Here is a 72,089-nt window from a genome sequence, read left to right on the forward strand (position 1 = left end):
TTACAAAGAATGCTAACTATAGTTGGTGGCAGAAAGCAAGCTAAGTTATCGAAGTACAATTGATTGCAAAGGCTGCCTAGAGGGAGGCAAAAGTCCTCACTGTAATGAGCTGCCTTCTTCTCAGAACTTTTGGTTCCTGGCTCAGTTTGTAAGTTCATGCTCTGTCTGACGAGGGCATGCATAAGACCCAGTTCCTTAATGGCTTCTGGCTCCATTTTAAACCCCTTAGACACGTGGCTCCATTTTGTTTCATATTTCACATCCAACACCTTGTAGCAGTTCACATTTCTGCCAGCAAAATTAGAGAAGAGCCCTTTGCTACTAGTTCATAAGTTCTCACCCTATCAATGTGACAGCTCTTTAAGGTTTTTCCCAGGATGATGGGAGTTAAAGAGGTTTCTTCTTGCTTTATTCAACTATAAACTGAGTTTAAGCAAAGATTTATATATTTGGTCACTATTTTCACTTACCTGTTATTACTATATGCCCATTTGTCTATTCTTATCAGCTTTTCAAGTAATTTTTACAAATTATTGTTTTTCAGTTGTGTTGGGGGCATATTTGGACCATGAAAAAATTTTAATTTTATTTAGTTAAACATATATGTTTTCTTACTTCTGAGTTTCTTAACTTAATTAAGATAGTTTTGACCACCCATATATTTTATGTCATTTCTAGAGGCTCATCTAAAATGCTTGGGTTACTCTTACATTGAGGTATAACCTCTCCAATTTTTTGTAAGATATTTGAGTGAGGGGAGAAACCTAATTTTCTGAAAGATAGATAGCCATTTATGCCAGCTTTCATCAACAGTTCAACCTTTCCAAATTAAAATAGAACCTTGCCATATACTTGTCCATATATAATGTGACCTAACTCCTGATTCATTTGACAAATAATAGCTGAGCATCTGCTACATGCCAGAACATTCTAGAAACATTTTATATTGTATTATGTCTAGGTCCTTGCCAATTTAATTACTAATTCATATTAATATCATTAAATTATTTTTTGTCATTTATTCAGTTAGTGTTTGATGCTTCATTTAATTTTATTTATTGCTGTTGTTTTCTAACTATACTGTTTAACATGGTTTTATTCCCCTTGTCATTTTTTTAATTTCCTGACTTTTCATTTTCCTAAATTAATTTCTATATAAATGAAAACATCTTTGTGAAAACACAAAGCTAAACAAGCATGTGAAGGCCCTACTTGTTGGATCTTGTATTATAATCGAGAAGACAGAGGTCAATGAAAACATTTGTGTATGACATAGTGTCCTCAGGTATAAATCTGATGATGAAAGTTATTCAGTGTGAGAGGATTGATTGCCATGATGTGTGCACAATCTATAGAGTATGGTCTGGGAGGGCCTTTGCATGTTGGACAAAGACCATAAACAGCAATAGAGTGTGCTCACTGGTTTTGTCAAATAAGAGATCAAAGCCCAAGAATAACAAAGAAAAATGCCACACTAGAAAGGTGAGAAAGGGGCTTGCCACATCCCCTACTGGATGACATAAAAACCAATTAGTCAAATAAATAGGGCATGGGTACAAAAATAACAAGTCTTATACTGTTTCATATAAAAAATGCCCAGCTTTCATTGTATTTTGTATATTCCCTTTTGTGAGCTTTTGGGTTGTTTCCTTTGCTTTTTTTCTCTTGGCGTCTTCCACATGTAGGGTATTTGATACGACACACTACTTTTGTGTTTTAGATATACCTAATTTTGTTCTTTTATTATTTTTCCTGGGCATAAAAGGAATAGAACAGGGCATAAAATGTCACCAGAACCAAAGGAGCTTTTCTGTGTCGTAGTCTCTCAGGGACCATTTGATCTTATTAGGTCTTTACTACTTCTCATGTCCATTTCATTTCTCTCTCTGTACAAATAGATAAACATATACGCATGTATACACACATATGTGTGTGTGCCTTTTGGAATGTGAGCAGTCCTCATTGCAAGGGTACCTGAGCTCATACTCCAAGGAGACTCTTATGATACAGAGGCCAGAACTCAGTCAACAGACGATAATAAAGAAAGGATTCATTTAATCCTACAAGACACCTTTGCAGCCAGATGAATAAAGTGCAAGTCGTACATAGTGTGGATGAGGGACGTCCTGTGACTTGAAGTTTCAACAGCAGCACGGAGGCCACACCATTCCTCAACGTTCTCCGACACCATTTCTCATCATTCTCTCTCTGTTCATTCTCCTTGACACACTGGCTTCATTTTTTTGGACTTGAATTTCTGAATCAAGCATCTGCCTCAGGGCCTTCACAATGGCCGTTCCCCCTGCCAGGCACACACTTCCCAGATATGCTCCTGGCTCCTGAACCCTCTCCCTTGAAGTCTCTTTTCAAATGTCACCTTGTTTGCAGACCTTGCCTGAACACCTATAAAAACAATAGCACTTGCTTCACTTTCTCCTTATACCTGCTTTTGTCTTATTCACAGCACCTGTTGCCATCTGATATGTTACATAATTTTTTATTTGCTTATATTATTTCTCCATGACTTAATGTGAGGAAGTTTTCTCTTTCAGCACCTTATACTCATTTCCAAGGCAGTGCTGGGAACTTTGGTGACACTCAATACATATTCCCAAAATGAGTAAAAGAGTTTCTCATTAAAACTGTGGAATACATGACATCAAGGGGGGAAGCTGAGAGGGAGACAAATTTCCTAATTAAAGATGGTGCAAGAAATTCCCTAAAGCAGACTGAATCTATACACAAAATATTGAATTTTTTTTGTTTTTATTGAGACATATTTGGCATGTAACATTGTATACATTTAAGATATGCAACATGTTGATGTGATACATTCATATATTGTAATATGATTGCCATTGTAGCTATAGTGAGTACTTCTATCATGCCACACAATTATCATTTCTTTGTTGTATTGGGAACAACCAAGATCTACTCTCTTAGCAAGTTTCATAATTGTAAACAATATTGCTGTCTATATTTAATACCCTGTGCATTAGAACTCCAGGACTTGTTGCAAGTTTGCACCCCTAAACAACATCTCCCCAATTCCCCAAGCCCTGGTCCTCGGGAACTATCATTTACTCCCTATTTTTGTTAGTTTGGCTTTTCTGGATTCCATATGCATGTGATATCATACACTTTACTCATGCATTGCTTAACAACAAAGATGTGTTCTGAGAATGTATCGTTAGGTGATTTCATCATTGTTTGACCATCATGGAGTGTACTCACCCAAACCAAGTTGGTATAGCCTACCTCACATCTAGGCTATATGGTACTGATCTTATGGGACCACCATCATACATGTGGTCTGTTGTTGACTGAAACATCATTATGCAGTGCATGACTGTATTTGTCTTTCTCTGTCTGGCCTCAGGATCCATCAGTGTTGCTGTGAATAGCAGGATTTTCCTCTTTCTCATGGCTGAATAATATTCCATTGAGTATAATTTCTATATATTCATCCATTGATGAACACTTAGGTTGTTTCCATATCCTGGCATGGTGAATTATGCTCCAATAGATATGGGAATACATATTTCTCTTTGATATCCTACTTTTATTTCCTTTGGGTTTGTACACAGAAGTGGGATTGCTGGATCACGTTAATTCTATTTTTAGGTTTTTGAGGAACTTCCATATTGTTTTTGCATAGTTCCTAAACCAATTTGCATTCCCTCTAAACAGTAAACAAATGTTTCGTTTTCTACCTATGCTTGTCAAAACTTACCACTCGTCTTTTTATGGTAGCCATTCTGATAGGTATGAGGTGTATCTCATTATGAATTTGTATTGCATTTCTCTGATTATTAGTGATGCTGAGTATCTTTTCATGTACCTGTTGGCCATTTGGATATCTTCTTTGGAAAAATGTCTATTCAGTTCCTCTACCCAGTTTTTTAATTGGACTGTTTGCTTTTTGGTAATTGAGTTGTATGAGTTTTTTAATATATTTTAGACATTAATCTCTTATCCAATATATGGTTTGCAAATATTTTCTCCCATTCTGTGGGTCGTTTTTTATTTTGTTGATTTTTTTCCTTTGCTTGTGCAAAAGCTTTTAAGTTCAGTGTAATCTCACTTGTTGATGTTTGCTTTTGTTATTTCTGTTTTTGGTGTCATATACAGAAAATCATTGTCAAGACCAATGTCAAGGAGCTTCTTCCCTACATTTTCTTCTATGAGTTTAATGGTATCAGGTCTTATGTTTAAATGTTTGATCCATTTTCAGTTAATTTTTGGGAGTAGTGTTAGATAGAGGTCCAATTTCATTTTTATTACATGTATTTTTCCAGTTTCAAACACTATTTGTTGAAGAGACTCTCCTTTACTCTTGGGTCCCTCATTGAATAGTAGTTGGCTGTGTATGTGGGGTTTTTTTCTGGGATCTCTATCCTGTTCCATTGGTCTGTGTGTCAATTTTTGTGCCAAAAGAATACTTTAAAATTTCTATAGCTTTTTAATATAGTTTGAACTCAGGAAGTGTGATGCCTCCAGCTTTGTTATTCTTACTCAGGATTGCTTTGGCTATTTCAGCATCTTTTGTGATGCCATACAAGTTTTAGGATTGTTACTTCTATTTCTGTGAAGAAAGACAATAAAATTTTATTACTTGTTACATTGAACCTATAGATGGCTATGGGTAGTATGAACATTTCAACAATACTAAATCTTCCAATTCATGAATACAGGATGTCTTTTCATTCATTTAGTTTTCTTTGATTTCTTTCAATAAAGTCTTGTAGATTTTTGTTGTGTAGATCTTTCACTTCCTTGGCTAAATTTATTCTTTGGTATTTAATTGTTTTTGAGTCTATAATGAATGGGATAGGTTTTTTTTCAGATATTCCATTATTAGCGTATAAAAATACAACTGATTTTTCTATGTTGACTTTATAGCTTCAGCTTTACAAAATTCATTGATTTGTTCTAATAGATTTTTGGTTGAGTCTTGGGATTCTTGACATAAACAATTACATCATTTTTAAAGTGACACTTTTACTTCTTTCTTTCTGATTTGGATGACATATTTCTTAGACTTGCCTAATGGCTTTAGCAGGGGCTTCCAAAACTATATTAAATCAAGATTGTGAGAGTGGTATCTTTGTTGTGTTCCCAATCTTAGAAGAAAAGATTTCAGACTTTCACTTTTGGGTATAATGTTAGCCATGGGTTTGTCATATATGGTCTTTATCACATTGATGGTTTTTGAATTTATTTTGCTAATAATCTGTTGATAATTTTTGTATCTATATTCATCAGGGATACAGGTATATAGATGTCTTTTCTTTTACTGTCCTTATCTGGCTTTGGCATCAGGGAAATGTTGGCCCCATAGAATAAGCTTGGGAGCGGTCCCTCCTCTTCAATTTTTTGAGAGTGTTCAAGAAGGATTGGCAATAATTCTATTTAAATGTTTGGTAGAACTTGCCAATGAGGCTGTTTGGTCCTGGAGTTTTTTGTTTTGGGAGATTTTTGACTACTGATTCAATCTCGTTGTTCATTATTAGTTTGTTCTGATTTTTTATTTCTTCTTGTCAGTCTTAGTAGGTTGTAGGTTTCAAGGAATTTATCCATTTCTTCCAGGTTATCTAATATTTTGGCATATGATTGTTCATAGTAGTCTCTTGTATCCTATGTATTTATATAGTATTTATATAGTATCAGTTGTAAGGTCTCCTCTTTCAATCTAATTTTATTTGAGTCTTCTCCCTTTTTTTCTTACTTATTCTGACTAAAGATTGATGAATTTTGTTTATTTTGATGAAAAAACAACACTTAGGTTGATCCTTTCTGTTCCTTACTGGTCTCTATTTTCTTTATGAAATTAATTTCTTGACTAAAAAATATAAATTGTAGCATTTCAACTATGTGAGTAATGTTTGTTTGTTGAAAATTAATCAGATTGTTATTTTCTCTTCCCTGGTAGTCATACACTACATGGAGCCAAGGAAAATTACAGGAGTTTCACAATTTCTTCTTCTGGGACCTTCAGAAGAACACAAATTGCAGACCCTTGTATTTGAGCATTTCCTCTCCATGTACTTGATCACTGTGTTTTGAAACCTGCTCATCATCCTGGCCATAAGCTCTGACTCCCACATCCACATGCCCTTGTACTTTTTCCTCTGAAAATTGTCCTTTGTAGACATCTGTTTTACCACTAACACCATCCCAAATATTCTGTAAAACATCCAGGCACCAGAGAAAAGTTACAACCTTGGAGGATGCATCACCTGGATGTGTTTTTTCTTACTCCTTGCAGAGTTGGATGATTTTCTCCTGACTGTTATGGCTATGACTGTTACCCAGCCATCTTCTGCCTCCTGCACTACGTGGTCATTTTGGAGCACCAGCTTTGTGGAATTCTGGTTCTGGTATGCTAGTGCATCAGTGTCTTTTTTGCATTCCTTAAGACAAAGCTTACTTGTGTTGTGTTGTGTTGTGTTACAAAGTTACTTCTGTAGAGACTTGGAAATACCCCACTATTTCTGTGAACTCAAACAGTTGGTCCAACTTGCCTGTTCTGACAGCTTTGTTAATGAACTGGGTATGTATTTTTCAGCTGGGCTACTGTGTGGTGGTTCCCTGAGTGAGATCATTGACTCATACTTTGAAATAATTTCCCCTATACATGGAATGAGATCAGATTAAGGAAAGTACTAAGCATTTTGCACCTATGTGTCTCACTTCTCAGTTGTCTCCTTATTTTATTGTATGGGCCTAGGAATGGACTTTTCTTCAGCTGCTAACCACAGCTCACACTCAACTTCAACCCACAGTGATGTACACCATGGTCACATCCATGCTTAACCCATTCATCTGCAGTCTGAGGAACAAAGATGTAAACAGTGCTCTGAAATATTTTTGAGGATAGTGGCTATAAAAGGACTAATTGTCCTGGGGCTGTCCTGATGGTTCAGTGGTTAAGTTCATGTGCTCTGCTTCGGTGGCCCAGGGTTTGCCAGTTCAGATCCCAGGTGCTGACCTATGCACTGCTCATCAAGCCATTCTGTGGCAGGTGTCCCACATATAAAATAGAGGAAGATGGGCACAGATGTTAGCTCAGGGTGAGCCTTCTTCAGCAAAAAAAAAAAAAAAAAGAAAAGAAAGAAAGAAAGAAAGAAAAGAGAAGAAGAGAGAAGGATTGGCAGCAGATGATAGCTCAGGGCTAGTCTTCCTCAAGGAAAAAAAAGGACCAATTGTCCTGGCCTAAATAAGGGCCCGGGATTATAGGCTTCAAATTCTTGTACCTAGAAATTGGGATTCTTTTTAAAAGATTGTAGACATTAAACTTATGCGTATTCATTATTTCCAGGAATTTCCATTTATTTGACACAACTTCTCTATACAATTTGTGTATTTCACTTTACTAACCTTTGTGATCTCTCAAATATCTAACTGTTTTTCCCTTTATCTTTTATTTTTGCAAAAAGGTTTTATTTATTTCTGTCTATTATATTTCATAATAAAGATTCAAATTCTAGTTGGAAAATAAGAACATATTTCTTTCTCATTGAAAAGATTTGTCAAAAAGTATTGTAAAATTCTTGTTTTTATTGTTGTAATATTGGTTTATAACATTATATAAATTTAGGAGTACATTGTTATATTTATTTATGTATTTATTTGAGGAAAACTGGCCCTGAGCTAACGTCTGTGCCCATCTTCCTCTTCTTCAAACGTGGGATGCCTGTCACAGCTTGGCTTGACAAGCAATGTGTATGTCCACACATGGGATCTGAACCCCGGGCCACAGAGTGGAGCACACAAACCTAAATGCTGCACTACCAGGTTGGCCCAAGTGTACATCATTATATTTTACTTCTATGTAGACTACATTGTGTTCACGACCAAAATTCTAGTTGCCATCCATCACTGTACAAGTGTTCCCCTTTACCTCTTTTGCCCTCCCCCAACCTCCTTTCCCCACAGGTAACCAATCTGTTCCCTACATACAAGTGTTTGTTGGTTGTTGTTTTATCTTCACATATGAATGAAATCATACAGTATTGGTCTTTCTCTGTCCGAAATTTTTCTTAGCATAATGCCCTAAAATGTCTATCCATGTTGTCACAAATGGCAAGATTTATTCTTTTTCATGACTGAGTAGTATCCCATTGTATATATATATACCACATCTTTTCTTTCCATTCATCTGTCAGTGGGCACTTAGATTGTTTACATAGCTTTTCTATTTTAAATATGTCACAATTAACATGGGGGTGCATATATCTTTCTGAATTAGTGTTTTAGTGTTCTTTGGATAAATACACAGAAGTGGAATAGCTGGATCCTATGGTAGTTCTATTTTTAATTTTTTGAGGAAGCTTCATACTGTTTTCCATGGTGGCTGCACCGATTTACATTACCAACAGCAGTGTACAAGCATTGCCTTTTCTCCACATCCTTTCCAACACTTGTTATTTGTTGTCTTGTTAATGATAGCCCTTCTGATTGGGATGTGGTGATATCTCATTATGGTTTTGATTTGCAATTCCCTAGTGATGTTGAACATCTTTCATGTGCTGGTTGGCCATCTGTATATCTTCTTTAGAAAAATGCTCAGATTCTCTGCCCATTTCTTTCTTTTTTTTTCCCCCTAAGGATTGGCCCCTGGGCTAACAACTGTTGCCAATTTCTTTCTGCTCTATTTCCCAACCCCCCCCCCCCGCCCCAAACCCGTACATAGTTGTATATCCTAGTTGCATGTCCTTCCAGTTGTGGGATGTGGGATGCCGCCTCAACGTGGCCTGATGAGCAGTGCCATGTCAGCGCCCAGCATCCGAACCCTGGGCCGCCGTAGTGGAGCACGCGAACTTAACCACTCGGCCATGGAGCCAGCCCCTCTGCCCATTTCTTAATTGGGTTGTTTGGTTTAATTGTAGTTGAGATGTATGAGCGTTTATATACTTTGGATATCAAGTCCTCATCAGATATGTGATTTGAAAATATCTTTCTCCCAATTGATAGGCTGTCTTTTGATTTTGTTGATGCTATTCTTTGCTGTGCAGAGGCTTTTTAGTTTGATGTAGTCACATTTGTTTATATTTTCTTTCATTTCCCTTCCCTGAGGAGACAGATCTAAAGCGATACTGCTAAGACTCATGTCAAAGAGCATAGGATCTATGTTTTCTTCTAGGATTTTTATGGTTTCGGGTCTTACATTCAAATCTGTAATCCACTTTGAGTAATTTTTGTGTATGGTATAAGATAGTGGTCTACTTTCACTCTTTGCATGTGGCTGTCCAGTTTTTCCAATACCACTTATTGAAGAGACTGTTCTGTCTCCATTATATGTTCTTGGATTCTTTGTCTAAAATTAGCTGTCCATAAATGTGTGGGTTTGTTTCTGGGTTCTCAGTTCTGTTTCTTTTATCTGTGTGTTTGATTTCTGCCAGTATCATTCTGTTTTGACTACTACATCTTTGTAGTATACTTTGAAATCAGGGAGGTGAGACCTCCAGATTTATTCCTTTTTCTCAGGATTGCTTTGGTTATTTGAGGTTGTTCATGTTCCACATAAATTTTAGGATTCTTTGTTCTATTTATAAGAAAAAATGTCACTGGGACTTTAATAGGGATTGTATTAAGTATGGAGATTGCTTTAGGTAGTGTGCACATTTTAACTATGTTAATTCTTCCAACCCATGAGCCTAAAATATCTTTCCATTTCTTCGTGTCTTCTTCACTTTCTTTCAACAAGTTCTTATCATTTTCAGTGTGCAGGTCTTTCACTTCCTTTGCTAAATATATTCCAAATATTTGGTTCTTTTTGTTGTAAATGGGATTGTATTCTTAATTTCTCTTTCTGCTAGTTCATTGTTAGTGTAAAATCAAAACTCATTTTTGTACGTTGATTTTATACCCTGAAACTTTACCTGTTTATAATTTCTAATAGTTTCTTGGTGGATTCTTTAGGGTTTTCTATATATAAAATCATGTCATCTGCAAATAATGACAGTTTTACTTTTTTGTTTCCAGTGTGGACCCCTTTTACTTCATTTTCTTGTCTAATTGCTCTGGCTAGGATTTCCAACACTATGCTGAATAAAAGTGGTACAGTGGGAATTCTTGTCGTGTTCCTGTTCTTAGGGACATAGCTTTCAGGTTTTCACCATTGAGTATAATGTTGGCTTTGGCTTTTTTGTATTTGGCATTTATTATGCTGGGGTACTTTCTTTCTATATCCATTTTATTGAGGTTTTCATCATAAATGGATGCTGAATCTTGTCAAATGTTCTCTCTGCATCTATTGAGATGATCATGTAATTTTTATTGTTTATCTTGTTAATGTGATGTATCACATTGATTATTTTTTGGATGTTGAGCTATCCTGCATCCCTGGAATAAATCCCACTTGATTGTGGCATATGATCTTTTTAAAGTATTGTTGCATTTGATTTGTTAATATTTTGATGAGGATTTTTGCATGTATGTTCATCAGTGATATTGGCCTATTTTCCTTTTCTGTGTTGTCCTTGTCTGGTTTTGGTATCAGGGTAACGTTGTCCTTGTAAAATGAGTTATGAAGAGACCCATCTTCTTCAATTTTTTTGAATAGTTTGAGAAGGATAGGTTTTAAGTCTTCTTTGAGTGTTTAGTAGAGTTAATCAGAGAAGCTATCTGGTCTTGGTCTTTTGTTTTAAGGTTTTTGATTATTGTTTCAATCTTCTTACTAGTGATCAATTTTTTTTCAGACTCCCTGTTTCTTCTTGATTCAGTTTTGGGAGGTTGTATGATTCTAAGAATGTATCCATTTCCTCTAGGTTACGCAATTTGTCGATATATAGCTTTTCATGGTATTCTCTTATAATCTTTCATATTTCTCTGGTATCCATCATAATTTCTCCTCTTTGAGTTCTTACTATATTTACTTGAGCTTGCTCTCTTTTACTCTTAGTTAATCTAGTCAATGGTTTATCAATTTTGCTTATCTTTTCAGAAAACCAGCTCTTAGTTTGATTGATGTTTTGTATTTTCTTTTTAGTCTATTTCATTTATTTGCAGTCTGACTTTTAATATTTCCTTTATCCTGCTGACTTAGGGCTTTCTTTGTTCTTCTTTTTCTAGTTCTTTTAGGTGTAATGTTTATTTGAGATTTTTCTTGTTTGTTGAGGTAGGGCTGTACTGCTATGAACTTCCCTCTTAGTACTTCTTTTGCTGCATCTTATAGATTTTGGTATCAAATATTTTAATTTTCATTTGCCTTCAGGTATTTTTTATTTGTCCTTTGATTTGTTTATTGATCTAGTAGTTGATCAGTAGCACATTGTTTAGTCTCCAAATATTTGTGACTTTTTCACAAATGTAGTTGATTTCTAGTTTCGTTCTATCGTTGTTGGAAAGATGCTTGATATGATTTCAATCTTAAATTTGTTGAGACTTGTTTTGCTTCTCAACATGTGGTATGTCTTTGAGAAGGTTTCATGTGCACTTGACAAAAATCTGTATTCTGCTGTTTTTGGATGGAATGGTCTATATATTTATCAAGTCCACCTGGTCTAATGTTTCATTTGAGGCCAATGTCTTCTTGGTGATGATTCTTCTAGATAATTTATCTATTGATGTAAGTGGGATGTTAAATTCCCCTAGTATCATTGTGTTGCTGTCAATTTCTCCCTTCAGGTCTGTTAATAGTTGCTTTATATAATTTGGTGATCGTATGTTAGGTGCATATATATTAATAAATGGTATGTCTTCTTGGTGGATTTTCTCTTTTGTCACTATTTAATGCCCATCTTTGTCTCTTCTCATCTTTTTTGGCTTGACATCATTTTTGTCAGATATAAGTAGGTCAGCACTGCTTTCTTTTGTCTGCCATTTGCTTGGAGTATCATCTTCCATCCCTTACTTTAAGCCTATGTTTTTCTTTAGAGCTGAGATGATTCTGCTGGAGGCAGCATATGTTAGCTCTTGTTTTTCAATCCATCCAGTCACTCCATTTCATATTTAGAATGATTATTGATATATGAGGACATAATGCTGCCATTTTATCTTGTTTTCTGGTTGCTCTGTATTTCCATTGTTTGCTTTCCCTTGTGTTTCTGTCTTGTATTTCAGTTTTCTGGTTTTCCGTGATGTGTTTCTCAGTTGTCTCTTTTTTCATGTTTTGTGTCTCTGCTCTGAATTTTTATATTGTGGTTACCATGAGGTTTGTATAAAAGCTCTCACGGATAAGATAGCCCTTTTTTTGCTGATAGCATCTCATCTTCATTTGCCTATGCAGGTTCTGTCCTTTGCCTCTTCCTTTTCTTTGTTTTTGTTGACACAAATTATGCGTTTATTTTTTTGAGGAAGATTAGCCCTGAGATAACTACTGCCAATCCTCCTCTTTTTTTGCTGAGGAAGACTGGCCCTGAGCTAACATCCATGCCCATCTTCCTCTACTTTATACATGGGACACCTATCACAGCATGGCTTGCCAAGCAGTGCCATGTCCGCACTCAGGATACGAACTGGTGAACCCTGGGCCACAGAGAAGCAGAATGTGCACACTTAACTGCTGCATCACCAGGCCAGCCCCTGTTATCCGTTTTTATATTGTGAGTTAATTATGAAATTAAAGTGATTATAGTTGTATTTAATGCTTCCTTTTTCTTTAGTCTTTGTTATAATTAAGTGTTTATTAATCCATTCTGACATAGAGTTGAAATTTTATGATTTTGTTTATCATCTTGCTCAAAGTTTCATATACCTTTGCATTTTTTGTTTCAGGTAGGAGAGCTCTTTTCATGATTTCTTGTAAGACAAGTCTAGTCGTGATGAACCCCCTCAGCTTTTGTTCTTCTAGCAAAGGCTTTATTTCTCCTTCATATATGAAAGGTAACTTTACTGCATAGAGTATTCTTGGCTGAAAGGTTTTATCTTTCAATATTGTGAATATATCATTCCACTCTCTCCTGGTCTCTAGAGTTTCTTATGAGATGTCTGCTGATAGCCTAATGGCAGTTCCCTTGTGTGTTATGGTTTTTTTTCCACCTGGATGCCTTTAATAGTCTTTTTTTTTTATCATTTACCTTTGACAATTTTAATATAACATGTCCTGGAGAAATCCTTCTTGCATTGGGATAATTTAGTATTCTTTTAACTTCATGGATTTGTATATCTAGTTCCTTCCCAATATAGGAGAAGTTCTCAGCTGTTATATCATTTAAAACACTCTCTTCCTCTTCTCTCTCTTCTCCTTCTGGGTTCCCCCTTATCCGTATGTTGCCTTTTCTAATTGAGTCAGATAATTCTCATAGAATTTCTACGTTATTTTAAAATCTTAGTTCTCACTCCTCTTCTACCTGCATTACCTCTGGATTTCCATCTTCGAGGTCACTGATTCTCTCTTCCATGTGATCTGCTGTATTGCTACTTTTTTCTAATGCATTCTTCCTCTCATTTATTGACTTCTTCAGCTCCATAATTTCTATTTAGTTCTTTTTGCTTCAATCTCTTTAGTAAAGTATTTCTTTTGTTCATTAATTTTATTCTTGAACTTAATGAACTGCTTTTGAGTTTTGTCATAGCGTATTGAGATTCTTTTTTTTTTTTTTTTTTTGAGGAAGATTAGCCCTGAGCTAACTGCTGCCAATCCTCCTCTTATTGCTGAGGAAGACTGGCCCTCAGCTAACATCCATGACCATCTTCCTCTACTTTATACGTGGGATGCCTACCACAGCATGGTTTTTGCCAAGTGGTGCCATGTCTGCACCCGGGATCCAAACCGGCAAACCCCAGGCTTCCAGAAAACGTAACATGTGAACTTAACTGCTGCCCCACTGGGCCAGGCCCCACATGTTGAGATTCTTCATGACATTTTTTGAATTATTCCTCAGTTAGTTCACACTCTTCCATGAATTTATGTTTGGTTTGTGGAAGATTTTTATTTTATTTTTGTGATTCTGTGTTACCATGGCTTATTGTGGCACTTAATGAATTATTCCTCTGCCAGCACATTTGCTGTAGCAAACACTTTTCTTAGTTAGGTAAGACTTTTTTTTTAAATTCTAACTCTTCAAACATTTGGATAATACAGCTCTTTCTCTTTCTTTTCACCAAGTGGCTTGATAGCACTAGTTTTTGTTTTCTCTTACCTGTATTTCCTCTGGATAGTTTTAAAGATCAGCATTTTCCACTCTCCATTGCCTCTATTAAGGATGTTGCTAGTACTGTCATCTTCACAGGCTGCACCTTTGGGGATCATGGATGTCTTGCTGTTGCCTCTGTCACTGTAGCTGTTGTCTTCAGTGCCAAGGCTGCAGACATGAATATTGTCTTTCTCACATCCAAGATCCTCTGCATCAGAAGCACTGTTTCCATTGCATGGAAAAGGAAATTTTTGGGAGGGAGCTTGGACCATGGGACTCCACCTCCAATGTTGCCTTTTTCCTTGTGGCTGCAGGTGATACCACCATTGGGAGGACAGATTTGTATGCCTGCCTCCATTGCTGCTACCAGGCTCTGGGCTGCAGTTGGAGGCCCAGGATTGTGAGGTTCTTCCTTGCTGCTGCTGTGCTCCCTGTGACCATAGGCACCAGTGCAATCAAGAGGGTTGACTCACTTGTGCATCTTTTCTACTGTCCACTGTGTTTTCTGGGCCTGAGGGTGGCTGGCTCAGCCACTGTGGCAAAAACCCAGGATCCTGGGCACCACCTCTGCTGTGCCACCGTTTATCCTCCTCTGTGTGCTCCAATCAAGCCACCTTCACATGTATCTGTGTATGGATCTCTGGCATCCTGACGTGTTGGACAATGTAACTTTTTTTGACTCTGGATGTTTTACTCACTGTAGATTGAAGGGGAGAGACAAAGGGATCCTTTCACACCACCATTGTGATGACATCTCCCTAGAGCATGTTTTTGATAAGCAATTTTTGCCTCACAACTCTGCACCAGGGATACTCTGGATGCTGAGCTGATAAGAGAACAGGATCTTAATGAAAACAATGACACCCCACCACCAGCTATGAAACAAACTATATGTTAATGTCTACATTATCAGGAAGATCAGTTAAGGTAGTGATATAGAAAAGAACGGTAGACATAAAAGTGAAAAAAACTGTGGTCTCAGAATTTCCTATACAACACAATTATATAAATATCCTAAGCTGTGAAATTTAATTTATCCCATAAAACAAGTACAACTCATCACTGAAAGAAGCAAATGAGAATCTCCAAATTGTTTCTGATCCAAGATTGGGAATAACCTTGAGAAATTAGGAAAACAACAAAAGGAAAAATTGTTGGATATTGGAGGGAGCAGAAAGGTTGATAAAGTGAGTTATTTAAATTCAATAAAGTGGTTAAAATTTAAAACATTAAAATTCCAGCATATGAATAGGTTTAATTTCTTTCGTGATCTGATTGAAGAATCACAATTTCTGGCTGTTAGGCATAGAGCCCAAGAATCCCAGGCATTTCTTGAAAAGTGGCATTTTATTGCTTTACCCTGAAGAGCACATTCAGAGCTTCCTTTATGTCTTTGTTCCTCAGACTATAGACAAAGGGCTTCAGCATGGGGGTGACCATGGCCTACATCACTGAGGCTGTGGCACTTGACTGTGAGCTGTGGATAGCAGCAGAGCTGAGGTACACACCTAGGCTTGTACAATAAAATAGGGAGACAACTGCGAGGTGAGATGCACATGCAGAAAATGTTCTATACTTCCCCTGAGCTGATGCGATTCCACATATGGAAAAAATTATCTTAGAGTCAGAGCAAAGGACACCAGCCTGGGAACCACCACCCAACAGGACTGTTGCAAAATACATCACCGTGTCATTAAGAATGGTGTCAGAACAGACAAGTTGGACCACCTAGTTAAGGTCACAAAACAAGTGGGGGATTTTCAAGTCTCTGCAGAAGGGCAGTTGTGACGCCATCAAGCAGTGTAACATGGAAAGCAGGACACTGATATTCCATGTTACCAGAACCAGCAGTCCACAGAGCTGAAGGTTCACAATGACCATATAGTGCAGGGAATGGCAAATGGCCAGAAACCAGTTGTAGGCTATCACAGTCAGGAGGAAACTGTCCAACCCCACAAAGAGTATGAAAAAGTATGTCTGCATGATACAGATTTCTAAGTTATGACTTTTCCCTGTGTCTGTATACTCACCAGCACCTTTGGAGTAGTGGTGGAGGTGATCCATGTTCTACATTGGACAGGTTGGAGAGGAAGAAGCACATGGGAGGGTGTAGAGATGAGAGTCATAGCTAATGGCCAGGATGATGAGCAGGTTCCTGAGTATGCTTACCAGGTACATGGGCAAGAAAAGTCCTAAGAATAAAGGTTGCAATTCTGTTTCCTATGAAAATCTCAGAAGAATCTCTGAATTTTGTGGATCATTTCCTCTTTCCATGTAATTGATGTGACTACTAAAACAAGAGAAAACGAACATGACACAATCATGCATTACTGAAGTGGCAGAGAAGCTATTATTTATATCTGACAGTGAAGAAATTAATGTTTATATTTCTGTATGAAACATAATAAGAACACTAGAAAGCTAGAGATAGAAGGAAACTACCTCAACATACTAAAGCTGTTTATGAAAAACCCACAGTGAACATTATGCAGTCATTCCTTGGTATTCATGGGAAATTGGTTGACCCATATGGATACCAAAACCCACAGATGTTCAAGTCCAATACATAAAATAGCATTGTCTTTGCATATAATCTAATCACATCCTCCCATATACTTTAAATAATCTTTAGCTTACACAATGCAAATATTGTTATACTGTATTGTTTAGGGGTTTATGAAGAGAAAAAATCTGTACATGTTCAGGACAGAAGCAACTATAATAGATCCTTCAATCTATGGTTGTTTGAATCCACAAATGCAGAACCTACAGATACTGAGGGCCAACTCTACTCAATTGGGAAACACTGAACATCTCTTTGTAAGTTCAGAAACTTGACAAGGATGCCCACTTTTGGAACTTTTATTCAAAATAATATTGGAAGGTCTGCCCAGAGAAGTTAAGGAAAGAAAAAGAAGGCCAACAGGCACATGAAAAGATGTTTACCATCACTAATTATCAGGGAAATGCAAATCAAAACTACAATAAGATATTACCTCATGCCCATCAGAATGGCTACAATTAACAAGACAAGAAATGACAAGCATTGGAAAAGATGTGGAGAAAAAGGAACCCTCATACACTGCTGGTGGGAATGCAAACTGGTGCAGTCACTATGGAAAACAGCATGGCAATTACTCAAAAAATTAAGAATAGAAACCACTTGATTATTTATTAACATGAAAACATGAATGCAAAAAGATATTTTCACCTTATGTTCATTGCAGCATTATTCACAATAGCCAAGATTTGAAAACAACCTAAGTGCCCCTCTGTGTATGAATGGATATAGAAGATGTGGTTTATATACACAAAGGAATACTACTTAGTCATAAAAAGATGAAATATTGCCATTTGTGAAAACATGGATGGTCTTTGACTGTATTATGCTCAATGAAATAATTCAGATCAACAAAGTCAAATACATATGATTTCACTCATAAGTGGAAAATGAAAACAATACCAAACAAACACATAGATACAGAGATTAGATTGATGGTTACCAGTGGGACAGGGGGAGAGAGGACGTCAAAATTGGTAACGGGGCACCTGTGTATGAAGATGCATGGTAATTAGTCTTTGGGTGGTGGACATGGTATACTTTATGCAGAAATCAAAATATAATAATGTACACTTGATATTCATATAATGTTATAAATCAATGTTACTGCAATAAAAAAATTGGTAAACCCACATTAAACAATAGCTATCACTAACCAAAAAGAAAGAAAGAAAGAAAGAAAGAAAGAAAGAAAAAGAAAGAAAGAAAAAGAAGAGGCATGGAAATTGGAAAGGAAGAAATAAATTTTTGTCTGTATGCAGATGATGTGATATATGTAGAAAATTCTAAACATTTCACAAAAATACTAATAGAACTAATAAATTAATTCAGCAAAGTGACAGGATAAAAAGTCAAAACACAAAAAATGTTTCATTACTGTATACTAACAATGAACAATCTGAAAAGGAAATTATGGAAACAGTTTCATTTATAATGGTATTCAAAAGAATAAAATACTAGGAATTAACTTAAGCAAGGATGTGAAAGACCTGAACAATGACAATTATAATACATTGATGAAAGAAATTGAAGAAGGCATAAATAAATGGAAACACACATCATGTTCATGAATTGGAAGACAATATTGTTAAAACGTCAATACTGCCCAAAGCAATCTAAAGGTTCAATCCAATCCCTGTTGAAATCCCAATGATGCTTTTTGCTGAAATAGAAAAATCTATCCTACAATTCATATGGAACCTAAACAAACCCCAAAGAACCAAAATAACCTTGAGGATGAAGAACAACACTGGAGACGCACATTTCTTGATTTCAAAACTTATGCAGGGCTACACTGATCAAAATAGTGTGATACTGGCATAAAGACAGTTTATAAGCCAATGGACCAGAATAGAGAGCCCAGAAATAAACCCTGACATATATGGTCAAGTGATTATTGACATGAGTGCCTAGATCATTCAATAGGGAGAGGAGAGACTTTTCAACAAATGGTGCTGGGAAAACTGGATATCCACATACAGAAGAATAAAATTGGACACTTGCCTAACACAATATACAATACTAACTCCAAATGGAGTGAACATCTAAAGGTAAGACCTAAAATTATGAAAATCTTAGAAGAAAACACAGGGCAAAAACTTCAGGACATTCGATTTGTCAATGATTGCATGGAGATGACACCAATGGCAGAGGTAGCAAAAGAAAAAAAAGGGCACGTTAGACTTCATGAAAATTTAAAAAATATGCAAAAAATGACACTATTAACATGATAAAAAGACAACACATGGAATGGGAAAAATGTTTGTAAATCATATATCTGATCAGGGATTAAAATCCAGAATATGTAGAGAACTCATAAAACTTATAAAAAGAGAAAAAAACACAAAACAACCCAATCTAAAAATGGGAAATAACTTGAATAGACATTTTTCCTAAGTAGGTATACAAATAGCCAATAAGCACATGAAAAAGTACTCAACATCACTAATCATTAGGAAAATGCAAATTGAAACTACAATGAGAAACCACCTCATACCTGTTAGGATGACTACTATCAAAAGAACAGAAAACAAGTGTTGGTGAGAATGCAGAGAAAATGGAACCCTTGTACACTCTTGGTAGGAATGAAAAATGGTACTATCATTGTGGAAAACAATATGCTGGTTCCTCAAAAAATTAAAAGTACAATTACTGTATGATCCACCAAATTCATTTCTGGATATATATCCAAAAGTATTGAAAGCAGGGCCTTGAACAGATATTTGTACATCCATGTTCATAACAGCATTATTCACGATAGATAAAACATGGATGCAACCCAAGAGTCCATTGACAGATGAATGGATAAGCAAAATGTGGTATCTACATACAATGGAATATTATTCAGGCTTAAAAAGGAAGGACATTCTGACATGTGATACAATGTGGATGAACTTTTAGGGCATTATGCTAAGAGAAATTAGCCAGTCACAAAAGGACAAATACTGTATGCTTCCTCTTATATGAGTTGCTTAGATTAGTCAAAATCATGGTGTTAGAAAGTAAAATGGTGGGTGCCATAAGTTGAGGAGAGGTTAAAATGGAGAGTTATTGTTTAATGAGTATAGAGTTTCAGTTTTACAAAAGGAGAAGAGTTTTAAAGATGGATGGTGGTGATGGGCACCAAACATTATGAAAGTATTTAATACCAGTAAACTGTACACTTGATGGTATATTTTATTTCATATGTATTTTACTGCAGTAAAAAGAATTGAATAGATAGAAAAATTTATCCAAAAGAGATAAGCAGTGACATTTTTATGGTGTCAACACCTTATAGATTGAACACATGAAGAGAAAAATGAGCAAAAGAAATAAACTAAAACCAACAATTGACAAAAGGAACCATACAAAGTATAACAAAAGTTGAGGGTTTTTTTCTTCTTTTTTGTTTTTGTTGGTTTTGCTGAGGAACACTAGCCCTGAGCTAACATCTGTTGCCAATCTCCCTCTTTTTTTGCTTCAGGAAGATTAGCACTGAGCTAACAACCATGCCAATCCTCCTACACTTTTTATATGTGGGTTGCTATCACTGCATGGCTGATAAATGGTGTAGGTCTGCACCTGGGATCTGAACCCATGAACTCGGGCTACCAAAGAAGAATGTGCCAAACTTAACCACTACACCGTGAAGCTGGCCTCAGTTGAATGTTTATTATGTGAAACAGAATATTTTTTTCCTATGCCTATTCCTTATTTATTTTGACCATATTTATTTGGATTTCATGTGATCCAATATGGGATGAGGCAATCCCCTTTTGCACCATTCTTGCATAACATCTTTTCTTTGTTATTTTTGGGCTTTTGTTTTTTATCTCTTTCTGATGAGTACAATGATTCCTTGAAGATTCAAGGAAACATGTCATCACCAAAAGATAAGGATATTCTTCAATAACAACTCCAAGGCACGAAATTTTGTGAAGCAGCTGATAAAGAATTCAAAATAGATGTTTTGAGAAAATTCAATGAGCTAAGAAAACACAGACAGACAATTCAGTGCATGAGGAAAACTATGTACGAACAAAATGAGAAGTTGAACAAAGAAATGGAAATCATTAAAAGGACCAATAGAAATTTTGGAGCTGAAGACTTTAGTGAATGAAATTAAAAATAATATGTAGAAGATCACAGCAGAATATACCAAACAGAATATAGAATTAGTAAGTTAGAGGATAAGACTTTGAAATAACAGACTCAGAGGAGAACAAAGAAAACAGCTATTTATAGAACATTCCCTCCAACAGCATCAGAATACACAGTCTTCTCAAGGACACACAGTGCACTCTCCAGGAGAGACCCTATGAGACACCACAAAAAGATTCTTAGCAAATTTAAGAAGACAAAATCATACCAGGTATCTTTTCTGGCAACTATGGCATGAAACTAGAAATCAATAATAGGAGGAAAGCTGGAAAATCCACAAATATGTGGAGATTAAATATGTTCCAGAACAACCAATGAGGCAAAGAAGAAATTAAAAAGAAAATCAAGATATAAATTTAAATGAACAAACAATGGAAGTAACATACATGCCAAACCTATAGGGTACTGCAAGAGCAACTCTAAGAGGGCAGTTTATAGGGATATACGCCTACATTAAGAAAGAACTGAAGGGGAGTGATGCCAGCATCATGGCAGAGTGAGATGTTCCCTTTGTCTCATCCCTCTAACTTAAAACTAAATGCACATCTATTACCCAAGACAGGATTCCCTACACAGCACAACAGGATGCCTGAGAGATCCACACAGCTATACATCTGAGGGTGGGTGGACTTGGAACCCAGGAAGTAGGAGAAATAAGAGAGTGGACACCTTCCCCTCCCCAGAGGCAGCAATCCATTTGATGGATCCTCACACAGCAGCTGGCATGATTGTGAGTGGAGGCAGGGGGAGCACAGCCCACATGTGAACATTTTCAGAGTGGTGGCCTGGCCTCTGGGTGAATCCACCTGTCCCAGTGTCTCTGCCTGTGTGAATGCTCCCTGCCAAGAGGCTGTGGGTCAGCTCTTGTGAAGGTATCTTGCCAGTCGAGCACAGCATCCCAGCTGGACCTGACCATTGAGTGCAGTAGCCCAGCCAGACCCACCTACCTAGAACAGTGTCCAGTCTATTCAAGGTGCCCCACCCAAGTGAGAAGAGCCTGCCCACAGAGTGCAGCAGCCCCACCTACATGAATGCAACCTGCCCATTCAGCACACCAAGCACAGCAGCCCGGCTGGACCCACACACCAAATGCAGTGACATGGCCTATGTTATGGCATCCCACCCCTGTAACTGCCACCCACTTCCAAGCACAGCAGCCTGGCTGTGACCCACTTGCACAGCACAGTGGCCCCACCCATGTGAGCAAGATCCAGCAAGTGCTGTAGCCAGCATGTCCAAGTAGGGTGACCCAAATGGCCCAATTGTGAGCAGGCTGGTGAGGAACAGAGCCTTTGCCCCCACCCCCAAGCAGTGACAGGTGGAATTTATGACCAGATACCACCACAAATGTACCAGCACTGGATACATTCATCAAACACTGTGAAGAACTACAGTAACACCACAGAGCAAAAGGAAAATGACAGCTCTCCTGAAACCAAACCTGAAGTAACAGAAGATTACAGTTTAAATGACAGAAAATTCAAAATAGCTGTCATAAAGAAACTCAGTGGGTTACAAGAAACTCAGAAAGACAGGTCAATGTGCTCAGGAATAAAATTAATGAACAGAAGGAATACTTCACCAAAGAGATTGAAGTCCTTACAAAAAACAATAGAGAAATTCCAGATATGAAGAACAAGAACAACAAACATAATAATGTAGAAAGCATAAAAAATAAAGCAGATCTTATGGAGGAAAGAATTAGTGACCTGGAAGATAAAAATCTAGAAATGCTTCAGTTGGATAGTGAGAGAAATTTAAGATATTTTTTAAAAATAAAGAAATTCTTTGAGAAATATCCAACTCAGTTAGGAAAAGTAACAAAGATTATAGGTATCCCAGAGAGAAAAGAGAGGGAGAAAGGAGCAGAGAGCTTGTTCAAAGAAATAATAGTTGAGAACTTCCCAAACCTAGGAAAGAAACTGGTTATACAAGTACATGAAGCCAACATAACTCCTAATTATATCAATGCAAAAACACCTCCAAGGCATACAATATTAAAAGTGGCAAAAGTGAATGACACAGAAAAAATATTAAGAGCAGCAAGGCAGAAGAAAATAACCTACAAAGGAACCCCTCTTAGGCTTTCAGTGGATTTCTCTGTGGGAATCTTACAGGCTAAGAGATAATGGAATGATATATTCAAAATAATGAAAGACAAAAACTGTCATCCAAGAGTACTCTTTCCAAAAAAATTATCCTCTAGATATGATGGAGAAGTATAAGCTTTCCTAAATAAAAGCAAAGGTGAAGGTGTTCATCACCATGAGAGGTGCTTCACAAGAGACCGTGATGGGAGCTGTCCTACCTAAAACAAAAAGGCAAAGGTTTACAAACCTTGGAGCAAGGAGATAAATAGACACAAAAATCAGAAAGTTGCAGCTCTCTATCAGAATAGGTTAACAAGCAATTATAAAATAATAGATAAAGGGAAAGAAAGCATCAAAAATAACCATAAACACTTATATTTAGTCACAAACTCACAAATATAAAAATATAACCATAAACACTTTTATTTAGTCACAACACCAAAGAATAATTTGTGACAACAAGACATATATCGGGAAGAAAGGGATGGGACCTGCATAGGCTAATGCAGATAAGAGGATGTCAGAAAATGAGCTATCTCACCTATGAGATCTTTTATACAAAACTCATGGTAACCACGAGAGAAAAGATCAGAGCAGAGTGACCAATAATGACTAAAGAGAAAACTGAGAAAACCATCACACTAAAGTGGTAGTCAGAAATACAAGGGAAAAGAAAAATGAAAATAGATAAAATGGCAGTATTAAGCCCTAATATATCAATAAACCCTCTAAATGTAAGTGGATTGAATTCACCAATCAAAAGACACAGAGTGGCAGGATAGGTTAAAATACAAGACCTAAGAATATTCTTCTAAGGAAACACAACTCAGCTCTAAAGACAAATGCAGGCTAAGAGTGAAGGGATGGAAGGTGATACTCCAAGCAACTGGCAAGCAAAAGAAAGCAGGTGTAGCCATACTTATATCAGACAAAGTAGACTTCAAGATAAAAATGATGATAGACAAAGATGGGCATTATGTAACGATAAAAGGAACATTCCATTAAGAGAACACAGCACTTTTTTATTTAAAGATTGGCACCTGAGCTAGCAACTGTCACCAAACTTCCTTTTTTTCTGCTTTTTTTCTCCCCAAATCCCCCCAGTACACCATTGTATATTTTAGTTGTGGGTCCGTCCAGTTGTGGCATGTGGGACGCCGCCTCAACGTCATCTAATGAGCAGTGCCATGTCCGTGCCCAGGATCCAAACCCTGGGCTGCCGAGGCAGAGCGTGCAGGCTCAACAACTCATCCAGAGGACCACTTCCAGGACACAGCACTTTAATATATATGCACCTAACACAGGAGCACCACAGTATATAGATCAACTCTTAACAGACCTAAATGGAGAAATTGACAGCAACACAACAATAGTAGGAGACTTTAAAACCCCACTGACATCAATGGATAGGTCGTCCAGACAGAAAGTCAATAAGGAAACTGTAGCCTTAAATGAAGGACTAGACAAGATGGGCTTAATAGAGGTATATAGAGCATTCCATCCCAAAACACCAGAATACACATTTTTCTCAATGGACATGGAACATGTTCAAAGATAGACCATATGTTGGGAAACAAGGCAAGCCTCAATAAGTTTAAAAAGATTGAATTCATATCAAGCATCTTTTCCATTCACAATGATATGAAACCAGAAATTAACTATAAAAAAGCTGGAAAAGTCACAAATATGTGTAGACTAAACAACATCCTACTGAACAACCATTGGATGAATGAAGAAAACAAAGGAGAAATAAAAAATACCTGGAGACAATTGAAAATGAAAACACAACATACCAAGTCTTATGGGATGCAGCAAGCAGTTCTAAGAGGGACATTCATAGCAATACAGGCCCCACTTAGCAAAAAAGAAAAATCTCAAGTAAGTTATCTTAAACTATATGTAAAAGAAAGAGAAAAACAAGGACAAGTAAAGCCCAAAGTCAGCTGAATGTGGGAAATAAAAATTAGAACAGAAACGAATGAAATACAGATTATACAGACTAAAAAAACAGTTGAAAGGATCAGTGAAACTAAGAGCTGGTTCTTTGAGAAGATAACAAAAATTGACAAGCCCTTAGTGAGACTCACTAAGAAAAAAAGAGAGAAACCTCAAATAAACAAAATTAGAAATGAAAGAGTAGAAATTACAACTGATAGCACAGAAATACAATGAATAATAAGAGAATACTATGAAAAACATATACCCCAAATTGGATAACCTAGAAGAAATGACTAAATTCTTACTATCATACAACCTCTCAAAACTGAATCGATAAGAAATAGAGAATCTGAATAGACCAATCAGAAATAAAGAGATTGAAATGGTAGTAAAAAAACTCCCAAAAATCAAAAGTCCGGGCGCCTGCCTGGTGGCATAGTAATTAAGTTTGTGAACTCCAAATTGGCAGCCTGGGGTTCGTGGGTTCAGGTCTGGGGTGCAGACCTACATGCCACTCATCAAACCTTGCTGTGGCAGCATCCCACATACAAAACAGAGGAAGACTGACACAGATGTTAGCTCAGGGAAAATCTTCCTGAAGCAAAAAGAGGAAGATTGGCAACAGACCTTAGCTCAGGGCCAATCTTTCTCAATCAAAACTGCCACAGCAACAAAAGTCCAGGACCAGATTGCTTCTCTGGAGAATTCTACGAAACACTCAAAGAAGACGTAATACCTATCCTTCTCAAACTATTCTGAAAAACTGAAGAAGATAGGAGGCTTCCTAACTCCTTCTACCTAGCCAACAACACCCTGATGCCAAAAGCAGACAGGGACAACACAAAAGAGGAAAACTACAGGCCAATATCACTGGCGAACATAGATGTATTTGAAATTAAGCCAATTTCACAATGTGTTGATAAACACAGATTTATTACACATTTTAATAAAGAGCAGAATGAATTATTGCTCTTTACCCCTCTTTTATTTTATTTTTTTAAATTCAGGAAGACTTTATTTTGTTTTATGATCTTTCTGAGCAAGACTTTCTCTCCAAAAAATCTGGGAAACTACATATACCATTTCCTGTTTTTTTAAAAAAAGTTAGTTGTTTCTTTTCAGATGTACATCATAATATATTTCAAATTCTTTGTAGATTACATCATGTTCACCAACCAAAAACTAATTATAGTCCATCCTCTCACATGTGAGCTTAATCATCCCTTTTGCCCTCCCTCCTCCCCGCTTCCCCTATGGTAACCGCCAATCAAATCTCCAATGCTACGTGTTTGTTTGTCATTGTTTTTATCTTCTACTTATGAGTGAGATCATATGGTATTTGACTGTCTCCCTCTGACTTATTTCACTCTGCATAATACCCTCAAGGTCCATCCATGTTGTCACAGATGCCCAGATTTCATCGTTTCTTATGGCTGAGTAATGATCCGTTGTGTATAAATACCACATCTTTATCCATGCGTCCCTTAATGGGCACCTAGATTGCTTCCAAGTCTTGGCCATTGTCTTTAATGTTGCAATGAACATAGGGGTACAAGTATCTTTATGCCTTTGGGTTTTCAAGTTCTTTGGATAAATACCCATCAGTGGGATAGCTGGATCATATGGTAGATCTGTACTTAATTTTCTGAGGAAGCTCCATACTGCTTTCCATAGTGGCTGCACCTGTTTGCACTCCAACCAGCAGTGAATAAGGGTTCCCTTCTCTCCAAACCCTCTCCAACGTTTGTTGTTTCCTGTCTTGTTAATTATAGTCATTCTGACTGCAGTGAGGTGATACCTCATTGCAGTTTTGATTTGCATTTCCCTGATAGCTGATGATGTTGAGCATGTTTTCATATGCCTGTTGGCCATCCGTATATCTTCTTTGGAGAAATCTCTGTTCAGATCTTTTTCCCATTTTGTAATTGGGTTGTTTTTTTTTTGTTGTTCTTGAGCTGTATGAGTTCTTTGTATATTTTGTATATTAACTCCTTATCTGATATAAGGTTTGCAAATATCTTCTCCCAATTTTTAGGTTGCCGTTTCACTTTGTTGATGGTTTCCTTTGCTGTGCAGAAGCTGTTTAGTTTGATGTAGTTCGATTTGTTCATTTTTTCTTTTGTTTCCCTTGCCCGGTCAGACATGATACTTGACAATATGCTGCTAAAACCGATGGCAAAGAGCATACTGCCTATGTTTTATTCTAGAAGTTTCATGGTTTGGGGTCTTATATTCAAGTCTTTAATCCATTTTGAGTTGATTTTTGTGCATGGTGTAAGGGAATGGTCTACTTTCATTCATAAATGTGTGGGTTTATTTCTGGGCTCTTGATTCTATTCCATTGATCTGTGTGTCTGTTATTGTATCAGTACCATGCTGTTTTGGTTACTATGGCTTTATAGTACATTTTGAAATCAGAGAGTGTGATACCTCCAGCTTTGCTCCTTTTTCTCAGGAATCCTTTGTCTATTCGGGTCTTTTGTTGTTCCATATAAATTTTAGGATTCTTTGGTCTATTTCCGTGAAAAATGTTGTTGGAACTTTGATAGGGATTGCTTTGAATATATAGATTGCTTTAGGAAGTATCAACATTTTAACGAATTTAATTCTTCCAATCCCAGAGTATGGAATATCTTTCCATTTCTTTGTGTCTTTGATTTCTTTCAACAATGTTTTATGGTTTTCGGTGTACAGATCTTTCACCTCTTTGGTTAAGTTTATTGCTAGGTATTTTATACTTTTTATTGCAATTGTAAATGCGATTGTATTCTTAATTTCTCTTTATGTTAATTCATTGTTAGTGTATAGAAATACAACCAATTTTTGTATGTTGATTTTGTATCCTGTGACTTGACTGTATTCATTTATTGTTTCTAAAAGTTTTTTTAGTGGGTTCTTCAGGATTTTCTACACATAAAATCATGTCCTCTGCAAAGAGTGACAGTTTCACTTCTTCTTTTCCAATATGGATCCCTTTTATTTCTTTTCCTTGCCTGATTGCTCTGGCTGGGACATCCAATACTATGTTAAATAAGAGTGGTGACAGTGGGCATCCTTGTCTGGTTCCTGTTCCTAGAGGGATAGCTTTCAGTTTTTCTGCATTGAGAATGATATTTGCTGTGGGTTTGTCATATATGGCCTTTATTATGTTGAGATATTTTCCTTCTATACTCATTTTATTTGGAGTTTTTTTAAGATTTTATTTTTTTCTCCCCAAGGCCCCCAAGTACATAGTTGTGTATTTTTAATTGTGGGTTCCTCTAGTTGTGGCATGTGGGATGCTGCTTCAGCATGGCTGATGAGTGGTGCCATGTCCATGCCCAGGAGTCGAATGGGCAAAACTCCAGGCCGCCGAAGCAGAGAGCATGAGCTTAACAATTCGGCCACGGGGCAAGCCCCTAGAGTTTTTTTTGTTTGGTTGTTTATCATAAATGGATGCTGTATCTTCTCAAATGCTTTCTCTGCACGTATTGAGATGATCATGTGATTTTTATTCTTTATTTTGTTAATGTGGTGTATCACTTTGATAAATTTGCAGATGTTGAACCATCTCTGCATCCCTGGAATGAAACCCACTTGATCATGATGTATGATCTTTTTAATGTGTTGTTGTGTTCGATTTGCTAGTATTTTGTTGAGGACTTTTGTATCGATGTTCATTGGTGATATTGGCCTATAATTTTCTTTTTTGTGTTGTCCTTGTCTGGTTTCAGTATCAGGATAATGTTGGCTTTGTAGAATGAGTTAGGAAGCCTCTCCTCCTCTTGAATTTTTTGGAAGAGTTTGAGAAGGATAGCTAATGTCTTCTTTGAATGTTTGGTAGAATTCACCAGGGAAGCCATCTGGTCCTTGGCTTTTAGTTTTGGGGAGGATTTTGATCGCTGTTTCAATCTCCTTACTGGTGATTGGTCTATTCAAATTCTCTACTTCTTCTTGGTCCAGTTTTGGAAGGGTGTAGGTGTCTAAGAATTTACCAATTTCTTCTAGATTATCCAATTTGTTGATGAAAGTTTTTCATAATATTGTCTTCTCTTTTGTATTTCTAAGGTGTCCATTGTAATTTCTCCTCTTTCATTTCTGATTTTATTTATTTGAGCCTTCTCTCCTTTTTTCTTGGTGAGTATAGCTAAGGGTTCATCAATTTTGTTTATCTTTTCAAAGAACAAGCTCTTGGTTTCATTAATTTTTTCTATTGATTTTTTAGTCTCTATTTCATTTATTTCTGCTCTGAGTTTTATTAGTTCCTTCCTTCTCTCGATTTGGGGCTTTGTTTGTTCTTCTTTTTTCCAGTACCTTTAGATGCTCTTTTAGATTGTTTATTTGGGATTTTTATTGTTTGTTGAGGTAGGCCTGAATTGCTATAAGCTTCCCTCTTAGAACTGCTTTGTTGTATCCTAAAATTTTGGCATGTCATATTTTCATTTTCCTTTGTCTCCAGGAATTTTTTGATTTCTCCTTTGATTTCTTCATTGACTCAATGGTTGTTCAGTAGCATTTTGTTTAATCTCCACATTTTTGTGGCTTTTCTGGTTTTCTTCCTGTAGTTGATTCCTAGTTTCATACCTTTGTGGTCAGAAAAGATGCATGGCATTTCAATTTTCTTAAATTTATTGAGACTTGTTTTGTGGCCTAATATGTGATCAATCCTGGACAGTGTTCCATGTGCATTTGAAAAGAATGTGTATTCTGTGGCGTTTGGATGCGATGTTGCATATATATCTACTAAGCCCATCTGGTCTAATGTGTCATTTAAGTCCAGTGTTTCCTTGTTGATATTCTGTTTGGATGATCTATCCATTGGTATAAGTGGAATGTTAAAGTCCCCTACTATTATTGTGTTACTGTCTATTTCTGCTTTTATGTCTATTAACACTTGCTTTATATATTTAGGTTCTCCTTTGTTGGGTGCATAGATATTTACAAGTGTTACATTTTCTTGTTGGATTGTTCCCTTTATCATTATGTAGTGCCCGTCTTTGTCTCTTGTTACAGTTTTTGTTTTAAAGCCTATTTTGTCTGATATAAGTATTGCTACCCCTGCTTTCTTTTCTTTGCCACTTGCATGAGATATCTTTTTCTATCCTTTCACTTTCAGTTTGTGAGTGTCTTTAGGTCTGAAGTGTGTCTCTTGTATTCAGCTTATACATGGGTGTTGTTTTTTTATGCAATTGGCCACCCTATTGCATTTAACTGGAGCATTTAGTCCAATGACGTTTAAAGTAGCTATTGATAAATATGTATTTATTGCCATTTTGTCACTTTTTTCTGAGTGTTTTAGTAGTTCTTCTCTGGTCCTTTCTTTTTCTCTTGCTCTCTTCCCTTGTGATTTGATGGTTATCTTTAGTAATATGTTTGATTTCTTATTTGTGATTATCATGAGCTCTTATTCAATATCCTATGTATATAACAGTCTATATTGAGTTGATAGACTCTTTAGCTTGACCTCTTTCTAAAAGCTCTGCTTTTTCACTCCCCCCCTCCAAGATTTTATGTTTTGGAAATAATAATATAGTCTCTCGTTTAATGTGTGTTTATCCATTACCCTCTTATCATTGAAATAGGTGATTTTAGTGCATTTGTCTTTTAACCTTCATATTATCTTCACAGGTAGTTGATCTGCTACCTTTTACTATATTTTCACCTTTATAAGTGATTTTATTGCCTGTGTTATTTTTTTTGTTCTTTGAGATTTTTTTTTTATCTCTACTTGTGATCATTCTTTCCCACTTAAATAAGTCCCTTCAGTATTTCTTGTAGAATTGGTTTCTTGGTGATAAACTCCTTTAATTTTTTTCTTGTCTAGGAAGCTCTTTATCTCTCCTTCCATTCTGAATGAGAACCTTGATGGATAGAGTATTCTTGGCTGTAGGTTTTTTTCCTTTTAGCACTTTAAATATGTCATGCCATTCTCTTCTTTCCTATAGGGTCTCAGCTGAGAAATCCTCTGATAGCCTTATGGGCTTCCCTTTGTATGTCACTTGTGGCCTTTCTCTTGCTGCTTTTAGGATTCTCTCTTTATCTTCTATTTTGGACATTTTCATTATAATAGGTCTTGGTGTGGGCCTCTCTGGGCTTATCTTCTTTGGAGCTCTGTGTGTTTCCTGTGCTTGGATGTCTGTTTCCTTCCTAAGGTAAGGAAAATGTCATCTATTATTTCTACAAATAAATTTTCTGCCCCTTTGTCTCTCTCTTCTCCTTCTGGGACATCTATAATGAGGATGTTAATGTGCTTGATATTGTCCCAGAGTTCCCTTAGACTGTTCTCATTCTGTCTAATTCTCTTCTCTTTTTCCTGTTCAGCTTGGGTGATTTCCTCTAGTCTTTTGTCTAGCTCGCTGATCTGTTCTTCTGCATCCTCTACTCTCTTATTGAGTCCTTCTAGTGACTTTTTCATTTCTAGTATTGTATTCTTCATTTCTGATTGGTTCTTTTTTATATTTTACAATTCTTTGCTGATGAGCTCACTGTGTTCGTCCAGTCTTCTCCCAATATCTGTAAGCATCCTTATGATATTTTGTTTGAACTCTTTGTTGAATAGATTGCTTATTTCTGTTTCATTTAGTCTGTTTTCTGGGGTTTTGTCCTGTTCCCTTGTTTGGAAAGTATTCCTTTGTCACCTCATTATGCCTCTTTCTCTGTGCTTATTTCTATGTATTAGGTGAGTTGGCTATGCCTCCTGATCTTGGAGAAGGCGCCTTATGTATGAGATGCCTTATGAGGCTCAGCAGTGTGCTTCCCTCTTGTCACCAGTCTAAATGATCCAGGACTGACCCCTTTGTGGGCTACTTGTGTCCTTCTGTTGTGGCAGGGTTACTCTTACTGCAGGTACCCAGGGAATCTAGTCTTTCCTTTCCTGGCCAGCTGTTTGTAAATCTGATTTGGGAAGCCTCAGCACCGTTGGCTACAAAGTCTATCAGCACACTCCTAATTGGGTTGGTACCCAGTGTAGCTGGTTGCTAGGCTCAGGGGCTTACAGATGCTATAGGCCTCAAGCCTACAAGGCTGCTGTCAGTTCTCATAGGAGTATAGCTGTGTGGGGCTGGCCTTAGGTACAGGAGCACTCAATTGTTTCAGCCTTTGGAAGGTGGAGCTGATTCTTCTTATGGCTATTTGTGAAGCACTGGTCTTCTATCTGCTGATAAGCCTCACCCACAACAGGATCCCACCCAAGGTCAACACAGTCCTGGTCCATGCACATTTCCCAACCCCCTGGACTGTACCCCAATGCCCCACTGCAGAGGCCTCCACCTCTCCACCAATGCCCCCCCAGAGTTCACCTCCTCCTCACACAGGCCCTGTCCCACAGAGGTGGACATACTTGCCTGCCTGTAAAGGATAAAGACACCCAGTCTATGCAGGCTGACAAGTAGCCTGAGGGCTTGCTGCTAGGTGGGGCCAATCCCTAGGGAGGGCTGCCTGTCCTGGCTGAACTGGATTAAATCTCTGCTCTAGTGTGTGTGGCAGAACCCTGGGCTAACAGGCCAAGGGAAGAAACTCAATGGCCCCCACCCCAACTGGGGTCTGTGTTAGCCCACCACAACCAGGTCAGAACAATTGCCCCCACCAATGTCTCAATTCTCTGGAAAGTTACCTCCTCTCACCAAGATGCCCCCAGTGTCCCCCAGGTAAGTCTTATTTCACCAAAGGACTGTCAGCACTCTCTCTGGTGATTTTAGGTTGCTGCAGTGACTGAGTTTGTCCATGGGCCCTTTAAGACCCGGGTCTTTTTGGCTTTCAGCCAATAGCTTTTCTGGGGGGTATCCCTGCTGCAGCTAATAACCAGTGAAGCCAGAAAGTAAGACCCTCACCTCAGTTGGGCTGAATCTGAAGGATGCTTATAGCAGTATCGCCCCTGCTCCAGACCTCACTCCTCCAGGGAATGCTGTGTACCTTAGGGTGTCTCCTGCCTGGCCAGCTGAGAAGCTCTGCTGCTCCCAAAGATGGTTATTTTCCTCTCCAGCAGGAATTTCTGCCTCTTCTGCCTTAGTCAGGACTGTCCCTTATTGTGGAGGTTCTTTTTATCCAGTTTTCAGTTTTCTCTCCAGGGTAATTTTTCAAAAAATAGTTGTAACCTGGTTGTATTCATAGGAGGAGATGAGTTCAGAGTCTGCTTATGCTGCCATCTTGACGAGATCTCTACTCCAGTATATCTTATCATTTTTCATTTATTCATCACATACAATTTAATCATTGAGCAACTTATAAACAACAACCACAACAAAAGAAATGGAGCAAAGCATCTGCTGGCTTTTCAATGTGAAGCAGCTTGTGAAACATGTCATATAGCTGATGTGATAAAAAAAAGTTCATGACTTTAGCTCAGGTTGTCTACGAAGACATCATATGTATCATGTTTCATAAGTTCATTGTAGAGGATACTAACAAAATGATGTCTGAAGGAATTGGTCAATGAATGGGTCTAGATTGTACAATTTTGAGCAGAATTTAGGAGAATTTTAATTTCAAATAAACTGTGAAGTATAGTAATTTTAGCTCTGGACATTTTAGCTATTTGTAGTTCCAATTGTCAGAGTTTTATTATAACTATTATTATTATTAGTGTTATTTTGAGGAAACTCAAAGAAAGAGTTGTAAAAGAGTGATAGAGGAAATCAGAGAAAATACAATTAACACAGTTAAGTCAAGAGAAAAGCTGGTTAACACTGCCACTGGTGAATAAACCAAACAAACTGAGGACTGATGGCATAAACAATAAAGATGTGATGACACCAACAAAGTTGTTAAGTGATTCAGAAACAAAGGATGAAAATTTACAAAATTAGTTGTAAAAACTGGATTAAATAAGAAAAAGAAAAATTATTAATTTAGCGGAAAAAAAGTTAAATTAGTATTAAGAGATATTGTACCATAATTTTGCTGTTTCATTTTGATTTTCAGCTAGCAGAATCAAAAAAGTTTTGAAAGGTGAAAACAGGAGAAGATAATAAGGGAATATCAGGGGTAGCTTCAAGAGTCTCTAAGGAAACATGAATACTTGGCTTATTCATTCTCTCTTTAAAAAGAGAGGTGAATGACTAGAAAAATAACGAAATATAAAATTTTAATAGAAAAATTTCACTGAGGAGTAGATTCAGTGTGGGGAAATGTATCAGGCAATGACGTTGTGATCAATTTGAGATATTAAAGTAGGTATAGTTCCAAATGATATTAATATTTTATGTCAGGGACAGAAGATAATTTTGACACTTATGCATAAAAGTTTAGCTCTAAAAACAAAGTCACTTTTCCATTTCCAGATTTTTTAATATCATCTGAAATTTAAACAAAAATGTAAGGCTAGAAAATGACCAAAAGATTTCATTCTAATTACCCACTGTTCAACAACATGACCACCAAAATTCCTTTCAAACACAACTATATTCATGTAATCTGTCTATAGTTACGTCTACCAACGTGACTATGATAACATTGCCTTGGAATTGGAAATGTATAGAACTATATGTTGAACATTTATATGTTGTTTATGAACAATTAGGTTGTGATTGTCACTCCATTACTACAGAAGGAATAAGAAGAAGGTCATGTAGGCTAATGGAGGACCACTGAATTTTCCTTCAAAAATATTAGAGACATCAATAGAGTTTAGAATTAGATAGAGGTCAAGACAAAAAATAGTTAAGAAACATTTCCCTAATGTGATTCTTCACATGCTCGTGACTTCTCTCCTTACTTCCCAGGTACAACTTGTGCCTCCCACAGATCCGAGTTCCATCATGATGATGGAATTTCTCCTCATGGAGTTTTCCGATGTATGGGAACTACAGGTGGTGCATGCTTCTCTCTGATGTATTCGTTAACTCTAATGGGTAACATTCTCATTATTACCTTCACCACTTTTGACAGAAGTCTTCACACACCCATGTACTTCTTCCTTAGGAATCTGTCCATCTTGGCTGCATGCTACATTTCTGTAATTTCTCTTAATTCACTCATCAATTCCCTGCTTGACAGCAGGACAATTTCAAAGGTGAGATGTGTAGCTCAGTTCTTTCTAGTTGTTTTCTTTGTATATGTGGAGCTTCTGTCCTCACCATCATGGCCCATGACCACCATGTGGCTATCTGTCAGTCCCTCCACTACCCTGTGACCATGCACCCTCAATTCTGCATCCAGATGACAGTGGCTTCCATACTCAGTGCCTCTGCCTATGCAGAGGTGCATGCTGTCAACACATTCTGGCTGCTCTTCCATCAGTCCAATGTTATTTGTTAGTTTTTCTGTGGCATCTGCTTTCTACAAAAGCTTTTCTGCTCTGACACCTTTAGCCATGAGATGGTGATTGCTGTCTCTGGTCTTGGAATTCATGGTGGCTGTCTTTATATTTATCATCAGGTCTTACATTCACATATTTTCTATTGTGCTCAAGTGTCCAAGTAAAGCACACAGAACAAAGGCCATTTCTACTTGTGTCCCTCACATCCTCCTGGTGTCTATCTCCCTCAGCTCAGGCTTTTACATATACCTATGCCACCTGCAACCTCTGCCACATTGAGGACATAGTCCTTTCTCTTTTTTACTCCATAATCCCCCCATTCTTAAACCGTATTATCTACAGCCTTAGAATTAAACAAATAAAATGTATCATCAAGAAAATCATGAAAAAGACTGTCTTATTCATGATATGTATAGGAAATTACTGAGGCTCACCCTAAATTAGCCAGCCATGGTCGTCTAATGGTCAAGATTTGGTACAGTCAGCACTGTGGCCTGGGTTCATTTCCCAGTCAGGGAGCCACACCACCCACCTGTCAGTTGCCATAGTGTTGTTGATGCATGTTGCTGTGATGCTGAAAGCTATGCAACTGACATTTCCAATACCAGCAGGGTCACCCATGCTGGATGGATTTCAGTGGAGCTTCTTGATTAAGACAGACTAGGAAGAAGGACCTGACCCCCCACTGGCAATAAAATTGGCCATGGAAACCCTATAAATAGCAGAAGAACATTGTCTGATATAGCACCAGAAGGTGAGAGGATGGTGCAAAAAGACCAAGAAGGGTTTTCTCTGCTGTATGTAGGGTCAATAGGAGTCAGAATCTACTGTATGGAACTAATAATGACACTCTAAATTATTGAGTGAAATCCAAGTCTTCAGTGATAAGTGCTTGAGATTATATAGATATAACTGATATAAATTTAATGAATAATTAAAATATATCATATATTGAAATATTTTCTTTCTGAAGATTTTGGATTATCTGACTATACCACTGGGTAAAAGATCTGATATTATGCATAAGAGATCCTCATTCATGCTTTGACAAGGTAAGAGCTCTCACTAAAAATTTCAGTTTTAAAAAGCCAAAAAGGTTACCTTTAGAAATATTTTATGTTAAATTTCTGTTCTATATTTATCTACTGTTCAAATATTTAAAAACTTAGAATTAAAAGTGTCAATTAATCTTGAAAAGCCAAATTTGATATTATAGAAAGAATAAAAATATTGTTCCTTATTCATTAAAAAATAAATATGAAAATTATCTGTTCTTTAGAATATCATAAAATATGAATGAAAGGTATGCTGTGAAAGGAAAAGTGCATTTCTTGGTTTGATTCCTATTTTCTTATTTGTTGTAAAAGAATGTGTTCTTTCATTATCACACCATGGTTTCATGGGTGTGCGCACATGTCCAACCTCATCAACTTGTATACACTAAGTATGTGCAATTTTGTATATATCAGCTATATCTCATTAAGAAAAAAAGAAATATGTAAGTTTGTTAAGATTACTTAGTTTAGATATATAGTCACATTTTTTTTCCTACCATTATCTATTGCAATACAACACTTCATCTTTTAACCTCTCTTACTTTTGGTTCTTTTTGGTGTCAATTATGTTTATTGAATATATATCTTTTATCACAGAAGTGACAATGACTCAAAAATATGTATGAAAATTAGTGAAATTGAATTATACCTAATAAAATCTGAAAATAAATTATCAAAAATCTACTAAGAAAGGGAAAAAAGTAGAAGTAGTTTCTATAAGTAAGAAAACATTAATATTCCATGAAGATTCACAAAATTTGAAAAATATTAAAAGAGGCAATACTTTCCAAGAAATATTATAAGGTGGACAGTATTTGATACTTAAACTATACAAGAAGATTTCAAAAAATATTTGAAGTTTCTTAATTTAATTAAAAAATAATGAACACTAATAAAAATTTACAAATAAAATACAACTGTTTAATAGAAAGTAAACAAATAAAATAAAAAATTGTGTGTGAGTCATCCATGAATGAAGTTTCCAAGAGAAAACTTTTCTTTTCCAAGTACCTGATGCTGGGCAACAATGACCCCAAAACTTTGTGGCTCAAACAATACTATATTTTATGATCTCATAATTTCTGAGTCAGGAATCCAGGAAGAACTCATCTGGGAGGTCCCAGTGCAGAGTACCTCCTGTGGCCAGGTGGTGACAGGCACTGGAACAGCAGGCTTCTGCAGCAGTTGGAGGATGCCTGGGAATCTCTCGGTCTCTCTCTCTCTCTCTGCAGGTGGCTAGATTGCTCCCATCATAAAAGCTTCAGGGAAGTAGATTTTACAGAGAGGCTGAAATATCCAAGATCAAGTATTACTGAAGGAACAAAGTGGAATACACAATATATTATGACATGGCCTCAAACATCATAGAACATCATTTCTGGCACATTCTTGTTCAAAGCAATTTTAAAGGCCTGCCCGGATGCAAGTGTAGGGAGACGTACATTTTACCTCTTGAGGAGGAAGCAGTAAGTTTCTAGAAAGGCTGTGACTGGGAGATATAGCTGTACCGATTTTTAGAAAACCTAATCTACCACAGTTCACGGCTGAATATTTCCTACTGCAAAGCAAAATATACTCATTCCTCTGTCAAAACCCACCCCCCTCAAATAAAACCTCAGCACCAGCCTCATCAGTGTAGAGTTCTAGGATCTCTTCATATAAATAAAATCCAGGGAGAAATGCCACATCTCAGGCACAGCTGCTTGTGTCAGCTCTAGTGTCATCTTTTTATCTGATGACTTGTGAACTAAAGAGAAAATTACCTGCCCTCTCACACATGCTATTTAATGACAGGACAGGCATTGGTCACAGCCAAAGACACATCTGTTCAACAATGGTGAAAAAAGAAGGCATGAAGCCCTCACTGGTCATGGCAATTCTGAAGTCCAGCTAGACACATGCCTCTTAGTTGAGGCTCAGTGTTGTGGTCCAGGAATACTTCTCAACAGCCTGTGGCTTCCCTCTCTGAGTTCTTGGGTCTTTCCTCTCTGTCTTTACTTCTTTTGAATAAATAAACTGACTTTTCAACAGAGCAGAATTTTCAGTCAGATTCCCACAACAGTCAAGTGTCTAAAAGCCTCTCTTCATTGTATAATGTCTCTGTTCCTGCACAGAACAGGAGTCCTCAAGACCACTTTTAGTTATGACATCAACTGCAAGTTTGAGGGTCCTTGAAACCATGCTCAGGTTCAATACTTTGCCGTAAATAGTCGCAGAATTCAGAAAAACCATTATCCTGTGGTTATGTTTGATTACAGTAAAAGGGATCTAGGTTAAAATCAGACAAAGGAGGAGTGGCATACAGCGGGTCCAGGAGAGAGCAGGCACCAGCTTCCAGTTGTCCCCTCCTGATGGAGTCATCCAGTTCTTCTTACTTACTTCTCCCAGTATTGATGTGTGGCCAAATGCACAGAATATTGTAACCAAGCAAGCCTATCTGAAACTTCATGACAAGAATTTTAATTTGGGTTCAATCACATCAATAACAATAAATGCATATGTGGCTTAACTTGGTCTCAAGCCCCTCTTGAGGTCACAATGACACTGCGTGGTGCAGGGCTTCCCACCTTAAGTCACAGTGTTGACACAGACTATCTCATGTGGCCCAAAGGCCCCAGGAAAAGAAAGAAAATTTTCAGACAGTACATTTGAAAGGCTTAGAGGTTCCCTTCCAGGAGCTGAGGGCAAAGGGCAAACCTGTCTTCAGCAAACGCTAATGCATTGTTGCACAGGTCCCTTTAGTCCATGCTGGCCAGAAAATATATGTTTAAAGCTCTGTGGGTTTTCTATGAATTTTGTCGGCATTTACTCCATTAGAGAGAACCACAAGTATCAATCTCTTCAAGGTAAGCTTTTAGGTACCTTGAGATCACTATGAGTCAACTGTGGGACAGACCTCCTAAGGTCTTAGAAGCCTCATCATGTACCACAGAAAATCTGTGGGTTATGCCCTTAAGATTTTGGAAAGCCTTCTGCCTATGTGCTGTGCGTTATATGAGTTATTTCCTTAGGTTTTTACGGGGTCTTAATAAGATATTTTATATTCCCATCTTGGATTTGATATTTGGCCTGGGCTTTTTCTTAATTACAGGAATCCTTTGCCATCTGAAGAGGCTGGAAATGGTAATTTTATTTCTTAACCCAGCAAGTCTTGACTCCTTTAAATTTGAAAGTTTATTCTTTAGCTCATTTTCTCCTTTCTCCTTTTGTAGTAGACGATAAGGAAAGGTCAAATGGCAATATTCTGCCTGGGAAACTTGTTATATTATCATGCTAATTATGTATATTTTCTATATTCCCCTTTACCATGGATAACAAAATATTGACACCTTATATCACTGTATAAAATGAGTCCCCTTCCCTTGAGCTTTAATAACATTTCCCTTACTTTTCCTTAAGTCCTCATTGACAGACCCCTTGAGTACCTGTAAGCCTATGCTAGCATACTTCTTGAGGCCATTTAGGCTTCTGCTAACAGTCTCTTCCAGATCTTTCCAACTTTTACCAATGCATATTTTTAGTTTATTTTTATTGTATCACTCGATTTCTGGTAATAAAGCCTATTCTGGTTAATAATGCTGTGTAATAAATAAAACCACTTATGTTTATGGATTCTATTGTTCAGTAAATCAGACAGGGCATAGTGGGGAAGGGGTTCTCTCTGTTCTTAAATATCTAGGAAGATTCTGTGGCTGGGAGCTGGAATCAACTGGAAGTATCTTTACTCAGATGTCTGACAGCTGATGTGGCTGTCACCTTGGACATCAGCTGGAGCTGTTGGCCAAAGCACCTATCCTTGATTTCTCCCTGTGGCCTGGATCTTTTCAGAACCTGGTGGCCTAAGGGCAGACTCTTTACATGATTGCTAAAATGTTTCATGAATGGCCATTCCAGTGAGTGAAGCAGAAAGTGTATTGCCTTTTATGACCTAGCATTGGGAGTTATGCAGTGTGTTTTACTGGTTCAAACACAAAACTTTGACAAATTTTAAGGAGAGAAGTTGTAAAATGGCACAGATTTTAATACTCTGTGGAAAATTCAACATAACTTACAAATTAAAATAGGTTACATATACTTTGAAATGAAATAATAAGAAAAACACTTAAACATTTAAAATGTAGTCTTATAAAGAGATATTATACCATTTGATACATATATTAGAAGAAAGAATAAGGCAAATATTAATGACTAATAATCTACATAAAGAATTTAGGCAAAGAATACCCAATGCAGCACATAAAAGGAAAAAGAATAAAAAAGGTCAGAGAAAATGATAATATGATAGAAAGCAGCAGTACACAAAATAAAAATATTTTAGGAAGGTGAGGCAGCATTATTCACAATAGTCACTACTTGGAAACAACCCAAGTTCCCAACAATGGATGAATGGATAAAGAAGATGTGGTATATATATACAATGAGATACTACTTAGCCATGAAAAAAGATAAAATTGTGACATTTCTGACAACACTGATAGTCTTTGAGGGTATTATGCTAGGTGAAATAAGTCAGACAGAAAGACAAATACTGTATGATTTCACTCATATGTAGAGGATAAACAAGCAAACACATACATAAGGAGAGCAGATTGATGGTTAACAGAGGGGAAGGGGACGATGGGAGAACAAAAGGGGTAAAAGGGCACATATGCATGGTAATGGATAGAAACTAGACTTTTGGTGGTGAACACAATGGCATCTATACACAAGCTGAAATATAAAAAAAGTACACCTGAAATTTACATGTGTTATAAACCAATGTGACCTCAGTAAAATAATTTAAAAAAAAGAAAACATGAAAATTATTGACATTTTATAAAGAATTGAATATAAATGTTGGACATCTGGGTGAGTGAAGGGTCAATGAATAGGATCTTTTTGAAAAAATTTATATTTTGAAAAAGAGGCAATCTCTGAGAATGCTTACATTCCTTTAGTTTTGTACAACATTTTAGGATAATTAAAATGCAGAAAAGTTTAGAATAACAAGTATTTTATTAACCTCTCCCTGCATTCATAAATATTAATATTATATTATATTTGTTTTCTATTGATTGACTAAAGACATATTAATTAATAAATATTAATAAAATGATAAATCTATTTGTTTTTCACCAAGTGACTGTCCCATCTTCCTCCAAAATTTCATTATTTGGTGTGCTCTATTCAAGTCCTTACTAATACTTTTAAATACATGTATGTCTTACCAAAAAGTATATAAAATTGCTGCAGGTTTAATTTCTTTTTTTAAGATTTTATTTTTTTTCTTTTTCTCCCCAAAGTCCCCTGGTACATAGTTGTATATTCTTCGTTGTGGGTCCTTCTAGTTGTGGCATGTGGGACGCTGCCTCAGCGTGGTTTGATGAGCAGTGCCATGTCCGCGCCCAGGATTCGAACCAACGAAACACCGGGCCATCTGCAGCGGAGCGCACGAACTTAACCACTCGGCTATGGGGCCAGCCCCAACTGCTGCAGGTTTAATTTTAAGAAAATAGAAATGGTTTCATTTTATAAGAATTCTTATCTATTTTACCACATTCACTTAGGTTTTTGTTCATGACATCATCCAGGTTGACTTTAGAGCTCTATTATGGATTTAAGTGAAGATGTACTTGGAAAGAAAATATGTTTTTAAAGATTATTATTAATGTATAAAGTCCAAAACCAATATACCATGTATGTTAACATTGTGTGAGTGGCAGTAAAGAGAAAATCTTCACAGTACCATAAACTGCAGCTCTTGTCTTCTTAGGAAAGGTATACAATTAAGTGAATTATCAAATCAACAAGGACACAAGAAAATGTGCACGAATCTTCTGTAAAGAAAGGCAATGATAAAAATTCAAAATATAACAATAACAAAAAAATTGAAGAAAAAATCTATATATTATAAAACAGGAAAAAAGTGATAAAAAATAAAAGAATGGGAAATAAATTGAAATATGTGAAAATGATAGAAAAAATCCCAATTTCTACTACTAATTGCATAATTCACAAATTAAAAGCAGAAATATGCAAACAATTTAAAAAACAATAGCTATATTTGCAAAAGAAAACTCTAAAAAATAGGAAAGTTAGAAGTTCTATAAAGAACGGAAACACATACACTAGGAAACTATGAATCAAATAGTTTAACAATTTGAATTTCTGACAAGTGGGATTTGCTCCTGTGAGGCAAGGATGGTTTACTATCAGAAAATCCATTAGCGTAAGTTGCTATATTACTGGAGGAAATGAAGAATGTTATATGATTTTCAAAGCAGAAAAATCAAAAGGAATTTAATAATGTTCAGTGCATATTTAACATAGTAAGTCTGAAAACACCAGTAATAGAATGGAAATTACTTAATTTACCAAAGATTATATACAAACTAAAATATATTAACTGTATGATTGGGATTAAGATGGTAATGATCACTGCACAACAGTTTAACATTGTAATGGATGTCCTTGGTAACAGGGAAAGAAAACAAAGTAAAGACAAATATGAGATTTAAGATTCAGAAAACAGTTGGTTTTTAGAGAAATGATCATCTCACTAGAAAAATCAAAAAAATCAACAGACACTCTATTAACCTGAGAAGGTAGTTTATCAAGATCAGCCTACAAAATTACTGAACATTCTCTCCATGCCAGCAGTGATGACTTATAAAAAGTAAAATGCCATTTACAATAAAAAGATAAGTATAGGATATAGATAAATTAATGTAATTTAGAATACAAAAAATCCTCTATGGATAAAATAAATGACATGCAAGATGATTGGAAAAATAGCAATTCTGTGTTGAAGGATGGGACCACAATATTATAACAATGTTAAGTATATTCAACACAATTTTTGAAAATATTTAGTTATCATAATAAAATACAAAAAGACTATTGGGATACAGTTGATTTCAAAATCCAACTTAGGATATATAGAAACTTAGTATCTGATAAAGGAGGAACTGCATATTAAAAGGACATAAACTACTGTTACCTGGTAGGGAGAAAACTTTCACAGTATATAGAGAAAAATAAATTTATATTTCTATTTAAACATACATAGAAATTAGACTCGATTGATTTAAGACTTGAGCGATATTATATTATAGAATTGTTTGAACATAATATAAAATAATATATTTCTAATAAGGAAGAATGGATGGTTTTTTGACAATCAAAGATAAAATAAATATTTAATTAATTCAACTTAAGAATATTTGTCTAGTAAAGGACATCATGGCCAAGGTGAGCACACTGATACAGACTGAAAGAAGATAATTTACATGCCTAAAACAAACAAACCAATAAAATCTAAAATAAGAAATCACCTTTGAAGAGACCCCAGTTTAATTACAAATCAGGGAAATAAAAATTAGACATCAATGAAATATCACTTTGTATTAGAATAGGAAAGTTTCACAAGCTGAATAATATTAGTGCAAAACGTGGGCAGGTAAGAATATTCTAAACTGCATTTTGAAACATGGCCTGATATTAGCATCTTGGGAGCAATCTACTGGTATGCAGTTAATTTATATTTGCATATAAAATATCTCTCAGCAATTGTGCCCATGGATGTTTATACAAAATGAATTCCTGGAAATATCCAGAATAATGAAAACGATCCAAATAACTTAAAAATTGCTTTTAGTTATGAGTAACAAGTTGCCTAACATATGTGATTTTATCACAAAATTATTTGCTTTTTTAAACAAAATAGCCTAGGTTTAAGCAATTGAGATGGAAGATAAAATTTAGGCAATGCTTAAGTCTTAAGAAAATAGAAGTGTAAAACAAGAGATATCTTCAATGACACAAATATTTGTTTTTAAGCCATAGAATTAACAACTAGGTAATACTGTAATATATAAATGGATTCAATTAATGACTTGAAACAGATATTCCATGTATGGGAATTTTGTAAATGATAAATAGCATTGTAAATCAGTGTAGAAAGGATGTAACTCAAGACACGATTCTGTGAAAACTGGAAATCTATATGAAAAAATACAATATTATATTCCTATCTTTTTGCTTTGATGAGAGATAACAATGATTTTAATGCAATTTATTGAAGAGGAAATATGAATGGCCAGGAAATACTGGAGACAACTATCCAAATCAGTAGGGAAAATGCATATTACTGTAAGAATGAAAAACAATTTCTTACAAACAGGTTCACAGAAGATTAAAAAAATCAAATGATTTTGATGAAAGAAGATGCTCTTTCTGTTTACAAAGCTATGAGAATATAAAATAGTCCAAGCATTCTTGCATGCAACTGGGCATTTCTTTGCAAAAACCAAATATATTTCCCTTCTAGAATATTGTTCCTATCCTTCATAACTCCCAGGTAGAGAACATCATTAACAATAAGGAGGGTGACTTAGAAGTTGAAGCAGATACTAAAAATGAAGTGGATTAATGAGGAGATAATGATTCTGAATTGAGCATGGTGAATATGAGATGAGGAAGGATTATCAAAAATATATAAATAGCAAGCATTTGGTAGCATCTAGAATTCAGAAAAAAATGAGTGAAGACATATAGATCCAGTCATCATAATTATGAACCAAAGAGGAGGAGGACACATCTAAAGATCTTGGGATATCAGATTATTCCAAGGAGGAAAAATTAACAAAATGTATGGTATTTGGAGATAGTGACAAGACAATCAGTACTGGAATCTGGAAAGAATAACCACAAGTGACAAGTTTCCAAAAAAGAATAAATTAGAAGTGTGCTGAAACCGCAAGTCAAATGATTCCCAGAAGGAAACCACTTGAATTGTCAGTTTGAAAATAATTGGTGCATTTGAACAGAGCTTGATTTAATGGTAATAATGCCCAAAGCACAATGAGTGTTTCTCTTCATTTTATTTTAAAATGAGAAATCCAACTGCCTGTTTGTCGTGTAAACTTTTGGATTTAATAGTGAAATACTAATTCAAAATGACAAAAGGTAAAAAAAAAAAAGTGAAAACTGAGTCATTAATATATGACTGAGCCAGGAGATACATGGGAAACAAATATTAACAGTTTATACCATTAATCTAGAAAGTGACAGAATTTTATTTTAATCTTAAATATGAATCAGATTCACATTTTCAAGATGGTAAATTAATCTTATATAAATTGGAATGAAGAAAGATGCATGTGTCTTGGAATTTAAAGGAGAAATATGATTTGGACAGGCAACAGACTGTGGAAGAGGGAAGATACTCCAAGGAGAGAAACCTCCTGAGAAGAGACCTAAGCTCAGATTTGTGTGTTGTCTCTTCGATCCATAAGTAGAAACGCAGTTTGTATTGAGAAACAGAGAACAGATGGCTTCAGTACCTTCTGCAATCCTCAAAACAAGATCAGTGAGGACATGAAAGTCTGTTCTGCAGCAAATTTGAACCAGTGAACCCTTTTGAGAAGGAGAGTGATGCAATCCAATGATGCTTTGGGAAAAACCCAAAAGTAGTGTTAGATCATGAAAGAGGAGAAAATTAGTTTTATCCATAATGTCAGGAAGTGAAAATGCAAATAAAAAGATTTTTTTAAAAAGTACTGATGAGCTTTTTCAAAAGGCATTCACAATCCTTTCTGTGAGAAGAGGTTTGAAGTTTCTGTCAGGAGCCAAGGACAGTTTTTGCATGCCATTTTATCTATAACATAGAGCCTAGCTTTTGTGTCTGTATTTGGATGTGGGAATGTGACATCCATTGGCAGAATGCAGCACACTCAGGGCAGACACTTGGGCTCAGTGAGCCCAATCTGCATTCAGTCAACTCCCTCTTGCCTCATTTTTCTCTTCCTTATTTCTTAGTCCTCTCAGTTTATCTTCAACTCCAAGACTTTTTCCTTCATTATTTGCTGCTTTTCAATATTACGTGGCTGTGTCTGGCTTTACTCAGACAACATGATTCTCCTCCTCTCTTCTGTCCACCCCACTATTTTCAATTTCCATTTTGACCTGTAAATATAAGTGTAAAAGAAACATAAGTTACCTGTTTAACTACAGCTGTGTTGTATGTTTATAAAGTCAGCAATGTGTCAAACCATGGCTCTTTATTTCATACTTTGAAGATTTGATGAGAATTCATGATATTAATAAGCTTGTGAGGAAATTATTACATGACACATAACAGTGAAATAACGTGCACTGTCTCTTAAAAGCATACCTCTAACACCTCTACCAAGCCATCATGCACTCTCTCTCTCTCCCTATATACATATATATATATATTTGAATACATAAAAATAAATGTATTATTCCTAATATCGTATTACTGACTAAGGCTTTGCATACATATGTTTCACTTGGGGGAGACTGAGTTGATTGGGTTTGGAAATAAAGGCCTTGACGACCATGAAAGATTCTTCATGCCAGTTTCCTGTGATAGGGCAGTAAAGGAAATGAGAGTTTGTGACATTAGTTTTGAGAAAAAGTGAGCTGATAAAATATAACATAATAAAATATTGTATTCATGTATCTTCATATTCGTGTCCAATTTGAAGAAACAACAAATCATAAAAAAAGAAAAATATATAGTCTCCACCTCTCTGCTTACTAAAGTTAAATATTGCATTTCTCTGTTGAGAAATAACAATTCAAAACTGTGAGTCTTAAATTTATCAAAATCTTCCTGACAGTAATAGAGACCAGTTAGTCTTGATTTGTTCTACTGTCCCACACTGTGATTCTTTAGGAGAGTTCTGATACAGACTAAATGAAGAGATGATTTTCCTTATGTGGACAGAGAGTGAAGAGGTATAGTGTTAAAATATACCAGTTTTTTAGTGCACAAGGGTTGTAAAATGGAGCCATGAGAAAAATCTTAGATGGCAAATGAGACCTAATTATAGAGTCAGCTCCAGTCATTTGTTAATAATGGAGACACAGCAGCACAGCAGGAAATGATTACAGTGCTCCATTAAACAATTTATCTTCTATAAGCTGCTCCAGCAAATTCTATTTGGAGGTTTGGACACAGAATGAACTGCAGGATGTCAGTAACCTTTCAGTTCCTAGATGATCCCAGCTATGTGAGTAGGATCGAGGCTTAAAGCAGTATATGGCCCCAGTTAGGCAAAAAGCTAAATAAGAATACAAATAAATACAGATCAAAGAAATATACGGTCCATGGAGTTCCTCAGGCTGCAAAGCTTTCTCAGCACTCCTGATCTCCTAATTTAAAAACTAGTTAATTATGGGGGCTGGTCCCATGGCTTAGTGGTTGTTTCATACACTCTGCTTCAGTGTCCCGGTTTGCAGGTTCAGATCCCAGCCACGGAACTATACCACTCATCAGCCATGTTGTGGCAGAGACCCAAAAATAAAATAGAGGAAGATTGGCACAGATGTTAGGTCAGGGCTGATCTTTCTCAAGCAAAGGAAAAAAAGGAGGAAGATAGGCAACAGATGTCAGCTCAGGGCTAATGTTCCTCAGTGAAAACACACAAAAAAATAATTAATTATGTAATATAAGTCCAACTTGAAAAAGTTGATTAGTCTGATATTCTGTGTATAATTCAAGGATGTGGCACAATTGCTTGAAACTTTATTTTGTAGAAGAAAAAAATGTCAAATGTTTAGAAGGTGACGACGTAAGTAATCAATAAGCGTGAAAAAATCATAAGCATTTTGCAATCTTAATTATTGCCTCTAGGTTTTTGGGTTTTTTTAGGGGTGGCATATAATGTAGTGTTGCACAAGGATGAATGACAGACTAAGCTTTTAGAAGGTTTTAAATGGGAATTGTGTGCAGAAAGAATGAAAAAAGTAAAGATTCTTTAAAAAAATTAAGTGACGTGTTGTAGTTATCCACACAATAAGGACTGGGTTTCTAGACAAGCATTCTAAATATGAGAAACATTTCTAAGAGAATTTGGAATATACTAAGACTTTAGGACGTGGTGAATATCTATTAGAATTGTTGAGTTGTTAGATTCATGCAATAGATGAATAACGCTCAGATAGAGTTTAGAAGGATATAAAGGTGAAAGAGACAGGACAGCCCTGCCATTTGTTCACAGGTTAGTGGGGGGCCATTTAGAATAACAATTTATTACACTGGAATATGGTAAATAGAAATAGAGAGGTGTGTTTTAAACTTTATATATAGTCTTCTAGTTATTTAGAATGCCAGGAGAAATGAATTTTTTAAAATAATTATGATAAGAAGTAATTAGCAGGTTAGAGATGTCAGCAAACATTAGAGTGACAGAAAGCAGATAGAAATCAGTGGATGAATAAATAAAAGTCCCCGCACAAATACATGAATAAAAGAGGAAGCTGACAAGAAATATTTTCCATGTAAGGGCTCAGATTGCCTTGAAATCTCCTGGGAAGAATGGATGAGAATGAAAAGTGTAGCTTTGAGAGGGACATTAAGTGAAAGACTTTTACTGAAAAAGATGCAGACCTGACCCCCACCATCCCTTTCTTTCCTACCTCCGCATACAGTGCAGTCAGAAAGGAGACATTTACTAGAAACAAAAATATCCAAAGATCTGTTGGAGCTACATTGGTCAGACTGCCTGGAGGTATTATGGCTTCTAGTGTAATATAAGCAGCCCGGGAAAGCTTTTCTTCTTTTGGCACTTGTTGCCTCCAGATCAACAATCTGTTTCTACAGCCACATCATAAAGTTTGCTCATTCATCCAGGCCAGCACACTGAGTTGTGTGAAGTCCTAAAGCAACCACCCCCTTTGCAGGAGAGGGTTAGAGAAGAAAGGACAATATCTGAACCACAAAAGAAAAAACACCAGCATTTCCTTTAACAAATGTCTTGATTCACTAAGTATCTAATGAATGTGACTCACTAAATCTGTCTTGATGGAATTTACGTCCTAATGAGGAGAGTCAGACAAAAAGCAGAAAAACTAGTATAGTCTTAGATGAGAGAAATGCCAAGTAGAAAAAAAAGGCAAGGTAGGTAGCTTATGTAGAGAGAGGCCACGAAGCTCTATGAAGTGGAAAGCATTTGAATAAGAGCCTGAAAGCAGTGAGGGACTTGGTCTAAGGCACAGAGGGTGGTCAGAGGGAACAGCCAGTGCAAACACCCTGGATTAGAGCATTTGAATGTGTTCCAGAGATGAAGAGGCTAGTATGGCTGGAGGGGAGCTGAGCCAATGAGTTGGTAGGTGCAGAGGTCAGGAGTATAATGGGTTCCATTTCTGTGCACATAAAATAGAACGAACTCCAGGATGTACATGAAATCAAGAACAGGCAAAACATAAGCCTTTTAGATAGATATTAAAATATAGGTTATGTCTAGGGCAGGATGGACTGTGAAAGGATATGAGGAAATCCTTTGGAAATGTTCCATATTTTTATTTGCGTGATAGTTGCATAGGTTTAGCCATTTATAAAATTTTATCCATGGTACGTTGAAGATGAATTCACTCAACACTCTTTTCAATATATATGTTTCACTACCATAAGAACTATATACAAATGTCAGGAGACAACAGTATAATATTGCCAAATTATACTTGATAATTACTTGATTATTGATATAACTTGGTTGCATGATAACATGTTCATTACACTTTAATTAGCTTTAAATCTATTATAATGGAGCATTTTAAATGGTATTAGGCTAATATGCTTGCTTTTGCTATAGAGTGGTACAAAACAGGTAAGAAATAGCATTATAATGTCATGCTTTAAATCAGAGTTTTTGTAAACTAAAATGCACAATTTTAATCCATTTGGCAGAACCACAAGGAAATTTTTATTTCCCAAAAGTTAAAACCAAAATATCAGGCACACTTCTCTGAATTGCTCCCAGAAGAGGAAAAGCTCATGCAAAGGGATAGAAAGGAAGCCAATGCCTTGATCAATGAAGAGAGTGACAAGAGAAAAAAAGAGAAATAGGTGAAAAAATAGAAAATTAAAAATATGCTACTGTGTAGAAGAGTCTTGCTAAGGGAGTGGAAGAGATTAATTTTATATAAATTAGAATAATCTAAAATAAATCCCTCCAATAGTATTTATTTAAAAATATTTCTATGGTACACAGTGTATTTCAGGTAATGTTCACACATTATAAGTGTGATCTCATTTAGTCTTAACACGCTGCACTATATATATTAACAAATACCAGAAATTACACACTATAAAAATAAGGCTTGGAGAAATTAATTGTCTAAAGTTACACAGCCAAAATAGCCTGTTCCAGATGTTTGAGCTATGTTCTTGCATTCTCTTCTAGTTTGCTTCTCCGGTAAAATGGCCAATCCAACAATGTCTCATGGATTCACCTGGTCTTAAGAGATAGAATAAAGGATGGACATATTGGTGAGGAACTACTTCCACCACACCTCACCGTTATTAGCAATATGTATTATTTAATGAACTTCTGATTGATGAGTTCTCAATGTCTTTTGTTTATCTGGCATTTGACTAATCTTATCCCACTTTCACTAAAACATGCTTCCCTCTGCACCTTGGTAGACGGAATTTTTATTAGAATCATAGTGTGATATGCTAAGTTCCGTGGAAAATGCCATTGATTTCCAAGGAATTCATGAGTCTTCTGATGACTCAGCGTATTTCTGAAGGGATTATCCATGGTACATATTTGAGCTGACTGGTTGCTAAAATTAGACTATATGCATTTTTGGAACTTTCTTATGTCTGTTAGGTTCATGTTTTAGATTTAAAGTCACATCAAGCTAAAAATAAGGTTTAATATTCTTAGTCTAGAATTTTAAAAAAATCACATCCAGAGAAAGAACTTTTTTTTTGAGGAAGTTTAACCCTGAGTTAACATCTGCTGCCAATCCTCCTCTTTTTGCTGAAGAAGGCTGGCCCTGAGCTAACTTCCATGTCCATCTTCCTCTACTTTACATGTGGGACACCTACCGCAGCAAGGCTTGCCAAGTGGTACCACGTCCAGACCCGGGATCTGAACTGGCGAACCCTGGGCCGCCAAAGCAGGATGTGCGAAATTAACTGCTGCATCATGAGACCAGCCCCAAGAGAAATAACTTTTTATGTGTAGACAATATCATAAAGAGTGGTGATCTAGGCTGGAAGTCCTTGACATTTCCATAACACAATCCCAGCCATTTCTCACATGTTGTATTTTCCACAGTGAATATATTTATCGTGGCATGGGAGAATCAGAATTCCAACTCTGAGTTCATCCTGCTGGGAATTTTCAGTCACAGACCCAGCTGCATCTTTCACTTCTCTCTGGTCTTGGTCATCTTCACAGTGGCCTTCATGGGAAACACTGCCATGGTTCTCCTCATCTACCTGGACACTCGGCTCCACACTCCCATGAACTTCCTCCTCAGCCAACTGTCCCTCATGGACCTCACGCTCATCTGCACCACTGTACCCAAGATGATCTTCAACTACTTGTCTGGCAAGAAGTGCATCTCTCTGGCCAGTTTTGTGGTGCCCAGATATTCTTCTCTGTGTCCCTGCTTGGAGCTGATTGTTTCCTGTTGGCTGCAATGTCCTATGACTGTTATCTTCTCATTTGCCACCCATTACAATACTCAAATCTCACAAGCCAGAAAGTCTGTGGTAATCTGGTTGTTTCTTCCTGGATTTTTGGCTTTCTTGATGGCATAATTCTCATTGCATTTGCATTGTCCTTCTCATATTGTGGTGCCTGGCAAATACCCATTTTTTCTGTGATTTCCCTGTCCTTCTCACTTTCTCATGCAGTAACACATTGCTATTTGAAAGAATATTTATTTGCTGTGTTATTATGCTTCTCTTCCCTGTAGCAGTCATCATTGCTTCCTGTGTTCACGTTATTCTGGCTGTCATTTGCATGGGATCTGGGCAGGGTTGCCGCAAAGCTTTCACCACCTGTTCCTCCCACCTCATGGTGGTGGGAATGTACTATGGAGCTGGTATGTTCATATACGTGCAACCTGTTTCTGATCATTCCCCCATGCAGGAAAAGATGGTGTCTGTCTTCTTTGCTATTCTTACACCCATGGTGAATCCCCTCATCTACAGCCTCTGCAACAAGAAAGCGGCCAGAGCATTCATAGAGGTGTTAGGGAAGGGCAAGTCTGGAGATAAAATTGCATAATTAACTTTTTCTACATTTTTTGCTTTATTCTTCAATTTAGATATTTAACTCATATAATTCAGCACAGAATATTTACCCATATTTGTATCAATAGATTTATAGGCAAGTGTACAATATGTAGAAAGTGAAAAACTGTCTCTGTGCTTGCTTGTTCAAATAATATATTTCTTTTGTTATGGAAATTTGAAGTATGTCTACAAGTAAATATTTGTTGCAACACAATATGCGTAACTGTATAGTTTGTTTTATACCATACTAGCGAAAAAATGAGAGGTATTTACTCATCATAATACCACATAGTACCATAATGCCACAGAGCATTTACAAACATTCTGTGGTTTTTAACATATAATAGTTTTATCTTTGGCCAATCAAAGAATTCTGAGGAGTTTAATATCATATCTCAAATTGGTCAACTTGTAAAAATGAATGATCAAGTTAATTATATTGAAAGTTATAGCTATATATATGAGATTGTTATAAAAATTAATAAAATTTATCCAGTAGATAACACAGGTATTAGACTGGTGGTTAGGCTTATTGAGCCTATCTTGTAATGAACACCATCCTCCTTCAGGATATCAGAGTTTTGGGAACCCCCATTTATTTCGTTTTTCTACAGACATCAGCCTTCTACATGGGAGACTGAAATGTGAACAAGAATCCTGAAAGTTTGGATTTTTCATCCTTAGACATCTTGACCCTTATGTGGGTCATGTACTGTATTGCACGTAAAAGTGATCAATTTTGTAAAAAAAAAAAATCTAGGTTTTATGAAGTCTAGATATTTTCTATATATCATGTGAGACATCATTATAGGTATTGTTGTAATGATATTTATATAAAATTTAATGCAATTCTGAAGAATCTTGTGTTTTTATGAGAAACAAGCACTATGCCTTAAACTGTTGTTTTAAAACTCCGTTGTAACATCCCCACTATATTATTTCCTTCACTGAATATCACATTAATACAAGCTTAGCAGCTCTAAATAACAACTATTTATTACCTCATAGTATATATGAATAAGAATTTTGGTGTGACTAATCTGTGGTATTCTGCTTAAGGTATCACAAGGTGGCAATCCATGTGCTGGCTCGGGGCACAGTTTCACCTGAGGCTCAGGGTCATATTCCAAGCTCATGTAGTCATTGAAATAATTTATTTCTTGTACCTGAGTAACTCATGCTAGCCTGCTTCTTCAAGGCCAGCAGGAGAGTCTCTCTGACCTCAGGGACGGCCTAAGGGAGGAGCTGGTGATGTCAGCATGATGACAGAGTGAAGTTTCCAGGGACTCCCTCCCCTCCAACATACAACGAAAAGGGGCATCCACACTCCAAAAGATCACTTCCTAACACAACAGAAAAAAAATGACAGAGAGACACAGAGCCACACAATGGATGAAGAGCAGAGAGGCTGGAGCCCCTGTCGGATGAGCTGGAACAGGGTAAGAGGGAACTTCGCCCCTCAACTAAAGACTGTGATCCATGACCATGGGAGGTTCTGTGAGGGAAGGAATGGGGGAAGTGATGCTCATTTGCAGGATCACCAAGGACTCACTAGTGCCCTTGCAGCCTAGAGGGAAGCCCTCTAATGGGGCAAAAGCTTTTGCAGGGGGGGTGACATCGTTAAGCCAACACCTGAGGAGACCAGATAGTGAAAGTGAGAAAGCCCTGAGAGCACACCGGAAAAAGTGCCCCTCCCGCAACCTGCCCAGTGCCTGGTATCTCGGCTGAAGGTGGCGGGCTTAGAATACCCAGCTTTCAACCCCCATCCAGAGGCGATACTCAGTAACTGAAACCAAATAATATCAGAATGCAAAAGACCCAACCTATCTCCTCTAATGACATCAGACAGTATATCAAATCTCCAGACCAGAAAGAAAATGACAAGCACTCAGAATTCAGTCCTGAGGACACAGGAATATGTAACCTAAATGAGAATGAATTCAAAATGGCTATCATCAAAAAACTCAAGTTGGTAGAGGTATTAAGGCCACTCCATCAAGAAGAAATAACACTTAAAAATATCTATGCACCCAACACAGTAGCAACAAAGTTCATAAAGCAACTATTAACAAACCTAAAAGAAGATATTAATAATAACAAATAATAGTAGGGGAAATCAACACTCCACTCACATCAATGGATAGATCATCCAGACTGAAAATCAACAAGGAGACAGTGAAATTAAATGAAAAGCTAGACAAGATGGACTTAATAGACATATATAGAACACTCCATCCAAAAACAGCAGACACATTCTTCTCAAGTGTGGAAAGTACATTCTCAAGGATAGACCATACGTTGGGAAATAAGGCAAGCCTCGACAAATTTAAGAGGATTGAAATAATAACAAGCATCTTGTCCTATCATAATGCTATAAAGCTAGAAATTAATTACAAGAAAAAAGCTGAGAAAGGGACGAAGATGTGGAGACTAAACAATATGCTATTGAAGAAGCAGTGAATCATTGAACAAATTAAAGGAGGGAAGGCCTAAGTCCTCTTTTGAAGGTCTACCCTCTGGTTAAGTCAGGCCATTGCAGGACAATCTCTCCTGGATTACTTACAGCCGACTAACTGGAATCTTCATGACATCTTCACAATCACTTAACTCTTGCCTTATGGAATATCCTAATCGTGGAAGCAATGCCAGGGGATATAGACCATGGGAACAGCTCAGGATTCTTTCTACCACACACACTCAGATAACTTACAGATTCCCTATCTATGAAAGACATAAAAATGCAACTGCAATAACTTTTCCTGTCAATAATGTGAGAAAATATTAGTGATGTCTTAATGATTGACTGAATTATTTCACCTTTTGATATTCTTTTATGGACTGTCGGGTCAAAGGGCTGGTAGTGAGGGCAAAAGGCTAAGAGGGGGAACGTACCAGCTGTTGAGTCTGAATAGGCAAATGTGTCTTCAAGTTTTTCCTCTTCCCACCCTTAAGGAGGTCTTGGTAGAGCCGTCTGAAGAGGACCTCTGCCCAAGACCTCAGATAAAGAGGCCCAGCAGCGAGGGTTCCACCAGAGCTAGGAGAGCAAATGTGTAAGAACATGACCAACCAATGGGTCCTAGTCCTTGGCTGCAGCTCCCTACTGAGTCTGTAATGCGTTGGCTGTGCACCAGGTCTGCAGTGGGAAGGTCAGATTTTTTCTCTTTAATGTATTTAATGTGTACATTTTCCTTCAAATGCATATTGACCATCATTAAAGAAATATTTGATATCAAATATTGTTTACTAATTTTGGAGTTAGTGGAAGATAGGACAGAAAAGGGGTGTCCTCTCTATTGTGAATTGGGAAAATATTCAGGGTGGTCATCCCAGAGTACCATGTACCACCTCATTTTTTCCACTAATGATTAAAAACAAATATGCTAAGAAAAACAGAATATAATCAATAGCCATACATGTTCCTAAAACTACAGAAAGTTAAAATTTAGTGTATTCAGAGCAACCCTTCAAAGTGTGATAGGGATATGAGGTTGAGGCTCCATTATAGTAAAGTCATCATGAGCACTCCACCTGACTCTCACCCATCGTGTATATTCCTAATTCAAACAGCATTTAAAGACCACATTATTGTGTCTCAATTTATCTTGCAAAACGTGGATGCAATCTGTGGAGAAATAAGAACTTGCTATTCTTGGTGGAATTCTAAGTTACTAAAATCGATCAGGAAAGTAATTTAGCCTTACTCATTCAGACATGTAATCTTTTTGTAGCTTTGAACGAACAGTTTCCTGGGTAAAATCTTATCTTAAATAATGAGTAATCACATCTTTATACACAAGTAAGTAAAGGAGAAAAAGTATACATAATATATATGACCAATTGTAGAAAAAAGGGTTAATTAAATAAGTTCCCTACTTTTTCATCAATTTCATGTTTGCATGTAATTCATAACTCCTAAATAATCAAATCTGTGTATGTGACAGTGCAGTAATTGGTTCTAATTCTGTTTTCATTTAGAAAGTATAGACTTCTCAAGACAGTTCATGGTCAGTCCAGTTATCACCAGATATTAGGCACTATTTCCTCAAAACTCTTATCAACAGCTTTTTCACCTTCATATGTAAGGAATAAAAGGTATGATAGGACCAGGGTTTTGTTTCTAATGACTTCCTCACTTTGATTATAGTGGAAAATCACATTTTATTGTATCAGGAAAATTCTGTTTTCTCACCTTTAAACATATACATTAGAAGCATTTAAGTATAAACTCCCTCCTCTAGTTACACATCAGCTGAGATGGTTTCTGCTCATATAATTGGTTTTCCTACCTCACTTCCTTTCTTTTTATTTCCCTCACTCCTTTCCTTCTTCCATCCCTTCTTTCTTTACTTAGTCACTCATTTCCAAACTTTCTTTACTTCTATATCTGTCATCTCCTAATAGCAACCTCTTTAAATCTTTCTTCTTTTTATAGCAACTCTATTTGTTCTTTCCTGGTCTTCAGTCCAAAAACGTATATCTCCCTCCTACCCAATGATTGTCTTTTAGCTGACTTTCTCACATTCACAGTAAACTTTACCCATTTTTACCTTTATATCTTTGTTCATGCTGTCAAAGGGATTCTCGTGTAGAAGAACATGCACAGATGTTTAGAAGTATATTTATGGTTAAATAGTAAAATACCCTGAAATTGGTCTAATAATTAACTTGTGAGGGCTTATTGGAGGCTTTGGGCCAGGCAGTGATGCATGGAGGGAAGTGGAATAGAAAGAGCCTAGTAGTGATTTTCAAGAGAGTCATTGTCCAGAGCTGGCATACACTATAGATGCAAGAGGCAGTAATATTCTGTTGGTGGGGAAAATTTTTAAATAACAAGGAGGATATTGACTGCAAGGTAAAGGTAGCATAGAGGAAGAAGAAGTGCATAATGATAATGGGAACAATCCAGAAAGAGGATATAATACTTGTAAACATATATGCACCCAACATCAGAGCACCTAAACATACAAAGCAATTATTAACAGATAAAAGGAGAAATAGACAGTAACATAATAATAGTAGAGGGCTTTAACACTCCAATTACACCAATGGATACATCATCTAAACAGAAGATCAAGAAGAAACATTGACCTTAAATGACACATTAGACCAGATGGACTTAGTAGATATATACAGATCATTACATCCCAAACAACAGAATATACATTCTTTTCAATTGCAAATAGTACATTCTTCAGGATTGATCACATATTAGGACACAAAATAAGCCTTAATAAATCTAAGAATATTGAAATAATATAAACAAATTTTTTGACCACAAAGGTAAGAAACTAGAAATCAACTACAGGAAGAAAATGGAAAAGTCACAAACATGTGGAGATTAAACAAAATGCTACTGAACAATGACTGGGTCAATGAAGAAATCAAGGGAGAAATAAAAAATTCCTGGAGATGAATGAAAATAAAATTACAACATGCCAAAATTTATGGGATACAGCAAAAGCAGTGCCAAGAGCAAAGTTCATAGCAATTCAGGCTTACTTCAATGAACAAGAAAAATTCCATATAAATAGTGAAACAGCATACCTAAAGCAACTGGAAATAGAAGAACAAACAAAACCTCAAAGCAGTAGAGGGAAGGAAATAATAAAATTGAGCAGAAATAAATGAAATAGTGACTTAAAAATAATTTTAAAAATCAATGAAACTAATAGCTTGTTCTTTAAAGAGATAAACAGAATTCACAAAACTGTAGCTAGACGCAACAAGAACAAAAGAGAGAAGGCACAAATAAATGAAATCAGAAATGAAAGAAGAGAAATTACAATGGACACCTCAGAAATACAAAAGAATCTAAGGGAAAACTATGAAACACTATATGACAACAAATGGGATAATCTAGAAGAAATGGATAAATTCTTACAATCATACAACCTTCCACAACTAAATCAAGAAGAAATAGAGAATTTGAATAGACCAACCACCAGTAAGGAGATCAATACAGTAATCAAAAACCTCCCAAAAATAGAAATTCAGGACCAGACAGCTCCCCTCGTGAATTTTACCAAACATTCAAAGAAGACTTAATACCTATCCTTCTCAAACACTTCCAAAAATTTGAAGAGGAGGGAAGGATTCCTACCTCATTCTATGATGCCAGCATTACCTTGACACCAAAACCAGACAAGGACAATACAGAAAAGAAAATTACAAGCCAATATCAGTGATGAACATTGATGTAAAAATTGTCAACAAAATACTAGCAAATCAAATACAACAATGCATTAAATAGATGACACACCATGATCAAGTGGGATTCACTCCAAGAATGCAAGGATGGTTCAACATCCACAAATCAATCATTGTGATACACTACATTAACAAATTGAAGAATAAATATCACATGATCACCTCAATAGACACAGAGAAAGCATTTGACAAAAAATACAGCATCCATTTATGATAAAAAGTCTGAAAAAAGTGTATAGAAGGAAAATATTTGAACATAATCAAGACCATATATGACAGACCGACAGCTAATGTCATTCTCAATGGAGAAAGACTGAAAGCTATCTCTCTAAGTACAGGAACCAGGCAAAGATGCCCACTTTTGGCATTCTTATTTAATATAGTATTGGAAGTCCTAGCAAGAGCAATCAGGCAATAAAAAGAAATAAAAGGGATTCTAATTGCAAAGGAAGGATTGAAATTTTACTGTTTGCAGGTGACATGATTTTACATATAGAAAATCCTAAAGAATCCACCAAAAAAATTTTAGAAATAATAAACAAATGCAGTAAAGTTGCAGGATAGAAAATCAACATACAAAAATCAGTTGCATTTCTATACACTAACAACAAAGTACCCGAAAAAGAAATTAAGAACACAATCCAATTTACAATTGGACAAAAGCAATCAAATACCCAGGATTAAATTTAACTAATGAACTGAAAGAGCTATGCACTGAAAAATATAAAACATTGCTGAAAAAAATGAAGACACAAAGAAATGGAAAGATATTCCATGCTATTGGATTGGAAGAATTAACATGGTTGAAAATTCCATACATACTAAAGCAATCTACAGATTCAATGCAATTCCTTTCAAAGTTTCAAGGACATTTTTCACAGAAATAGAACAAAGATTCCTAAAATTTATATGGAACGACAAAAAACTCCAAATACTAAAGGAATCCTGAGAAAAAATAACAAAGATGAAGGTATGACGCTCTCTGATTTCAAAATGTACTACAAAGTTATAGGAACCATAACAGTATGGTAGTAGCACAAAAATAGGCACATGGATCAATGGAACAGAATTGAAAGCCAAGAAATAAACCTACACATCTATTTACAGCTAATCTTTGACAAAGGAGCCAAGACCATACAATGGAGAAAAGGAAGTCTCTTCAATAAATGATGTTGTGAAAACTAGACAGCCACATGTAAAAGAATGAAAATTGATCATTATCTTACACCATACACAAAAATTAACTCAAAATGAATTAAAGACTTGAATTTAAGACCTGAAACCATAAAACTTCTAGATAAAACATAGGCAGTACACTTTTCCACATTGGGCTTAGCAGCATATTTTCGAATACCATGTGTGACCAGGAAAGGGAAACAATAGAAAAAATAAACAAATGGGACTATATCAAACTAAAGGGCTCCCTCTAGCAAAGGAAACCATCAAGAAACTGAAGAGACAACATAACAATTGAGAAAAGATATTTGAAAACCATATGTGTGAAAAAGGGTTAATATCCAAACTATATAAAGAACTCATACATTTCAACATCAAAAAGCTAACGATCCAATTAAAAACGGGCAAAAGATATGAACAGACATTTTTCAAAAGAAGATATTCAGCTCCAAAAGGCATGTGAGAAGATGTTCAACATCACTAATTATAGGGAAACACAAATGAATACTACAATTAGATATCACTTTACAGCCATCAGAATAGCTATAATTAAGAAGACAAGAAATAACAAGTGTTGAGGATGTGGAGCAAAGGGCACTCTCATACACTGCTGGTGGGTATGCACACCAGTGCCGTCACTATGGAAAATAGTATGGAGATTCCTCAAAAAATTAAGAACTACTATATGATCCAGCTATTCCACTGCTGGGTATTTATCCAAAGATCATGAAAACACGAATGCATAAAGATATATGCACCCCATCTTCATTGTGGCATTATTCGCCAAGACTTGGAAACAATCTAAGTGCCCGTCAAGGGCTGAATGGATAAATAGGATGTGATGTATATACACAATGGAATGCTACTTAGCCATAAAAAAAGATGAAATCTTGCCATTTATGACAACATGGATGGACCTACAGGGTATTATGCTAAGCAAAATAAGTCAGAGGGAGAAAGTCAAATGCCATATGATCTCACTCATAAATAGAAGACAGCAACAACAACAACAAACACATAGAGACAGAGATTGGATGGGTGGTTACCAGAGGGGAAAGGAGGAGGGAGGAGAGTAAAAGGGGTGACTGGGCAAACATGTATGGTGATTGATGGTAATTAGTCTTTGAATGGTAAAAATAAGGTAACCTATTTCAAATTTTTTGGATAAATACCCAGTAGTGGGATAGCTGGATTGTATGGTATTTCTACTTTTAATTTTTTGAGAACTCTCCATACAGTTCTCCATAGTGGCTGCACCAGTTTGCATTCTCACCAGCAGTGGATGAGCATTCCATTTTCTCCACATCTTCTCCAACATTTGTGGTTTTTTTGTCTTGGTCATTATAGCTACTCTGAACAGTGTAAGGTGATATCTCATTGTAGTTTTGACTTGCATTTCCCTACTAATTAGTGATGTTGAGCATCTTTTCGTGTGTCTGTTGGCCATCTGACTATCTTCCTTGGAAAAATGTCTATTCATTTCCTCTGCCCATTTTTTGATCGGGTTGTTTTTTGTTGTTGTTGTTGGGTTGTATGTGTTCTTTATACGTTTTGGAGATCAACTCCTTGTCTGATAAATGATTTTCACTCATATGTGGAAGATAACAAATATCTGGATAAAGAGAACAGATTAGTGCTTACCAGAGGGGAAGGAGGTTTGGGGGTCGGTGAAAGGGACAAAGGGGTACATATATATGGTGACGGATAAAAATTAGACTATTGGGGGTGACAACAATGAAGTGTATGCAGGAATTGATAAACAATAACGTATGCCCCAAATTATGCCATGTTATAAACCATTATAATCTTAATAAAATTACTTAAAAATAAATTAAAACATAAGATAAAAATAATGTAATTTACACAGAAATCCAAATTTTATGATGCACATCTGAAACTTATAGAATGCTCTTAACCAATATTACCTCAATTAAAAAAAATGTTAAAAGAAGTTCTTCAGAGACAAGGAGAACTGTATAGATCAGAAACCTGGATCTACGTAAAGAAAGGAAGAGCATAGGAGAAGGTATAAATGAAAGCAAAATAAAAATTTTATTTTTCTTAGTCTTAATTGATCTAATATAACATTTTGTTCAAAATAATAAAAACGACAATGAATTTGATGATTATAGATGACGCATAAGTGAAATGCATGACAGCAAAGATACAAGAATGGGGAGGAAGAATTGAGAATACTTAACTATTATATGGTATGTGCAGAACCAGTGAAAAGGTATAATGTTAATTAAAGTGGACTTAGATTAGTTGTAATTGCATATCACAAACTTTAGCACAACTATTAAAAAAGTAAAACAAAATTATAAATGACATGCTTGAAAAAAGAGAAAATAGAATCACATATAATATTCAATTAAAAACACCAAAGTTAGAAAAAGAGTGCAAGACAGAAATAAGACAAAGGAACAAGGACAACAAGTAGAAAAGAGTAAGATGTAAGTAGATGTTAACTCAAATGTGTCAATAATCAATTTAAATCTCAGTGGTCTAAATACACCAATTAAAAGACAGTGATTGTCAGAGTGCATCAAAAATCAGACCCAACTCTGTGTTGTCTACAAGAAACCCACTTTAAATATAAAGACATGAATAAACTAAAATTATTATGTTTTAAATATTTATTTATTTTTTTTATTGAGGTAATATTGATTTGTAGCATTACATAAATTTCAGGTGTACAGAGGGTGTACAGGTGAACAGAAGTGATTATATTTTGATTTCATCTATAGACTACATCATGTTCACCACCAAAAGTCTAGTTTCCACCTGCCTCAGTACACTTGTGTCCCTTTACCCTATACGCCCTCCTACCAACCCATTCCCCTATGGTAACTACCAATCTATTCTCCATATCTTTGTTTGTTTGTATGTCTTCCAAGTATGGGTGAAATCATACAATTAAAAGAGATGGAGAAAGATATACTATGCTAACAATAGTATAAAAGAATAGTGGGGAAACTATATTAATTTCGGGCAGATCAGACATCAGAGCATGGGAGAATTATCAGGAAAAAAGAGTGGCATTACATAATGATAAAGTGGTCAATTCTACAAGAACATATAACAATCCTTAGTGTTTACACACCTAACAAAGTATCAAAATATATGAGGCAAATGCTGACAGAATGCAGGGTAAATAGATGAATATACTATTTTAGTTGGAGACTTCAACTTTCTCTATTAGAAATGAACAGACCTGGTAGGCAGAACAATTAGTAAGGGCATAGTTAAACACAAAAGCATTATCAATCAATTGTGTATTATTGAGATCTATAGAATACTTCATCCAACAATAGCAGGGTGCACAACCTTTTTCAAGCTCATATGGAATATTCACCAAGATAGACCACATTCAGAGCCATATAGCACATAGATTCAGAAAACACAAATTATACAATTTATACTTTCAGACCACAATAGAAATAAATTAGAAACCAATAAGAGAAATAAAGTTGAAAAATTCCCAATATGTGGAGACTAAACACAACGTGTAAATAACACATGATTCAAAGAAGAGATCTCAAGATAAATTTAAAAAATAGTTTGAACTAAATGAAAATAAAGACACAATTTATCAAAATTTGTGCAATGCAGTAATAGTGTTCTTAAGGGGGACTTTTAACATTTAACATACATATTAGAAAAGAAAAAAGATCTAAAATTAATAACCTAAGCTTCCACCTTAGGAAACTAGAAAAAGAAGGGCAAATTAAAGTCAAAGTAATCAAAAGAAAAAATAGAGCAAAACCAATGTAGTTAAAAATAGGAAATAGAGAAAATCAACACAACCTAGAGCTGATTCTTTTAAAAGATCAATAAAAGTGATAAGACTCCAGCTAGACTAACTAAGAAAAAAAAAGTACGAGAAGGAACACATGATACTGATACGACAATGAAGAGGGAGCATCACTGTGGATACAATGCATATTAAAAAGGCAAGAAAGGAATACCATTACAACTCTATGCCAAGAAATTTGATAATCTAGATGAAATGGGCCGTTTTTTAAAATTTCATGTTTTGCCAAAGCTCACAAAAAATAATTAAACAAGCTGAATAGGCCTAGTTAAAGAATTTGAGTCAATAATTAATAGGTTTCCCAAATAGAAAGCGACAAACCCAGATGGGCTCAATGGAGAACTCTCCCAACACTTAAGGAAGAATTACGCCCATTCTCTTCAATTACCTCCAGGAGATAGGAGCAGAGGGAATACTCCCTAACTCACTCTATGAGCCAGCATTATCCTAGTACCAAAACCAGACAAATATACTACAAGAAATTAAAACTATTGACCAATAACTCTCATGAACGTTTTTGCAAAAATTCTCAACTAAATATTTTCAAATTCATTTCATCAATGTATAAACTAAATTATATACTAGGACCAGTGGGATTTACTTCAGACATGCAAGGCTGGTTGAACATTCAAAAATAAGTAAATATAGCTTATCACATCAACAAACAAAAGAAAAAGAACATGATCATATCAATATATGCAGAAAAATTATCTGATATAACTGAACGTCTATTCTATATAAAAACTCTCAACAAACTAGGAATACCAAGGATTTCCTCAATTTGATAAAGAACATCTATAAAATACCTACAACTAAATCATACTTATTGATGAGAAACTGTAATCATTTCTGTTAAGGTCAGGAATAAGGATGCTCCCTCTCTTCACTTTCACTCAACATTGTGCTGGAGTTCAGGAAAATAAGAGAAGAAAAATAAAAAGTACACAGATTGGGGAAAAAAACCTCTTGGAACTACTAAGTGACTATAACAAGTTTGCAAAATTGAAGCTTGCTATTCAAAAGTTCATTGTTTTTCTACATACTAGCATTGAATAATTGTAATTCAAAATTAAAACACATTGCCATTTACATTAGCACTACCAAGAATGAAATATTTAGGCCTAAATCTAAGGTCTATATAAAAATTATATAGGAAATTCTGATGAAAGATACAAAATAAAAAAACTAAAAAATAGAGAGAATTCATGTTCATGAGCAGGAAGATTCAATATTGTCAAGATGTTCCTCTTTTTTTAAATCAAATTACAGATTCAATGCAATCCCTATCAAAATCCCTGTAAATTATTTTGTGTATATCAATAAAGTGTTACTAAAGTGTACATAGAAAACAAAGAATCTAGAAAAGTTAACAAAATATTGTAGGAGAAGAACAAAGTTGGATGACTGACACTAGCAAGATTCAAGATGCACTATGAAACTACACTAACCAAGACAGTGTAATACTGGAGAAAGAGATTAATCAATGGAGCATAATACAGAGTCCAGAAATAGACCCTCACAAATACAGTCAACTGATTTTTGACAAAGGAACAAAGTCAATAGAATGAACAAAGATAGTTTTCTTAACAAACGGTTCTGCAACAAGTGCATATTCACATGCTGAAAAGTGTATCTAGACACAGATCCAACACCCTTCACAAAAATTAACACAAATGATCATAGACCTAAATGTAAAACACAAGGCTATAAAACTTCAAAAAGATAAAATAGGCGGTAATTTGGATGACCTTGGGTATGATGATAATCTTTTAGATAAAAAATCGAATGGACAGTTCATATAAGAAATTGATAAACTGGAGTTCATTAAACTTAAAAGCTGCTCTGTGAAAGGCGCTATCAAGAGAAGGAGAAGACAGCCAAAGCTGGGAGAAAATATTGGTAAAATACCTGTCTGAAAAGTGACTGTTATCCAAAACGTATGGAATTCTTAATGCTCAACAATAAGGAAATCAACAACCTCATTAAAAAATAAGCAAACTATCTGAACAGACACTTCACTAAAGAAGATGTACAGATGGAAAATGAAGGTATGAAAAGAACTCAACATCATATCTCATTAGGGAATTGCAAATTAAACCTAAGATGAGATGCTACTGCATGCCTGTTAGAGTAACCAAATCCAGAACACTAACACGACCAAATTATGGGTAAGATATGGATTAACAGGAACTCTCATCCAATGCTGGTGGAATGTAAAAGTGGTACAACCAATTGGAAGAAAATCTGATAATTTCTTACTTAGCTAAACATTCTTTTACCGTGCAACCCACCAACTGAGCTCTTTGGTATTAATCTCAATGAGTTGAAAACTTTTGTCCACTTTGTTTTATCCTTCAAAACCCACACAACAAACAGAATAACATTACCCACAAAATCACCACCATTATGAATTTCTGAGAGTAGTTAGGGACTTTTCCATTTTATTTTTCCCTTAGATGTTTTCCACTGAGGGTATATAGGCAAATTATTATGTTTCAAGTCACTTGAATCAGCTCTTTAGCTACCTTATAATAATATCTTGATATATTTCAATTTGTTATATTTTTCTGAAAGATTTTTAACTTATTTTTTAAAAAATTAGAAGTAGTAGTGTCAAGAGATAGAATTAGAGAAAACAGCAAAAAAGCTTTACAGAAACTGAAAAAACAAGTAACCATTCTTAGAGAATACAAACCATAGCAAGTGCCATTAAATAAAGTCAGTACAGACAATAATATATTGAAATGTACAAGGGAATTTAGAAACTGACACAATAAAGATATCTTTTAAAAAAAAATATATTGTGAAAATCTTCCACTAACAGACTATGAAACCTTAGATAAAATGATTTAGTTACCAAAAGTGACTCAAAAAGTATGAAAATGTATGAAATGGTTATACATATAATGTAATCCTAAAGTAAATTATCATTAAAAATCTACTTAAAAGGGAAGAACATAGAACAAGATGTTTCTGCAGGTATAGGCAAGTTACTATTCTACAGACATTTACAAAACTTCAAATAGCATTCAGAGGCAGCAGCTGCCAAGGAATTTCATCATGCTAGACAACGTTTGATATCTAAACTGTAAAGATTAATCTCAATTGTCAATAATAATTTAACAAGTAATCAAAATATATACAAATAAAATCTAACAAGTTGGGAGAAAACAAACAAAACAAATCTTGTGGCAGTCATCCACAAATGCTGGGTTCCAAAATTAAAGATTCCAGTTCCGATTATCTACTGTTGCCTAACAGTCCTCCCAAACTTAGTGGCTTTAACCAATATGATAATTTTATAATCTCTCATGTTTTCTGAGTCAAGAATCCAGGAAGACCTCGTCTGGGAGATCTTAGCTCAGATTCCCTCGTGCAGTCACATGGTGGCTGACCCTGGAATAGCGGAGCTGTGAAGCAGTTGGGAGCTGCCTGAGGGTCCTTCTCTCTCTTTTTCACATTCTTCTCTCCGTATAGTCTCTGCGTATGGCTAATTATTTCTCCACATCATGAAAACCTCAGGGAAGTAGACTGTTTATAGCATGGTTGACATTTAAAAGCAAGCATCCCCAAAAGAACAAAGTGGAAATACATAGTATATTCATGGACCTTCTTCAGACATCATAGAGTATCCTCTCGGCCACTCTATTGTCAATGCAATTTTCCCAATATACAGGCCTTCCTTGACTTATGGTGGGGTTACATCCCAATAAACTCATTGTAAGTTGAAAATATCATGTCAAAAATACATTTAGTGCACCTAACCTACCAACCATCACAGCTTAGCCTAGTGTACCTTACACATGCTCAGAACACTTGCGTTAGCCTACAGTTGAGCAAAATCAAACACAAAGATTAATTTGTAGTAAAGTGTTCAATAGCTCACGTAATTTATTGATGACTGTACTGTTGCGAAAACAGAATGGCTGTATGGCTGTGTAATGGTTCTAAGTATATCAGTTATTTTCCCTTTGGTGGTGTGACTGACTGTGGGCTGTGGCTCACTGCCACTGCCCAGCACCATGAGAAAATATTGCACCACATATGACTAGCCCAGGAAAAGATCAAAATTCAAAATTTGAACCACAGTTACTTCTGAATTTGTGTCACGTCATCATAAAGGCAAAAAATTGTAAGTTGAACCATCTGTATATTCATATAAAACACAAAGATATATTTATGACACTATCCTGGTATAAGCATAATAAAATTAAAAGAGATCATTGAGATCTCAAAACACAACTTAAAGCATTAAAAATTCAGTATCTGATAAAGAAAAAATGCAGATAAAAATGACAAAAATAATCTGATCTGTTGTCGAGAAAGCTTGCTTATTACATAGACGAGAAACAAATTTAGATTCTTACATGTATATTTAATCTGGACTCTAGATTGGTTAAAGACTTAAGTATGGAATGTAATACTACAGAATTATTTGAACATAAAACAATCTATTTCTGATAAAGAGAAAGAAACCAATTGGTTATACAATAAAAGATTAATACAATGTTATTTAATTACTTTAATTATCTGATAAAGGACAGCATGAAAAAAATTAACACACTGAAACAGATTGAAGGAAGATATTTTCTATGTTTAAAACCAACAAACCAATAAAAACTAAAATATTCAAGGAACTACTACATATTAAAAATTTGTGAAAAAAACAAAGTAACATTTGTCTGAAGAGTTGTATTTCATTAATAATCAGAAAAATGGCAATTTAACAATGACAAACTATCACTTTGTGCCCAATAGACTTGCAAAATTTCAGAAACTGGATAATGCTAAATGATGCCAAGGATAAAGACAGATAAAAATTCTCAGAACTGCTTTTGAAAACATGTTCTGATATTGGCATCTTGGAAAGCAATCTGCTGGTATCTAGTTAACTTATGCTTATGTATAAATTAGAACAGCAGTTTTGTTCATGGCTATTAATACTAAACAAATTATACTTATGATCCAGAATTAGGACATAATCCAAATAATTTAGAAATTATTTTTAGTTATAAATAACTGGTTTTCTAACATATGCCACTTCATATGTGACTGAAACAAAATAATTCATCTTGTCATGTTAAAACCTAGATTTAAGCAGTTTGAGGATAACATGGGGCTTCTCATAGTCTTTAGGGAACTACATGTACTGTAATTATAATACTATAAATCACAACAGTTTTTGAAGAAATTAGAAAAACTGATAATAAGACTAATATGGAAAATAAAGTAGAAAGAATACTTAATAAATCTTTAAAAATAAAGAATCATAGCAAGGGATGAAATTGTCAGTGGTACAAACACTTGTTTTTAGCCCTAAAAACAGGAACCAAGTAATAGTCTAATAAAAAAAATGAATCCACTTAAAGGACCCTGAATCAGAATTTTTAACATGCGAATTTGGTTAATGATATTAGATGGCATTATGAATCAGTGTAGAAAGAGGGTTCAGTAGAAGACATGATTCTACAAAAATTGGTTGTCTACAATTAAAAAATATGAAATTATATGCCAATCTTTTTGCTTTTGTAAAAGATAAATTAATGATGATTTATTTTTAAATGCAATTCATTGAAAAGGAAACACAAATAGCCAATAAATACATGAGACAACCACACAAGTCAGTAAAGAAAACGCACATTAATGTAAGAGCAAGAAACCATTTCTCACATAATAGGTTCACAAAAGTTTAAAAAATGCAAGCAATATCAAATCATTTTGAGAACATGATGAAAGAAACTTCTTTTTCTGTTTACATAGCTAGTGAGTAAATAAAATAGACCAAGAAGTCTCGCATGCAATTATTAAGTGATCTTGAAAATGGAGACATTCCTTTTCTAGGTTATTGCTGCTCCATGACACCCAGTGAAGAACACCATTAACAACATGGAGCTTGACTTACAAGCTGAAATGTGTTGTTTTAAAGCAGTAGATTCATTGGCAGATGAAAGTTTGGAATGTGGCGTTGTCAGTATGAGTCAAGAAAGAAATATCAAAGTTATATAAATGGTAGGCTTTTGGTAACATCTGTAATCAGAAAAAAATATTCACTGAAAACATACAGATCAAGCCATCTGTAAATGTAAAGAAATAAATGAATAAATAAATAAGTGTGAGCAAATCTGAAAGAGAGGAAAACGTCTAAAAATCATGGGGAATCAGATTATTCCGTGGAGAGAAAAATTAACCCAGTGTATTTGAGGATAATAATAAGACAACTAATAGAAGAATCAGAAAAGAGTAACAGCAAATGGCAAGCTTCCAAAGAAAGAATAATTTGTAATAACGCTGAAATCTCTGATAAGGAATCTCATGTTTAATGATGCCCAGAATAAGACCACTTGATTTATCAGTTTGAAAATATTGTTGAAGTTTAATAGAGTTCTGTTTACAGGTAACTAAGAGCAAACACCATGAGGAATTTATTTATTTTGTATAAAATGAGAAAGTCAATGCAATTTTTCCCTTAATTTTATGGAGTTAATAGAGAGATTTTGAAAATATGAGAGAGAAAAAAAGGAGAGTGAAAACGGTGTTATTACTATATGAATGAGCCAGGAGAGAGAGGAGAAAATAATAGAAACTTTATATCAATAACCAAGGTAGCAGAACTTTCTATTTGATCTTAAAATCAATACAATTTATATTTCCAAGTTGGAAACTAATTGTATGTGAGGCCCTAGGGGAAAAATTGGATGATAACACACAGTGCTATAATTGAAGACAAGGAACTGAATTCCTTGGAGCGATTGCAAAATTAAATCACACATGACTTAGTAAAATTGTGTTGTGTAGATTTTCTTTGGAAATTTAAAGGTTTCCGGTTGCTCTGTGAGTAATATCATATCTTGCTCAGAACATCTAGAAGTTAAGACTGAGGTAGAAAATATATTCCAAAATATCTTAGGCATTCAGGCGTTCAATCAAATGAAATCACATTTTATTCAAAAGTTATGTATATTAGACTTTTTGATATTTTAAGATCCTTTAAATAGGTAATTTTTCAGGTTGATCTGCAACTTACCTTTTTTTCTATAAAATCATTATGTTTCTTATATGTGTCACAGTTTTTATGAAGACTGAATGAAATAATACATGTGAAGATGCTAAGTAAACATAAGGCATGATTTGGAACAATGTAACATATGCTAAATTATGAATTACTGCAATGCTCTCCACTGGATCTAATCTGTGCGTTTGTGCTCCAGCCGCTTATGGGGATCTTATGTGCTCTGTCTGCGTGCAAACCTCTCTTGTTTGATTAAGAGAATACAGAATAAGCATGTAACTTGTCAAACAGCAATTGATGATATTGTAAAGGAAAATAGAACATTTTCAAAAATAATGGCAGGTGAATAACAGTGGAGGCTATTGGAAGATTATAGAAAAATAAAGGTGTGACAGGAATCTGTATAATGGTGGTGGTAAGGCTCATCTGATAAATTCACGCTGTGAAACATATTTGGTGAGGAATTTTTAAGAATTAACTCATTCTATCTTTGCATCAACCTTGTGAGGAGCGGAGGGAATTAAGAAATAATCTCAGAGACATTAGTTAACCTACCTGGTGACATAGGAATTGGTGGTAGAGCAAGATTCCAATCACATAAACCCGAGTTTGCAATCTTGCTCTACCACCAATTCCTATGTCACCAGGTAGGTTAACTAATGTCTCTGAGATTATTTCTTAATTCCCTCCGCTCCTCACAAGGTTGATGCAAAGATAGAATGAGTTAATTCTTAAAAATTCCTCACCAAATATGTTTCACAGCGTGAATGAAGGTCCGTAATATTTGCTTTTTATACAGAAAAGAGATAGTAGGCCACTCTTCTTCTGTAAGTTCAATAGATGTAGAACTTGCTATCTACAGAATAAAGAAGGAGTCCTAAAGAAAGATACACACGTGTGAGTGCTGGAACATGAAAGAGAGAGATAATACACAAAGGTAAAGGGTTTTGGAATAGGAAAGAATTTCAGGCACGAGAAACCTCCTCAGAGGAGACCTAAGCTCAATCGTATGTGTATATATGAGCTAAACCTCTCCACCAACTGCACTGCAAATATTTCATTTCTTTACTAGGAATGGACAACTTAACACTGTTTCTCAACTCAAATTGATCAAGATTTTACAAACTGACATTAATAGAAACCAGCTAGTCTTGATTAGTTCTACTATCCCACACTGCTGTTCTTCCAGAGGGTTCTATTATGGGCTAAAATGAAGAATGATTTTACAGATATGGACATAAGGTGAAGAGACAGGAACTTAAAATATGTTGGAGTTTGTTGTTGACACAGGGATCATGAAAAGCATCCATGAGCAAAATGTGGGGTGGCCAATGAGTCCTAATGATAGAGGCAGATCCTGCCGTTAGTTGATAATGGGGACAACAGCAGCATAGTGCTAAATAGTTACAGCATTACCTTAAACAATTTCTCTTTTAAAAGATACTCCAAAGAAATTTGATTTGGAGGTTTGGACATAGAATGGACTGCAGGATGGCAGCAACATTTCACTTGCCCAGATGATCCCAGCTACATGAGTAAGACTGAAGCTCCACAGCACCATGCGGCTGTGTCTAGGCAGAAAGAGAAACAAGAAGAAAGTTAAGTACAGGTCAAAATAGTTTCTGGTCCATGGAATTCCTCAGGCCAAACAGCTTTCAAGGTTCCTAACCTCCTAGTTTATAGAACAATTAATTATGCAATTTAGGTCCAAATGGAAAGAACTAATGATTCTGTTGT

At 35.8% G+C, this 72,089-nt stretch overlaps 3 pseudogenes; 2 read left to right on the forward strand and 1 right to left on the reverse strand.

Moving 5' to 3' along the window:
* Positions 1-14,083: 14,083 nt before the first annotated feature.
* Positions 14,084-16,191, reverse strand: LOC138919968 (olfactory receptor 1571-like; annotated as a pseudogene).
* A 5-nt stretch (positions 16,192-16,196) lies between these two features.
* Positions 16,197-35,473, forward strand: LOC106781267 (olfactory receptor 14C36-like; annotated as a pseudogene).
* Positions 35,474-49,683: 14,210 nt separating this feature from the next.
* On the forward strand, positions 49,684-52,138 carry LOC138919969 (olfactory receptor 2M3-like; annotated as a pseudogene).
* The last annotated feature ends 19,951 nt before the right edge of the window (positions 52,139-72,089 follow it).

Source organism: Equus caballus, chromosome 21, assembly GCF_041296265.1.
Source record: "Equus caballus isolate H_3958 breed thoroughbred chromosome 21, TB-T2T, whole genome shotgun sequence".
In the NCBI taxonomy this organism is placed as follows: Eukaryota; Metazoa; Chordata; class Mammalia; order Perissodactyla; family Equidae; genus Equus; species Equus caballus.